The sequence below is a fragment of the Anser anser genome (genome assembly GCF_964211835.1).
Source record: "Anser anser genome assembly, chromosome: Z".
NCBI classification, from domain to species: Eukaryota; Metazoa; Chordata; class Aves; order Anseriformes; family Anatidae; genus Anser; species Anser anser.
Window position 1 is genome coordinate 35,088,167 of NC_139723.1, and position 62,182 is coordinate 35,150,348.

General features: G+C 41.7%; 1 long non-coding RNA gene across 1 annotated transcript; it reads left to right on the forward strand.

Moving 5' to 3' along the window:
• Nucleotides 1-22,369: 22,369 nt before the first annotated feature.
• On the forward strand, nt 22,370-58,760 carry LOC310890316. Its single transcript, XR_014577173.1, has 10 exons — nt 22,370-23,155; nt 24,524-24,618; nt 27,440-27,558; nt 27,676-28,395; nt 32,370-32,435; nt 34,579-35,023; nt 54,338-54,436; nt 56,882-56,983; nt 57,575-57,655; nt 57,848-58,760. It is a non-coding gene; the product is annotated as an uncharacterized lncRNA (long non-coding RNA).
• The last annotated feature ends 3,422 nt before the right edge of the window (nt 58,761-62,182 follow it).

Consider the following 62,182-nt stretch of genomic DNA (forward strand, 5'->3'; position numbering starts at 1 on the left):
GAGTTTAGTCTTCAGAGCCTGGTAATTTAGACTTCGTGTTTCCTAAGATTTGTATTCCAGTAATTAGGGTATCCTCTCCTGTAGCTAGTAAGCATATGCTTTATCTTTATACTTCACCTTCTGGATTAAAAAGTTCAGGATCATTTGGATTCATATGGATCCATCTCTTCCAAGTGTAATTGAGATGTCTTGTAGCTGGCTTTGGTTTAGAGGAGTCTTGCCAAAAGAATAATTCCTTAGAAATCAAATATATCGGTCACTTTTTCATTCCCTAATCTTCACCTAAAGCTTGTACTTATTTCAGACTGAACCTTTACGTGAGTAAGTTTGGCATGAAGCAGATCAGAACTGAGTTTAGAAGAAGCTGAAAGACAAAGGCTCTTTAAAAAAATGAGACGTCAATGCTAAAATCTCTTCTTAAGTAAGATGCAGAGGCCAAATGCTAAAGAGTTTACCAACTGGCAACAAAATAATTTAAATGTTAAAAGCCCACACTTATGAAAAGAAAAGCAGAGAAATTTCAGAAAAGAAAACTGTGCATTGCTGTTGAAATTGCTGTATATCAACAAAGAAAACAAGTTTCCAAACTGTGTGTTTCTATATATGTGTTTTTGTCCTCAAATACAAACTGAACAGAGCACAAGGCTAATCAGCTTCAGAGCAAACTGAAGCAAGCTGAAAGCACACAAGGAGTCAAGACAAAGAGGAATAAATCTTGGAAATGCTATGCAGCATGCTATTACTACAGCGTAAAGAGAAAACTCAGGCTGCTGTCAAAAATGAACCAGCAATATGGTTCGTAACACTAGTACAACTTTGCTGCTGCTGACCTAAGAGGAGATGCTACATTTCTGAGGCTGTAGCTGGTCTGTATGGATATCTATGAAATTAGAGCATCGATGCTGTAAGGAAAAGCAGTGATTGAGAAGGTCAAGCTGGGTAAGACCCCTGGGGATATGTTTGCATCAGGAACTACAAGAACACTATCAAGCATTTCATGTTACTAATGAGATGTGCTGCTATCTTTAAACAGTGCTGATTTATTTATTTATTTATTTATTTTACATTGTGGTGTAAAGAACCTGGCTGAAATGATGTAGAGGAGAATGGAATTATGTTTGAGTAGTTCATTAACATCAGACAGACAGAGTGCATTGAACAAGATGCTCTTAATAAAAAGTGCCCTTGCCTCTTGGTATGCAGTCAAGTAGTCATGCCAGGCAGTACAGAATTTAACCACTTCTAGCATGGGCAATACGGAGGTTCTCCAGGGTAATCACACTGGTGAGGCTAATAGTTTGTTTATTTATTTATTTATTTATTTATTTTTATGGCGAAAGGAAATAGTAAGAAAATTTACGAAAACTATGGCATGTCCTTTGCACAGAGAGTGATGCATAAAGCTGTTGGAGAAGAGAGAGAAGAACATGGGCTATCATAAAAGTCTGTAAGACAGTAATTGAAACAGATGCACATAGAAGGATTTTCTCATAATACAGCAGAGAGACAAATGTAAGTAAAAGTGGTAGGCAATGGAGTTGGAGCAAACACAAAAGCTACTACTTTTTTTTTTTTTTTTTCACAATCTATAATTAAGCTGTTGGTGGCATGGCCAGAGGTATTTGTGTATGCCAGAAATGGAAATCAAGTAGGTATCAGTTCTGACTCAGGTAGGACTTATTGTGTGTTGTCAGGGAGAACATTATGGGTAAATTATACAGTGCCTGCCTGACCTATTCTCAGATATTTCTCTTGGCACCTACTCTTGGCAGCCCCTATTAGCCAGGGAAGGGTGCTGACAATTTCTTGCTAGCAAAAATTATGCAGTTGAAGTTCCTCCATTTGGGAAATTACAGGGATCTGGATGTGCTGATCTGGAGCATAAAGGATTAGCTTGACCCTAGAAAACCCACCTTACACGGTACCTACCTACCTACCCTACCAGGTAAACAAAAGTCTGCTGGGCTAGAGAGACCTTTGGGCGGATCCTGTATTGTAGTAGTAATGTTTATGCTTGCTTCAGAAAAGCAGGCCCTTGCCATGTTATTGTTTCCTCTCTTATAAACTAAAAGTCATTCTTTTGCCCCTGTACAGTCAGTCTGTTATTCCTAGAATGCTTTCAGGAGCCAAGATGAAAGCATATTCTAGATGCATGAATTATTACTTTTAGTGTTGGACACTGTTGTTCTGTTGAGGCTTTTTTATTTTTTTTTTTCCAGCAGAAAATGGGTTTGACGGAAAGGAAATTTCTTTTTGCAAGGAAGCTATACTGGTGGAAATTGTTTTTAACTCTGGGTAGCATAGAAAGCCAATGAATATTTTTCTTGTACAAATTGGATTTTGTTTTAGGAAAACTTATTTTTCCCTTTTTTTTAATTAAAGATATTAACATTTTTTTAATGGAAAATTGTTTTTTTAATGGATTTTTTTTTCTTTTAATGGAAAATTGTTCATTAAAGGACAGTGGTAAAAACCTTAACCAAAACGACAATTTTCAGGGGGTTAAAAAGTAATTTCCTCAACTGCATTCTATCCATTTGCTTAGGTAATAGTAGAAAATTTTCTTTGAGGCTGTCATTTCTTGAAAAAACACACTTTCAGAATAACTGAAACTTTCAGCAGCAAATATCTGCTCTGTGCATAATATGCACGTCTTTTTTTTTTTTTTCAGCTCAAATATGTTTTTGAAAGAATCATCAAATTTCAGCTGGAAATTTGCTGTAATACTGTATTTTGAAATATTGGGTAGTGGGAAGAAAGATTATCACCTGTTCAGGTTGTGGTCACTTGGTAATATTACTTGCCTTTATTGCACAAATTGCAGATAGTTTGGTCATAATAGATGTTTTGTTATTTCCTGATGTAAGATACATTTAAATATGCATTATTCTCATGTTGGAACATCTCAAAAAACTTTAGACAGAAAAAAAAAAAAAGGTTCAGTCTTATTTACAGTAGTCCCATCCATTTTCCCATAAAATGTTAAACTGATATTAAGAGTACCTGTTTAATCACAGTGTTAAAAGAGGGTATTGATTTTTTTTTTTTTTATCTTGTACAAACTCACACAATCTTACTTCTCATTTTACAAGAACAGAGCATCTTCAGCAAGTGGGAAGAGCTTTTCCTCACCTGCCTTTTGCTTGATAGCATGGAAACATAAACACTGCTGAAAGACAAAGCAAAATGGAGGTAGTACATGGATGCTGTTCTAAGCTTCTACCTCAGTAACAAAGATTCAGTATCCAGAAGAAATGTATATAGTGAAGGAAGGGGAATCTTCTTATTCTTCAGACCATGGTGCCCTTCTCAAGGGTATTACCTGAAAGGACAGAGGGTTGTGTGATCTGAATGACTCTAAAACCTGGGAGCTATCTTCCAAAGGAGTCAGAGCTGGGAGCCTTTCTGCCATGTTTAGCATTAGCTAAACGTGAAGGTTGGCCTTAATGTGAGCAGTCCATGGCCTTTGTGCATCTAATTAGAGTACCTGACCCCTTGTTACACTGTTTAGTGAATCTAAGTTACAGTAGTGCTACAGACCTCTTCTTTACTTATGCTGTTTTGCCTCATATTGCTACAATTGCTTTGTGGGAGTGCAGTAGTTTTGCTGCTTAGTGTGCTCTTTTTCACACAAAAGCATGCTCTTTCATACAGCCAATAAATGCAGCATGAAATAGATGGATCAGGTGACTCCAGAGTAACCCGTGAAATAACCTGAATACTGTTGTTGAATCGTCTGGAGAGCTTGACACGAACAGTTTTGCTCTTACAACCAAAGGTCTTTGCCAAAGGAATTAGATAAGGCATGAAAAAGGTTGGGTCAGAACCTCCTATAGTGTGCCTATCACCAACTGTGATGGCATTTCTGTAGCAAAATAAATAAATAAATAAATAGAATCGAATAAAATAAAAAAGTCCTTGTTTGCCCTCAAAACACTTAATATGTGTTACAACTAGTAAGATTAAAAAAATGCAGATTCTGTTTCCAGCTCTGTGTGATCAGGCATTGGCAGCAAAGTGAAGGCTCTATCTATGCTCATTTATAGATTTAGCCTGAAAGCACTTAACAGAGGATGCTTGGAAAGATGCTGAAAACATTTATTTTGTTCCATCCTGGGAGAGCAAATTCTTGGCCTGGAGATTCTGCACTGAACATACTTAGTGAGGGACTGGGCATCCTTGGCTCGCCATCAGGTGAGAGGGGTGCTGGGTTCTGGGTTTTCATGTGCCTCTGCTTTTAGACCTAGTCTAGGAAAGGGAAAGAAGAAGGACAGTTCTCTGGAGCCTTTGCATCCTCTTCTATACATGTGTGTTTGGGCACATTTTAAAGCCTTTATTTCCTCAGCCATGAAATCTTCTTTGAGTGGTTGCATTCCGTCTTGTAAGCGCTCTATTTAGGGCTTTTCCAACATGTATTTACAAGCCCATATGGGTATGCTGAGGATCCAGCTGGAGAATAGGCTTTGCTGTGGCAATTTCTGGCTCCACTTTATTGTGAACATCTTGTTTCTCATAGGGATTTGGAGAGGGAAAGAGCACAGTGGGAAATGACATCCACAATTCCCAGTGGCAGTGACTGAAGCTGAATGCCTAAGTGTCCTTTAAGTCTTCCTCTTCCTATGGAACAAGCATTCTTAAAATTTTCTCTGCTGGTAATTAAGCCATGACACTTCCATCAACACATACACGCTGCTCTCACTTTATGCTCCCTCTCTGTTCTCACTATCATCACCTAACAGAGCCTTTAACCAAAAATAGATTAAATTAACCTGTTCTGTTTTGTATTAGTGGCTTGCTTAGTTAAATGTGTTTCAACTAATGAACTGTAGCTTGTTAAGCCATGGCAACTCTTTGTTCATACTCTGACTAGTAGATGTTTAATTACCTGCTAAGTGAAACTCTTTTTCCACCTTTCCTTATTTTCCTTGATCCCCTTTGACATTCACAATACAAGGTAACAATATGGCAATTATTTTTAAAAATAATGAAATGACTTTCCCTGTGAGAAAGTCAGTCTTAGGAGCTCTAGCAACATAGAGCAATATGTAAGGAATGGTGACATCCTGCAAAGTATGGGAGAAAGGTACAAAAAGAAAGCGAAAATAGTCATGAGCCTGTAAACACGCAACGTGCTTGATTTAAGGGAGGAGTCATCCTGCTGTCAACTGAGACAGACGTGAACCTGAAGACCAGTGTGTAGAGCACAACAGGTGTGTATAAATTTGGGGTTTCACGGCTAAGATACTAATAAAAGAAACCAATAGTTTGATTACCCTGCCAGTAAGAACATGGTGTTACACTAGCACAGATACTGTTCTAGGTCTTTATTTAGGACATCATGGGCCAGAATGTGCAAAGTGTTATCCATGGAGCGATAGTCCAGCTGCACTGACAAATACTTGCCTTCCAGTGCTCAGCCTCCACACCGAGGAGCCCCTCCCCTCCGAAGCTCAAGTTATGGTTGTCACACTACTGATGCTGCCGAGAAGTGTGAGTGGTGGTGCAAATCCCCTTTGAACTGTGTAAGCCCTGTGTAGGAGAGAGACTGAAATGCATCACTAAACTACTCTCTTCATTTGTGGAGGTAATTTCCTTTTTTATCTTTGCGGTTCCAGTATTTCCAGTCTGTACCCCCATAGGGGAGGAAGTGACTGCAACTTGGTTAATTGTCTGAGCGGAGCATTTTGCCTTGCAAGCTCTGCATCACCATGCTCTCTGTGCATACAGCCTTGATTATGTTTTTTAACTTTTGTATTTTTTATTTATATTTTAATATTTTATATTTGAAAATAAATTGGGGAAAAAAATAGCTGGATTGTTTCCAGACTCTCATTTTTTCTGCCTTGTTACTGTGTTTCCTGCCACCATCTGGACTTTTTCTAGACTGTATCTGAAAATACATGTATTAATGCTGGGATTTTCAACCTTCTCTGGAAAATGGGCAGTAGTATCAATAAAGCAATGTACTCTGGGCAACAGTAAGGTATTACTGTCAGCCTGAAAGCAGGAGCAGAGAGCTCAGTTTGGATTTTTAACTTACACAGCCAGAAGCAGTCCTGGAGGATCTTGCAGACAAGTAGCTATGCATGGAGCAAAGGAACCCTCATGCGAAACAGCAAGAGGTATTCAATATTTAGTGCAGGGAGTCTGATGCATTGAACTAGGCTTTGCCCCAATACTTCTCATATGGAGAGGATAGACTGCTGAGGCACGCTCATTAAAATTTACATATGTCACATCCTGGAATTGTAACAGGGCTTGTAGCTGTTCAGTTTTCCTTTCTGTCTTGCAACACACGCTTTCAGACTGTGCTTCTGCACAGCCTGAGAGACATCTGCTGGTGGAAGGTATTGTAGCATTTTGCATGAATACAGAATTTGAAACGCAGGCAGACTGGACAGGAATGACCGAGATGGCAGTAACATCACACGTCAAGTAATTCAGCGAGTAAAAGGTTAAGAGATGACTGGTAAGTACAGAGATTGTTAACTAGTCAATCATAACCAGCTGTCTAATTCTGTAAGTGCACTTTTTGCATACACAACTGCTGCCCTGGCTTGAAAACAGATGGATGCATGCAGTCTACACCATGTTTAGGCTCACGCTTACGCAATTAAAAGCTATTTCTTGACCAAACTGAAAGGCCCATAGGATCTATCAAAAAATCATAGGATTTATTGTTTCTTTTGGTAGAACTACAGACTGATTTGTATTTCTTTTTCAAAGGGGGGAAAACAACAACATCCGTATTTGCTTTAAAGAAGCTGTGTTAGCTCATATGGGCTGATGACCTAGTCCAAAAGCTGTCGTGCCTCTTCTTTTCTTTTCCAAAACTAGGAAAATCCAATGACCAAACAGTCTGGTAGTCATGGCTGTCAAAACAAAAGCCTTGAGTTTTACCTCCTGCGTTTAAGCTGCTTGTTACATCAGTACAAAATACGCAAGGTGAAAACCGTCAACAGTAATGTAGGCTTAGTGGCTGATTTGCATGTCTGTGTAACTGTTACTTCCAAAGAAGACGTTTGCATTAGAATTGAGAGTGGCATATAATTGAAATTGCATGTAAATTGCATGTAATCTAAATTGCTTACATATTATAATTCATCTCCCACATAGCATTTTTGATAGTTAAATATGGTCAACCTGTCTCCAACTGCTTGCAAAAAATGCTGTCTCCAATACTTGGAAAAGCTTTGTTTCTTTCACTGAAATTTGATGAAGGCTAGAAAGCTGCATGACGATCAGAACCTGCTGAACGACAGCCAGGGATCAGAGATGGTTCTTGAGAACAAGTACTAGGTCTTTGAAATAAACCCCACAAGCACATTTTCAAAGCAAGTCTCCTCCTGACTATGGGTGGGTATCAGGATGTCAAAATGGCCCTGTGAAAACCTGTCTCTAGTAGTCCTGGTGTATCCCTGAAGCTGGCAATATACAAGTAACAGTCACCTTCTCTGTGCCTTCCTGTATGCATATAAAATTTGCCATGGTTGGAGTTTCTCTTTTGGGAAGTTCCAGAGGTAATTTTGTAGAGTTGACTTGCAGGGCTTCTGTCAAAAGGAATTAGCATTTCAGCAACTCCTTGGCCAATTCCATGACAGTACTAAAATAGCTGACTGCCTTACACATCAGCTAGCCTTACTTAGGAGGAACAACTCAAAGGTTTTTAGAAACAAAATAGTTATCATTCTTCCATTGCTTCCTGCCAGAAAGTTCTTCTGGCCCAAGAGGTTTCAAGGGAATGAGCGACTTTATTTTTCTCTCCATCTGTCTCTATTTATAGCTTATGAGTATTGGAAAATATGTGACAAGGAACTGGGAGAGGAATGGATTTTTAGACTTCAAGCTCAAATATTTTCTAGGGAAGCCTGAGCTGTTCTTGATGAAAAGGATAGCCTGACGGCAAAGCCTCGAGAGGGAGGTTTGTGCTACGCTCACGGTACACATTTGAAAAAGGAAAAGTGATTACTTTCAGGACTAAATCTTCGGTGGAAGCACAGGGTTCCCCATCACTTTAAGTGTTCATCTGGACTCCAGAAGCCTCCCTCGAAACTCCCTTTTAGATATAATGAAATTCAGCAGCCTTTGTTTGCGGCCAGATTGAGTGCTCCTTCTCCTGTTGATTAGCACTGTTCATGCCAGTAGTTGCAGCGTGAGAAAATATTACTCAGCATCAGTAAGAAACACTCATTTTAAATAAATGCAGTTAAACTGTGTTCCATCATTTCCTTCATTTTCCCATGATCATTTTGTGCGCTGATGGCTGCATTTGGTTAGTAAGATGGCTGGATCCCCACACGGAGCAGGCTGGCAAAATTCGCCCAAATTCCTTGAAGTCAAGGCGATTTTCATGGACAGGGGGTCTTTTTCTAAGGTTATTAGTTTGCAGATATCTAGCACTTGTCCCTCAAACTTTGAACCTTATCGTGGTGAAGTCAGCAGCAGTGTCTTCACTGACTTCAGCAGAAGCGGGCCTTGTGTCATTGCTGCTCAACTACAAACCTCTGAATCTTTTCACCCTCTGTGGGAAACAGGGATGTGTCAGATGTGATTATTCCATTGCTTGTTATTCAGGTTTTCTCTCATTTCCTCTTGCTTTTCTATTGCAGATGATATTTCACCTTCACTGTTTTATATTCCAGCAGAATGTAATTTGAAATGCATTGGTCTTATTTACAATTTTTAACAGTACTCATTCCCCCTTCTCCTCATATTTTTTGTTTCCACAGTCTGGACTTCTACATAAAACCATCTGTCTTGAAAGTGTGGTTGTACTTCACCTGGGAGCTCATTGGAGGCAATGTCCAGTCACAACATTTCAGTGTAGCTCCAAAGTTGCTCAGACTTTTGCTTTGAATCCTGCCTCTCTGTAAGGAAAAAAAAAAAAAAAAAAGTAAATCAAGGTAAACAAACTTAAAATATGTCTGTATCCTACAGCACATTTAAAATTAAGCTGACAGGGCTGGCTGATACTAGAGAAGGTGGAGAATAGTGAAAGTAACCTTCTACTGCTGTCATGTCACCTTGATTTGCATGTGTTCGTGAATGCATGCGCTGTAGGTACTGGTTATGCCTCCTTGTTAACTTTACTTAGAGAAGGCTTTGATTCTGTGTCATTCTGTTTGTAATAGTATCCCACAAGAGTCGAGTGTGTATGTGTAATGTATCATACATGTGTATGCAAAGAGTATTTGACATAAAAATCAAAAAGTGATACCCTGTATTCTTTTCTATACTTACAATAGAGCACCATATGCTGTTTTCAGCTGAGATCAGCTGGATAGATGGTGTCAGTGACAGATAAATTTGGCCTAATGCCTGTATATTGTGATACTTGATATTTTTGGCAAACTACATAAACAAATATTGCGGTATTGTTCTTGGCAAACAACATGAATACCACTCTTGCTTTATTCTCTTTGTCTCCACAAACACTTTATGGCAAGTATTCATCACCAAATAAAATATGAGACCATATATACTGCAAAACCCATTAGGTCATGTATTTTGGCACTTTGTTAGGCTGCAAGGTCTGCCACAAACTTGGCTGAGCTGTGCACAATAGTGACGGTATTTCCCATGCAATGTAAATGAGATGCCCTTTTCCCTTCGCACATGTAGGTCTGTATGTGACTTAGTGGGTGGTGGTATTGTGCTAGTACCTAGGACCTGTGTGTAAAATTTACATGCTTAAAATATGCCTTTGTTACGTTTTTTTAAAGAGCATTTACACCACTGTTGCATTTGTACGCCTTTTTTCCGCACTGCCTTCCCTCACCAGCTGATGCTTTCTATTTATCCCAGCAGACCCCTAACACCCAAGTGTCTCCAGAACCTAAGGGCTGCTGCTGTTTGAGTTATGCTAGAAGTCAACCATAATGACGCTTCTTCTACCAACCCTCTCTCCTCCTGCCCCATTGCTAATAATGGCTCCAATTAGCTTAAAGTACCATCAATGCCACTAGTGCAGTCTCTTCTTGGAAGATCTCCCTGGGAAGTCTGAGGCTTTGGCTTCTCCATCAATATTTAATTCTGCAGATGATGGCTCTGGCATACGTCCTTCAGTTATCAGGGCAGAAGACAAGTTTTTTTGTGCATGCTGAAGCTCCTTTTCAAGCAATGCATTTGGGATATGAGTAGGAAGTTGACTGCAAGTCTCTTTTGATCCTGAAACTCCCACTGACTGATTGATAAATAGGAGGCAGTCACCTCAATATCTCTGTGGATGTGACACTTGATTCTCAGAAATTACCATGTACTAGAATTTCAGACGGGCTACTTGCACAGCGTGTCTCAGCCTTCACCTTCTAAGTAACCAGCTAAAGAAACCCCTAATGACCTGCGTGATTATTATAGCATATAATGTGTACTTGGTTGTTTTTCAGTGTTTCTCACCAATAATTAGATGCCAAATTTACCTGAATCAGTGGAAGGACTCCATCTAGCAGCATGTACCCTGCGTCAGCGGTGAAGCCCGTAAGTGACTCCAGGCAACTTGATGGCCAGATCAATTCTGCAGCAGCTAACGCAGCCCTGTGTGTGTGTGTGCTGACAGACCACGATACTGTTCAGAGGAATAAAGAAGTTACAGCCAGAAGTGCTTTGCTGTGGGCAGCATAAGATGCATTTACCCACAATAATAGGGACTCTGAGAAGTGAGGATGACTTTTCCAGCCCTATGTTCCAAAGGCACCGCCGTGTGGATGCCACGAGTTCAAAAGGTACACGTCTGTGCGTATCTGCTGCGGTACTTGAACGTATTTATAGCATTGCTTTGGAGCAGCAGCAAGCCTCTGACAAACTCTTGTTGTTTTAGTGGGTGCTGGCTGTACTTGGCTACACGTTTTCACCAGAAATCTCGGAGGATGCAGAAGATGGGGTGCGGAACTGGAGCATCTTGCCCGTGCTCCTGCCATCCCCAGGTAACCAGCTGGAAGTGAGCAGCAAGGGAACCCATCTGTTCTGCCGTGCCTGGAGGGGAGTCAGGTACAGGTGGGCTATCAGCGCCTTCGGTGCAGGTGGCAACGTGACAGAATTGTTTACACGAGCGTTTCTGCACCGGGATGTATTATGACACAACACAGAGTTTAAAAGAAAAGAAACCTCTTCTTTTTAAAGATCTCGGAAGATGGGTACCTTCAGAAGTCATTTCCTCAGTATTTCGTGATGTTAAGGCTGTGATCTAACACGGCAGTCGATCTTCAATAGATGCAAGTGTTGTCCTGCTTTAAAACAAGCAAGATGGGGGAGCGCTAAATTTGCTATTTCTCCAGTGGTACTGGATTACAGCTAAGAAATTAGGTTTGTTTAACCCCCCTGTAGCAATTGGCAATGGTGTCGGTGGGAAATAACCTACTTGGCTGAAGCTCCCCATGCTGCTCTCTTGTCTACTTTGGCTTAGTTTTGCTGAATTATTTTGGATGAATTTTGCACACCCTCCTCCCCCCCAAAAAAAGTCACTTTGGGTGGCGGATGATCAGCCACAGACAGTATAGATGACCTCAGGGCTTGTATTTGTTCTGAAGCTCAGAGCTGCTGCTCCTGGGAGGCAAACAAAGACCAAAAAGTACACCCGAGGCCAACCCAACGGAGGTGTTTGAGGCACAACCGCTCCAAATCTCGGCCTCCCCATCCCTTTGGGATGGCCGCGCCGGCGGAGCGGGGGGGGGGGGGAACCGAGGTGGCCGCAACCTCGCACGGGCCGGGCGAGACAAAGGGGGCCGGGGGAGGGGCTGCCGAAACTTGGCTGGGCCGGGGGCTGCGGGCTGCGGAGAACTTCGGGGGGGCTGGGGGGGGACTGGGGGGGAGGGGGCTGGGGACGGGATGGGGGCGGCGAGGGGGCGGAGGCGGGGAGAGAGGAGGAGGAGGAGGAGGAGGAGGAGGAGGAGGAGGAGGAGGAGGAGGAGGAGGAGGAGGGAGGGGGGTGCGGGAGGGAGGGGAGGGGGCGGGCGCGGGGAAGCGCGCGCCCGTGCGCGCCCCCGGCCGGGCGGCGCCACGTGGCCGCGCCGCCGCCTGGCGCGCGCCCGCCGGCAGGTGGCGCGCGCCCGCCGCCGACACCGCCCCGCTCGGTGCCCGTCCCGGGGCCGTCCCGGTCCCCATCCCGGTGTCGGTCCCGCTGCCGGTGCCGGTGCCGGTTCCCGCCCCCCCCCGAGGGCGGCTCCGTGCCGGCACCGCCGCCCCCTGTCCCCGCCCGGAGCCCCCTGCCGGCAGCGAGGCGCTGCGGGCCCCCCGACACGTGCCGCAGGAGGACAACCTGAGCTTTGTTCTCCGCCGTGCATTGTTCCCAACTTGGCTTTATTTATTTTATTTTATTTTATTTTATTTTATTTTATTTTATTTTATTTTATTTTATTTTATTTTATTTTATTTTATTTTATTTTATTTTATTTTATTTTATTTTATTTTATTTTATTATTTTATTTTATTTTTACCGTTTCCTTACGCTTCGGTTGCTCCCCACGGGACTGCAGGCGCTGGTGCTTTTTCATCAGTGCTCGGCGCGAGGGGCTATGTTTTTTAACGCCGCGCTTTCTGAAAGCTTCCCGTGTCAGTGACCCGTGCCACGGTTGCACACTCACTCGCTCGCCAGTGAACGTAAGCATACTTACAAATCGGGGAAAAAAAAAGAAAAAAAAAAGTTATTCACGCAAACACAATTCTCCTTTCCATGTACATCCGCACGTGCACGTACACGCTGCGTGTCCTGGAGAAGGTTTCTGCAGGGCTTCACAAAGCTCTTCTCCTCCTAACAAATGTTCAAGTGAATGGCTAGCTTTGACCTACTGAGATTTCTCCTCCGCTCTCAATAGACGAGCCCAAACAGCAGGCAGCCAATGGTCTTTATGCCTCTTTTGTTTGGGGCTGTTGCATTTTTAAATGTATGAATTAGCGATGTGCGTGGGCTTCGGTTTTGCCGAATGAAGTTACATTGGTAATGCCACCTGTCACTCACAGGGTAACCTTTTTCCCAGGCATTGTCTCAGAAATGCATACAGGATGGTCGTGCCGGCAAGTCAGCCAGGTTTTGTTGTGTGTTGGCGACACACACGACAGAGATAGCCCTTCTCCCAAAACGCTGATTTTGTAAATAGCTGAGGTCCCACACTGGACTTACTGAAGAAGATGCTCACTGCTAAGTGCATGGCAGTCTTTGCTTATTTTTGATGGCAAATTATTAATATAATATAGGCAAATACATCATTTCAGCAGCTCCTTGTTTTTTTGCCATTGGTCTTGTCCTTGTAAATTCAATTTCACAGGCACAATCTGTAACGCAGCAGGTGCCAAGTGTAGCCTTCTTGTTTCATAGGATCCAACTAACTGTCTATGTAGGATTCATTTAAAGAGTAGCACAGGCAACAATGAAAAAAAAAAAACCCACCCTGTTTCTGTTATACAAAAAAAAAAAAGGAAAAAAAAAGAAAAAAAGAAAAAGATGCCTCTCAATTGGTGTGCCTTTGTTTCTTTTCTCAGGGTTGTTAAAGGCCACCTACCACCATGCTTCTGTGCACGTTGGTTCTAAAATCTTTACAAACTCAATGGAGAAAATAATTGTGTGACCGGTGAATGTGGCCTTGCTTCTGCATGTGAAGTTTTACAGGCAAGGCCCAGATACTTGATGGTGCTGAAATCGAAAGAGCTTAGACGCACTTTTGAGGGCTTGGACTTCAGATCCTTGTTGTGAAGTTTGTTATTAAGACTCTAGAACTTTGGCTATTTATTACTGTTTTGTAGCTTCTCTGTGACCTATGTCGAACAAATCGACCCATGCGCATGTCCTGGTCCTGCTGTAGGGAAAGGAGCTAGATAATGCATCGCCTCCACATTTTCTCCTAATTTTTAGAGCAGATGCAAGCTCGTCATTCTATCCTGAGTTATCTCATGGCGTTTTCCCTGGGGAAAGCCTTTGTGTAGATGCACATCCATGATATGTCTGCATGACAGAAACTACCCCCACAGAAAATCGTCTCTAATTGACACTGCAGTAGCGATCAAGAAGGGCTAGGTGATTGGTGGGGCTGAACTACGTTTTGCCAGTGGGACAGCTGTGCAGCTGGAGTTCACATCTGCAGAGCTCAGATGCAGAGATGTGCACATGAAATCAGCAGGAGGATGGGTGAGCACAGCTGAGGGTGCCGACTCAGTTAAGGCAGAAGAGAAGTGCACGTCCAAAGAGAGAGCTGTGAATCCTACCAGCACCCTGCACTCTGAGCAGCAGGTAGAGGAGGACCTGCTCTGAGCAGGGACTTTGTGCCGTGGTGGGAACCAGCAGAGGACACAAGGGCTGCTTCGAGTTTGGAGTCAAAACTTTGGGTTTCAGTGTGTCCGGCTGCCCCCATTAGGGTCCCAGAGCCAGACCTCTGGGCTGCAGTGTGTGATGAGGCATGGGCACCATAAGGAAGCTGCGTGCTGTATGAGGGTCACCCAGAAGGCAGCCAGGTGGAAACTTGCAAAAGCAGGAGGCTGCTGCAGTCCCACCTCTCTGGAGTGCTGGTGATGGACTCAGGGCTTTGGAGAGGCACCTCCACGTTCCTCTCCCAAGAAGAAATGCTTGTGGTTATTTTGAAGTGATCAAACAGAAAGCATCCTTTGGAAGTAAGCACAGCAGCAGGAGAGGGAAACTGCTGTGCCACAGCTCAGAGCCTTTTGTTCAGTGGGGCAATGGCTGGTGCATTCATCTTGGAGATGGACACAGGGAATGCAAAAGACCCTCCTACCCTGGCAGCTAGGATATGTGCCAGCCCTGCGTGTGGGTGGATGTGCTAATAGAAGTCACTGGCTGGGTTCACCCACTTTTTAATTGAATAAATTGAATAGCATGTGAGATAGAGGAGACACAGTGGGACATCCCAAAAAACAGGTTTCCTAGATATGGGGGTTGTCAGAACGGCTCGTCTGATGCTTGCACGATGCGTGCCCTGCTACTTCTGAGGGGCAAAGAGTGCCAGGAGCACTGATGGCTGAGCGAAAAGTATTTGGCTGCTGTGCTGGCAAAGGGGGCTGGCCGCCATCTCTGCTTCTGCTATAATTTCCTTTCCCTTTAAAAAAAATAAAAAATAAAATTAGTATTATAGAGAACATTCCTAAGTGCCACAGAGAGCTCCGAGGCTTTGCACTTTATGCTGTAGGGGCTGTAGCCATAACGTTAGGAAAATAGCATGTTACAAGTCTTCCTCTGCCAGCCTTTTTCAGGAGTGTGCTAGGTTCAAGCAGCAGATATTGATGACGATGGACTACAAGTAAGTGATAAAGCATTAATTGCTTCTTAGGTGCCTGGTTATGTGTAAGACTTGACTATTTTAGCCTAAGTGGGAGGAGAATGGTTTTATGACCTTATAATTAACATTTGTGTGAGATTAACAGCAAGACTTATTAAGTCATTTCTGATAACACAGTTTCCTTTTTTACATTGCTTAATTAAAAAAGAACACTTCAGCATGTTTTATAACACATCTTTAAATAAACAAACAGACAAACCTAAATTACAAGGGATGGTCCAGAGGTCTCTGCTACTGAGATTCATGGTGTCTGAAATGTATCTGGGAAATTAAAGGCAAAGAGTGGATTGGGCAGGGGGCACAGCAATGATACTTAGGAACATCTTGGGGTGATGATCAGGGTAGCTTGGAAGATGTGAGAAAGATAAATAAATGACCAAAATGGTAGTGGTAGGCTAACATGCTACACTATGTCCTTGCTGTCAGCTTTTCCGGTGGCAGTGGAGCATAACTCCGTTCATATCTGCAGATAGTGAGTTTGTGATGCATTTACCCCCTGCATCTCCCTTACAAGTCTTCTGTTTCTTCTCTTTTCTCTTCCAGTGGCATCGTCATTTCCCACTCCTTCCATGATGTGCTTGTAAACATGTTCCCAAAGACTGGGATCTGCGTGAAGCCTAAAGGGACTTTACTTGCCCAGCTACCAATGTATTTCAATGTGCCCAACAACCTCACCCTCACTTCTTTAGAGGAGTTGAGCTCCCTCTCTCTTTGGGGTGCTGCTGTTGGGTTTTCAATTTTATGTCCAGGACCTTTGTCCCTCTGACTTTGGTCACTGAATCACTGACTGCTACAGCAGTCCCACAGCGCACGTGATACTGGCATTGCACTTACATCTAAAATTTGCAACAGGAGTTGGGCCTGCTAGGGCCCAGTGAAACTACTGGAGGATCTCTTGTTTGTGTTGGTCTTGAGATACAATTGGGAATCTGGGAGCTGAAAGTGAGATGTTTCTGTCACTGGCCGAACATTTCTGTTTCTGACAGAAGTTAGAAGCAGTCTTCTGCCTTCCTGGGTTTGCCTCTGATGATCCCTTGTGCATCCCAGCAAATGGGCATACTTTTCTGGGAAGAGAGGGTTAATTCTTGCTTGGGTTGTATCAAAAGAATCATAGTCATACGATCACAGAATTGTGGAATGGTTTGGGTTGGAAGGCACCTTAAAGAGCGTCTAATTAAAAACCCCCTGCCATGGACAGGGACACCTCCCTTCAGACCAGGTTGCCCAAAGCCCTGTCCAACCTGGCCTTGAGCACCTCCAGGGATGGGGCATCCACAGCTTCTCTGAGCAACCTGTGCCAGTGCCTCACCACCCTCTGAGTGAAGAATTTCTTACTAAATCTAAATCCACCCTCTTCTAGTTTAAAGCCATTATTCCTTGTCCTATCACACGTTCCCTGACAAAGTACATCTCTTACTTTCCCATAGGCCCCCTTTAGGCACTGGAAGGCCGCTGTAAGGTCTGCCCGGAGCCTTCTCTTCTCCAGGCTGAACAACCCCAACTCCCTCAGCCTGACTTCATAGGAGAGGTGCTCCAGCCCTAGGATCATCCTCATGGCCCTCCTCTGGACTTGCTCTAATATGTCCATGTCCTTCTTGTGCTGGGGGCCCCAGAGCAGAACACAGTGCTCCTGGTGGGGTCTCACGAGAGCAGAGCAGAGGGGGACAATCACCTCCCCAGCCCTGCTGTCCACGCTGCTTTTGGTGCAGCCAGGATACGGTCGGCTTTCTGGGCTGCAAGCGCACAGTGCTGGCTTGTGCAGAGCTTCTCGTCAACCACCACCAAGATGGGTATCAACATTTGCTTGGGAACACAGATCTATATGATGCTTAATAAACCATAAGAAACATGTCTCACTCTGAAGCTTACATACTTTGCCCAGAAACAGGACTTTCTTATTTTCTTCTTGTTTTGGTGGAATGACCCCCCCAACACATCAACACGCAGTGTTCAGATTATAAACTGGCATAAACCACTGCCATTCCACTAAAGTTGAAAAGAATGATGTCTGAACCACACTCATCTACAGTCTGTCTCCTTTATTTTCTATGCAGGTCTTTCAGGAGGGACTGAAGTCCTGAGGAAAATGAGCCCGTAACAGAGGGGTGCATCAGCACCTACAGGCTGTGAGTACTTCTCCTCCTCCTCGGTCATGTTTACACTTTACTTACACCCATCACTTTTATGTGGCTTGAGACTGCCCAGATGTTTCTGGGCTCAGTTGCTGGAATTTTGATTGCAGCTGACATTCCGGTGTGCTGCAGAATCAGGCAGCCTGCATCCAAAATGTGGTGAGAAGCACTACCGTGACCCGCGATGCCGGAGGCCTCATTGTGCTGTTGGAGGGAAATCTGGAAGATACACTCTTCTTCTCTTGGAGGTAAAGGGTCCTCTCATCTTCGGTGTCTTCTCTGGGGACGATTGGCTTTTCAAGCAGTGTACTTATTAGTCTATTAGGCCTTCTGTGTTGTTTTTTTTCCACTTAGGGAGATGAAAGAGAGTGCATCTTTTGGTAGCCCACAGCATAGCTGAGCAGTAGATTGAAAACTCATCTCTTCTGCATGCTTTGTGGAGCTGTGCTGCTGTTGTCGGGATCAGGAAAGCACAGGTGCTTCTGCTGTGTGTGCTTGTCCAAAAAGCAATCCTGAGCAACTGGGCTCTGTTTCTTTTGTCTACATGGGGTAGAAGATCACCCAGTGCAGAAGGTGCACAGCCATGGCTCAGGACTTTTGCACTCTGTGTGATCAGGGACAGGTGCCCACTACTTTTCATTGGTGCAGCAAACCATACCATTTTTTGCATCTACAGAACAAAGGAGACCACTGGCATATGCCACTTCCCCTCCCTGCCTCACCTTCCTCAGTGGACCTTTCTGGAAGTACTACACAAGGTCTTTATCACCACTCTCATTTTAGAGACGTAAATGAAGGCATTGGGGTTTGCTCTAGGCAACATGTGCCTGTTCTTCCTGGAGGCTGCAGGACTCCCTGATGCAGTCCACAAAGTCTCCTTTGACATTTAAAGCTTTAAATGGCTTGGGGTCTGGCTGCCATGGAGACATGATCTCAGCCATCTGACGCACAGTGTTTGAGCTCAGACAGGGACTCGAATCAATGGCTCCAGAAAGGAGTCAGCAGGGCATTATCAATGAAATGTTTTCAGCTGTAATGCCTCCTTGTTGGCCTACAGACCGTGCTTTCTTTGCAGCTACCTAGAAGGACTCTGGTTCTTGTAGGTTTTGTCTGGATAGGGTGTCACAGCATTTCTATTTTTGCAGTAGCCTGAACAGTGACTGGAGTTTCAGTAGGATGCATTATTTATACATGGGGACACCAATACAGATCAGGGGGAGGGAGGTGTGAATGTTTTCAGAAGCTGCAGATGGGAATTTTCAAACCATTACGAACACTGGGGACTCAGCTTCCACTGAGGCTGCTGTGACATTTGGGCTCCAAAGTGTGTTCATTCTTTTGGGAAGGAGTCTCACTTGCAATCCTTAAATTACCTTTGAATCAAATTCTTCTTAGACTCTAGCAGCTGTATGGGCTGAAGACACTTCCTTTTGCACTGAATAATGAGTGAAACGCTGCTGATGGTGTGACCCAGCACCCGTCATGCAAAGAGCGTGGGTGGTGGCATGCTGCAGGAACAGCCAACGTGCCACACAGCTCCAAATTAGCACTGCTGTCTTGCTGAAGTCTCCAGATTTCAGGATCATCTCCCAAGCCTAAAATTTTATCATTCCATTTAAATTTTTTCACTCTGCTCAGAGACAAAGAGAGATTCTAACAGGTGAAACACACCACGCTTCCAAGCATCTCCCAGCACTTCCCAATGCTAAGTTTGAGCCACATCAGCTTTTTTTATTGAGACAGTTAAGATGGAAGCCGTGGTTTTATTTATTTATTTGGCTTGTGTGTGCTGAGATGAAGTAGCTATCTGGACTCTCACAGTCCACTCTTGTCTTAGTGGTACTCACGAGAGGTGTGTGGGTTTCGGAAACATTTGGGAAGAGCTATTTGATGTAGTCCTTCATAATGGTAGTCACAACAGAAATCTTAAAACAAAGGACTCTGTGTGTTTTACCAAGAGAAACCACAGTAACAGGTTTCAGTGTAAATGAGAGTTGTATTGCCTTCCATCAGAGATGACTTGAAAATAAAGTACTTTGATGGTAATACTGCAGATGTCTGCAGGAAACCCAGCACAGCCTTGAACACTGTAGTTAGATAGCTGTGCAAAAAAGTACATGAAGGGAAGAGCTAATGTGCAATACTTCTATTTAAGATAGAGGGAGGAAATAGAAATTGTGATAGCATGCTATTTCAAGTAATAATAGAAAGTACTTGATGTTTACATGGTGAATGGATCAATACTAATTCTGTAGTCAGGGCACATACAGTAGTTTGGATTATACAAGTGATAGATGCACTTGGTATAGCTGAAATTTCCACCCTGCAACATTTATTTCTCACTGCGTGTTAGATGGAATTTTCCACCCAACTATCTGAAAGGATTTGCATAAGAATGGTGATAGAGCAGTATTCTTTAATGATGTGCTTTTCTTTGTTAAACTTCAAAAATGTCTACGATGCATGATGAGGTTCGGATGAACTGCCAAGCTAATGCTTTTATATTTTCTTTAAAGAGCTTATCTTCACTGTGTTGTGGGAGTTACTTTATATTGTTGTCATAAAGGCAGTAGCAGTAAAGCCGACTTTGTAGCAACCCTGGTAGGTGCCCCCTCCTCCTTTACGTCAGGTCTTTGGTACTGCTGAAGGAGACAGATTGCAACACCCATTACCAAGCACCTGTTTGTCCTACTGTTAGCTCATTTGTACTGCTTCTGTGGTGCTGTACATGGAGTTACTCCTGGTTGCACTGTGTCATTTTACTTTTAAAACAATGACCCTCTTTGTATTTAACCTAGATCAGCCCAGGTTTCTGTACTGTTTGTGGAAACTGGGTCAAAACCAGACTCTTCCCAGAGTGACGTCTTGATTTAAAAAAAACCCTCAGGATTAAACCAAATGTCCACATCTTCTGCCAGTGGAGACTTTTTACAAAATGATAGAGACTTATTTTTGTTCCTTAGTCCCTTCCAACGAAAGTATAATTTTTTAAAAGCTGCTTGAAATGTGGTGAATTTTAGGAATGCAACCTGATGAGAAGCAGTATTTCCTTTCTTGGCTATTGGTCCAGTGAGTCGCCTTCTAACCTGCACTGTAGTGATGCTATTCAGAAACCTCCACCTGCAGGAAAAATAAGGAAAACAAGTGACTGCAGGGTTTGTAATCAAATCCACTTGCATGTAGGGTGCAATGATTCCACTTTTATGACAGGTATTAATTAGACAGAGTGGGGCTAATTCAGCTCTGAGTCAAAACTTTTATTGGACGGTGTCAGTGTAACTGAGGAACTATTTGGCTCAAGATTTTGTTGGGTGTGCTTTCTTTTTCTTCTTGTTACTATTATTATTACTTTTACTGATAATAGGCATTAGTTGTAAAGAAATTTTAACTGACTTTTTTTTTTTTCCCTAATGACCTGAGCCTCTGTTCAGATATTGGACCTCACTGGCGCATTTGAAATTCATTTGCATTTTTACTTGTGTTTCTGAAAGGATAATAGTAGCCATCCCTATCTCCAGCCTGAACCTCTCCAGTTACAGCTGATGCCACTGCCCCTTGCCCTCCTGCCTGGCACTGCTGGGAAGAACCCACCCCTGTCTCATCAGTCGTCTCCCAGTAGGCAATGGGATGTGCTTTTAGGTTCCCCAAAGCCCCATGCTGAACCAGCTCTGACTGCACAGACCTTCCTTGTGGGGCAAGTGCTGGCAAGTGCTATGAAACATTTCATGGTGGTGGCACAAGATGCTTAGACTTGGCATCCATTGCATGGGTTTGAGAAGGGAGGATGCCCCAGCTGTGGAGCCTCTTGTTAACAGGACTGGATTGAAGCTGGCCTAATGGGGCTGCTAGGCACTTTGGAGGATATTGGCACAGTCACTGTACTGCTGATGCTAAAGATGAATGTATGAGGGAAGTCAAAGACACACGTTTGTATGTGTATGTGCTATTGTATGTGTGTTTTTTTTTTTTTTATTTTTTTATTTTTTCAAACCAAAAGCATGCCAAGCTGATTCCTGCAAAGCTCTTCTCTCCACATGCCAAAAATGCCTGTGTGGCTGGCCTCATTCATCACTGCCCATGGCATGCATGCCCTCCCCACAGCCTTGCTCAGTACATCAGGTGAGGCGTGCAGCACAGGGATAGTTGTGTCATGGAGCAGGGCTTCACAGGGGTCTGTGTCTCGTCAGATGTCACAGATATTAGCAGGCTGGAGGCCCTAGTTCTGCCTGCTAAAATGGCAGCATGCTTAAAAACCTAACTCCAAATGGCAGCGAGAGTGAGGGTACAAGACGGAGTTGTATGCACGCTTCTTGCTATGTTTTATACTCTACTCTTAGTTGCTATTCTGCTACAGCCCTGTCTGACACCTCAGCATGCCAGCTGCACTCATTTTACACAACAACCGAATCCCCAATTAGTGCAATTGATGTTATTTTGCCATTTACACATGTTTTCTGGTGAGGAACTTCTCCCAGTGCATGTCTGGTGACTCTGCGGAGACTGGAGAGCCCCGACCACCAGAATTTTTGTTTTATACAAATGACCTGCTCGTCACTGCAGGTGAGCAAATACCTCTTCTGGGCAGTAGGTCCCAGGCTGAAAGGTGGTCACTCCAGGTTTAATCAAAGTCATAGGGAACAGGGTTTTGACTGTGTAAGTCAATGGAGCATTGGCTATGGCAACCTCAGCTTGGTTATTCTGTGCTCTCTAGGTTTTATGTCCACTCTACATATTATTGTAAGTTGGTTTTTGTCTTTAATTAACCTGTGTGGTGGGACTGAGAAATAAGTGCTGTCTTTATATTGGCAGAAGATGTGGTATTTGTAAAGCTATTACAGTGAAGATAAAGCTTTATAACAGTGCAGGAAATAAAGCCCACAAAATTATTTGAGAAGCCACAGTATCCAGGATAAATGTTACAGGAAGCATTAACCTTCCATAAAAATTCCTTTGCCAGTGAGGAATTTAATACACAGCCTTTGTGAGGGAAGATATTATACCTCAATCATGTTCTGAAATGCTTTAGTTAAGAATTAGACATGAGGAAAACCTCAGTTGTCTGCGGTTTAGGATATTTGCATTTGGATATTTAAAACCTTTTTTTTCTCAATGATGCTTAGTAACTCATAGATATGTCAATAAATATTATATATAGTTGATATGTTCTGTATTTTATACACGTATATGAATTTTTTAAACTTTCTTTCCGCGTGTACAGCAATCTCCCATGTATTTTGTTCTCTAATAGGCACCTGGAAGAGGATATGATCACGGCTGAATTGTACAAGCCTGCTTCTAACTACATTAAAAGACACTGAGGTTTTTGTCATGGCAGTTTGGAAACACAATTCTTTCTAAGCTGAAAGAAGGAAAAAAAAACCACACAAAAAACCCCAACCAAACAAAAAACAAACCACCATCAAAAAGCCCACCCTCTTTTTTTTTTTTTTCCTCTCCTGATAAGAGACTTTAGCTGGGCAGTATTGCCTGCTGGTTTGCTGAAGAAGCAGAGGTGCTGCCTCTGCTTTCCCCTCACCCCATCTTGACACTTTCCATCAGCCTGCTCAGCTGGGGCTTGGTGCTGGCACCACGGAGGCTGGCTGCTCCTCTCCTGGATGGGGACTTCCTGACAGTGAGACACAAGAAGTGCGACTGAGGCCCCCAACCTGCCTCACCAGACAACCAGTGAATAGTACAGCTTCTTCAGCAGCTGCACTGTGGTCTGGGCTGGAACCAATATTTAAGGTGTGAAGCTTTCCTGTCTCAAGTCTAACTGCCAGCATGGTACAGTTTTAGACTCCAGTTACTTGTGTCTGGTCAAAACAAACTTGGCATGGATTTTATTCCTTTCTTTTGGATGGGTGAACTGTGGTATACGACTCAATGGCTTCTCTTCCTCTATTGGGCTTGGCTTAAAGCTGCAATAGTGTCTTGTGGAGCTCTCATAAGAGACAAATGTGTTTTGGATTAAGGCGGTATGAAGAATTTTATTGCAAATGTTCCTTTTTTTTTTTTTAATTTTTTTTAAGTGTAGAACAACTTGCTTTGTTAAACTTGCAGTTTCTTGAATGTTATTTAGCTTTCCCTCATGCATAAGGTTGGTCAGAGGGTATTGGCTCGTTCCTGGCCCACGTTTGATTTATTGATGGTTGTTAGACAGTATAGCTGGACAGATAGTTTCCCATAATGACACCAAGTGGTGGGATATCTGCATGGGAGATTCTGGTCTGCTTCTCCCAGAACACATTTCTCCTGTGCACCAGTTCTCCCCTCCTACTTTTGTCAAAACAAACAAACAAACAGAAAAAAAAATAAGGCAAAAAAAAAATCCTCTTAATTTCTGACCCACATTTCAGCAAAGGTTGTGTCCTCAGCCACACCATCTTCAGGTTTTTGTGACTTTTTATGGGGCAATGATGAAGACAATTCTTTGGTTAGTAAATATTAAGAGCTGTCTGTCCTTGGTGTGTACTTAGAACAAACTGCAGATAAATGCTTGCAAATAATGATCTGGCCTAAGTATTGCATAAAGCTTTCCTAAAATAGTTGTCTATAAGTAAAAATAATCCTGAGGTTGTGTATTAATAGAAGATGCTTCAGGTCTTCTCCTTGCTTCTTGCAGAATAGAAGAACAAAAAATGAGAGGTCTAAAATACTTTCTGAAGAGACTACTGATGTGTGGGGATCTTGGTCTAAAAATACTTTAAGTCTTTTAAAAGGACCTACTTTTTGAAAGAATGCTGAATACCTGTCTTATGAAAACTGAGTGATTTTCTGGTGGTTTAAGTTTGACAGAAGTTGATGTAGTCTTTTTAATGATCTTTACTACTTTCTGTATTACTGTTATCTCACAAGCTGTGCACCATAAAATGACCCATCTAGCTGGTTTTTTTTTCCAATTCATTTTAATGTTTTTAAAGTGAAGGAAGTTAGCAGTAGATGAGTTATTAACATGAAGGACTGAATGCATATGGAGCTTGCAAAGTATTTCCTCCCCATGAGATATCTGTGGAAATAGTAATTGCTGCTTCATGTATTTATCATTTGGTACAGACTGCTTTTCTTGCTTGAACACCTAGAGGGTCTGATTGAAATTTCACTCTATTGTGCTAGGTGCTGTGCAGATGGAGACTACTGGACATCCTTTGTACCTTACAGTTTGTATTCAACAGTGACAAGACAGAAGAAGGACAGGGAAACCAGGAGAGGTTTGCCTTACTCAGTTTTTTTTTAATCCCCCCCCCCCCATCCTTTATTACTTTGCAATCTTCCAGAAGTACCTTAAGTGCTGTGATTAGTACTCATTGTGTGCAGTTATCTAGTTTTCTTTTCAAAGAGAAAAATTCACAAGGTTGTTGGTGTGGGGTTTTAAAGAGGATTCCATATTGATCCCTGCACTGTGTGCAGGTGATGGTGGTGGCAAGGTCAGAGGACAGTTCTGGGCACAGGGAGGCTGAGGGCTGAGGCAGGATTTTGCCCATTTATGTGTTTGCTCTGAAGGTGGTTCTGATGTGCGTGCAGGGAGCATCCCTGCACATGTAGATGACTCGCCTGAGAAAAAAAGTGTTGGAGAACCAGGCAGTCTGCTAGGTACCTGGGGCTGTGGAGACCAAGGGTATAGTCTACAGACTCTGCTCATAATCTTGAGTCCGCTCTTTGTAAAATTTTACCAGTGAAAATTGGGGAGTGCAGGAATACTGCGTTGGTGGGAGACTACGTGGCAGAGAAGCACAGCTCCACTAAATGCCGTGCACCTCCTCACAACAAGGTTTTGTGCCAGGTACGCTGGGTTGCCAGGATCCAGCAGTTGCCATGGATAGATAGGGTGTCATTTTCAAGCCAGACTGTTTTCTCTCAGCTTGGTGGCCCTCCTGGACGCACAGCTGCTAGTCACAAAATGGCTGTGCTGTCTTTATGTCACACCAGCCACGTGCAGTGCGTTAGGAAGTTTCCCTCCTTTTCTCTAGGCTGTTGGTGCATTTTTTCTACTGCTTTCTTCATGTAGGCAGTTGATCCCTTCTGTGCTCAGATATAGGGCCAGAACCCCCAGCTGCCTGCGGACCACGGCTGGCATCTGGAGGCACCCATGCTGTTTAAGTGTGTTCTCTTCCAGTGCTCTGCCTTTGCATGTGTTTTTCATTTACTGTTTACCTTCCCAGGCATGTAACAAGTAGGCATCACAAAGCCTTTTAGACACACTTACTCTCTACTTCAGATAGTCCAAGAGGTCATGTACAGATTGAGACTGAACAGTGAAACATCTGCATATGCTTAACCTTGCTTCACTTTGGCATTGCTCTGAGTGTTCTTTGGGCTTTGATCAGACCTTTTTAATCAGTCCAGGATCTGTCCTCTTCCTCAATATTCTTGCTCAGGCATGATTCTACCGGGGTGAAGTCTCCTCACATTTCTGAAGTCAGTTTTTCTTCTGTCTTTTCACTCTTAAGCTCAAATGGCCAGTGAGAACCACCTTGTTTTTATAGCTATAGGTCTTCTTTGTCAAGGAGACTCTCGGTTAGTTAACAATACAATCTGTGTAGCCTCAGGAGGTGATCTATTTGTTAGACTTGAAAAACTGGTTCGCAATAGCCATTTCTTTGTACAAGGGACTCTGAATGGCATGGGTAATTACCTCTTTAAGAGAGGGCAAATAACGTTCATCTTCATAACAGAGTTTGCAGTATGCAAAATCCCTGCATGGTACTTAGATTCCCAGATCATGGCACCCCAGGCTTTTTGAGTTTCCAGGTGTTGCCCTGCTGACCGTTTCTCAGCACCTTTATCCCATGAAGTACGGACTTCTCTGTCTTCTAGGTGCTGAAACACAGCACAAGCTTCAGGCTCCTGAGAAGTTTCTAAATTGAGCATTAGATATTTTTATCAAAGACTAGAGTCAAACTTAAATCTGCCTGTAGTAGACTGGAGCCTCTCAGGAATGAAATGTACCAAGATACCTTTATATGCATATATCCCCTACTGGAGTGTCATAACTAGAAGCTGCTATACTTCATTTTATTTGGTAGCACTTTCTAGTGAATTATTTTCTTCCTCAGTAATTTCTCCGTTTAAGAACCCTCCTGAGAAATCTTTACTGTATTAACTTCAGCTTTGCTACATCTTTATCTTTAAATAGCTCCTTTAAATTTACTTAGGCAAATCTGGGGTTTTGTCTGTCTTCAATGGTATTAAAATAGTATCTGAAGGGGGTGTCACCTGTGTAAGAAGACACACCACTAGACGGTACTGTAAATGAGAGACAGATGGATTGCTGCTCAGAGACAACAAGATTATGGGTAGAAACCTGTTTACCTTTTGCAATACAGCCACCAAGCTGAACAAGTCATCGGAACAGAACTGAGCTGAATAATGCATGCTTCCACTAGTCTCTAATTCTCTTGGCTGCAATAGAGTTTTTTCATACCAAGACTCTTCAGCATGCTAGCAGTTACCTAGCCAGATTCAAATGCTGGAAAACACCTTTGGTTTGAGTTTTGCTTTGACATTTTGTAAGTGCAGATATGTTGGTGGCTAGCTAACAGAAGGGCTTCAGTCATTTTGCAAAGGCTTCCCTTTTCATAAATCACCTGGGCATACCTGGAGTGGATGGTCTTTCTCTGGGCTGTCAGAATGGTTCCTTCCAGTACTATTTGCAAGTCATAGGTAGGAACCTGGAGGACTTGCTAACCACATAAAGGAAATAAACTTGCATGAAATTCAGTATCAAAACCTGACACAGCTACTCAGTTGCACTGGGCTACCACAGCAAAAACCAGCAAAAGCAACACCTGGTAGGGTTGCTGAAGTGGAAGCTAAACAGCTATTATAATTTGTTTTTCTTTTTTCAGAGCTGATTTTTGGGCTCAAGAACATTTTGTTCTGAATGGTCATGCACATTTTTTTCTTTTTCTTCAGGTGATGAAAATAGAAGATCACTGTCATATAAGCCATTTTGGGGGCTGGATTTTGTCAGTCATGTACTCAGTGGCAGTCTTTGTGGATGAGGCCATATCTGTGTTTTTCTCATTTTAGCGTAAAAGAAAATGGAGCCAGCTATGTCTCAACTGGAGAATTCTCTGTGCGTACCCTTTGAATGGTGAATGGACCTCTGATCTCAGTGGTGCTAATCTTGGCATAGATAATAGCTTGTGGTAAGGTTGTAAAGAAAGTCTTCCAGTAGCTTAGCAGACTAACAGATACTTGTGTGACTGTAAAGTTACAGTCCAGGACACTGTTTCCTCACTGTATGCATCTGTCTTTCTTGGCAGGAGCTACCATTGCAGTTGTCCCCAGCAGATGGGTCCTCACATGGAAAACCTCATGGAGAAGCAGCACTGTGGGTTGCAAACCTCTCCCAGGTTAGGGTCTGCTCTTATATGAACTGAGGGAAAGACAAAAGTGAAGTCTGTGACTTGATAGCAAAACAGAATGGTGCTTTACACCTCTTGAAAGAAGGGAGATCACTGCTTGGCCTCAATTACAGATGGCTTATGTATGTTGATCCTGGACCACAGGGGAGAGAAAAGCCACAAGGTTTGGCCTTTCCATTTTTGTGACTGATTTCAATATGCTCAGGGTTAATCAGATAAAACCAATTAATTACATAGGATTTTATGCTGTCTTCTGGAGAAATAGCATTCATCAGGCCAACAAACAAGACACTGAATATTCCTATCTTAGTAGAGAAAGTTCTGCTTGGCATCACACTTCAGTTTTGGTGCTGGACAAAAGCAAACAAAATCCCCAAATGTTGTGATGGGTTAAGATGAAATGCTAACATACTACCGGTATCTCAGAAAAACTAATAAGGCAAAGCCTGTGTCCTTTGCTGTAGGTACAGGCTCTAACCCCATCATTCGGTAGCTGGGAGCATTTATAGATAACAATGGGATCTAAAAACTCACATAAGACTTGCTGATGTAGCGATGAAGAGGACTGGTTCTAGTGTTCTTCAAGGCAAGAAGAGAAGCAGAAAACGGGAGTAACAGGTTGGTCAAGTAGTTCTCTTTTTAATGAGTCATTCTCCAAAGCGTTAACCAAGGAACCCTTCTTACACCCAGTGCAGTGAAGTATGCCTTGAGTCGTTAGACAAGCAGAAACTTGTCTGGGCACAATGTGTGTCCTTCCTTCTTCTCTGAGGGCAACGTGGTGTTGCTATACGTTGTCATAGTTTTCCTCCCTGCCCTCGTGGCTGAAGACCAGTGGTTGGGCTAATTCCCTCTGGAAGCAGCGACATGATGTGGAACAGCAACATACAGCTCCTAGCACCACATTTTGTCTTTTCCAGGGTGCAATGCTCTCGCCCTTTGAGAGAGAGAACATTACAGTCCTCGTTGATTCTGTACATGAGGAAATGTGTTGGTTCCTTACTGCAGTTACTGGAGTAACACCAGATCTGCGGCACGGAAGCTCTCAGGCTGGAGAGAAAGGCTGGGTGTAGCCTCACTTGCCCCTGCCTGGTGGGGCATAGGGCATTGGAGGTCCAAACCAGGGCTGCAACTCCAACACCAGGGCAGGCTGCATCTGCACACCCACTGCATACCCACTGCCAGTTGTGGGATCGTCCAGGGACAGGTTTTGTTGGAGAGCACATCTCCATCTGACGTCGGTGGGGTCTTTCTTTCAAAGCGAACATTAGGCAGCCATCAAAGTGCCATTTGTGAGCAAGATTCATGAACTAATTAGTCACTGTGCCCATTAATCAGAAAGACTAGAAATAATTCAGCAGAATTCATGCTGTCAGCAAGGATGAGAAGAGCCTTCTCTATGACAGCTTACCTTGCATTTTGATCATTAGGCGATTCGGAGTTTAGCCCATCCGTCTTGTTTATCTGCCCTCAGGGGAAAATAATCCCTGCATCTTAGCCATCTCGACAAGTTTGAAATTCAAACATATTTTCAGTTCTGTCAGTAAAATATCAAATGGGCACATTCGGGTGAGTATTGACACACAACGGTACTGGTGCCTTTTTTTTTTTTTTTCAAATGTATTGTAAAAAAATCCTTCCTTTCTCTGCTGCTGCACTGCATGTAGTAGCTCAGCACCATCTTAGGAAAAGTGGAAGGTGGAGGGAATGCACAGGTCATTAAAAAATAGTTGATTTCTGATTATTCCTAGCAGCCTTCCTAAGACCAGCCAAAGGCATTCCCCAGTGTAACTCCACCTTCTTGTGTCTTGGGTGAGATTTATTTACACATGCTTCAGTAAGAGATACATCTTAAAATAATCAAACCAATGTTTATTTTGGCTTTCCTTGCATTTTTTTTCCCCATGTCAGAAATCCATCCAGAGCTTGTGCAGTAAAATATTTCTTTAACAGATGCATACCACACTGTTGGTATGAAGTAGGTTGGTCGCTCTAGAAAGCATACACTAACAAGGCAGTAACTGGTGGTCTTAGATCTTGGTACAGAGTTGTTGTGGCTGCTGTTTTTTTGTTAAGCATTAATTGCTGGAGGTGGAAATCATGCATCTCAGTGTGCCAGAGCCCAGAGGTGGGTCTTACTGTGTGACTGGGATGCAGAGAGTAGAGCAGAGAAGAGAGAAGTCTGGTTGGAAACCTGGGATGTGGTGTATTTGTGCCCTTTACAGTAAAGACTGCCTGTCATCACCATCTTAGCAGTCACTCTCTGAGATGCAAAGGGATTTCAACATGTAGCAGGGAAGGCTCACCAGACTTCTAGGAACTGGAACAAATCTGGGAGGTAAAATGAGTTGTCCGTCTAAAGAAAGTCTGTCTGAGAGGAGCTGATGGCCTGCTTGAGGTCATATGAACGTGCAGTTGTAACTGATGAGAGCTGATGTAATGCGAATGTGGACCATGCCAGGAGTATGTTCAGTTGTGCTGTGCTGTGTACAGCTATTTTGTGTTTGTAATTCTACCATGTGAAGCACTGGATCCTAAAGATACTGGTACCAAGTTGTTATTGTCCTGTGGAGTGCTTATGGAAAAATGTTCCTTACTTTGCCCATAGAAAGAATTTTTCTTCCATATTATTTCCAAAAATTAAAAATAAAAAATAAAAAAAGAAACACTTGACTTACCAAAGAAAGCTACCATACCAAAATCTTAGTAGAACTACTGTCACTGTTGAAAAAAGGAATCTACACCATTAACCCTGTGCCCCAGCTACCATTTATTGGTGGGATTATCATTTTTTCTCAATGTCATTTTTGTTACTGCACTTTTTTAATGCTGTTCTTATTGTTTTATATGCTTTCCTCATCTGTTCTTCTTTTGTTGGAAGATGCTTCTCGTGAGGTTAAGCCTACCTATGTAATTTAACCTGGTGCTCCTTTATGGGAAATGCAGATTAAGGGTGGCATTTGTCTGTTGCATATACATGTCAAGTACAGATCTTCATGTCTGTGTTGCTGCTCTAGTTTTATGATAGCTCAGGGTTGAGCTTTTGGGCTTTCTACCCTAAAAACAAAACCAAAAACTTTAGGCGTTAGCTGAGGCAGGATCTTCTTTACCTGTAACTCTCTGTGATTTTTCAGATACAATCATCTGATTCCAGGCAGTACGTATAAACATAGTCAGCGTGATATATCTAATGAGGTCCAGATCACTTGTTAAAGTGATCCATAGCAGAGCTTAGAAATCCAGACTTGGTATCCTGGCTCTGTTCCTGTTTCTGCTGTTACATACTGCCTTCATCAGCTGCCTGTGCAGTATCACTTCTGGAGAACTTATCGTAACATCATTACATTTTTCATCTGTCTTGAAGTCTTGATAGGTTCATCCAGTTTCATTTTGGGATGGCGGAAGAAGAACAAATCAAAAACTTCTGACAAATATCAAAATGTCCTCATGTTGTCAGAATGAAATGTATCGGTGCTTCAAAAGGCAGGATAAAAATTTTATGTTTTGACTTTTTAATTTCATATTATGTATTATAATGTAACATAAAAACTAGGTCAAAATTAATTTCATACTAGCACAAGCTAGTGGAGTTTTACCTGTAGGCTGTAATTTTTTTCAAAGTGAAAGATTTCATATATGTGTAAGAAGATACTGCTCTCTCTTTTTGTGATTCCTCTTATCAGTCTTATTATGCCTTTGTGTGATCCTTTTTTGTGTTATACCTTACATATTGTTAGCATTTATTTCTTGTAATGCACGGGTTCTGAAAATGAGAAGTTTCCAAAGCATTTTTCGTTTTCAGGATTACTTCTTCTCCCCCTTTTTAAAACCTCCCCAGGAATTACAGGTCAGGTAAATCTTGGAAAATTCTTATGTTTTGAAGCTTTAAGTAGTGCTGTTTGATTAGTTTGGGTTTGTCAAGAGCACAAACTGTCCAAACCAACGTGGTGGCTGAGCCTTCCTGATGATATTGTAAATATGCATCAGTTCCCAGAGGTGCATAGCTCAGACTTCTTCACTGATGAATAGGAAAACCCTGCTGCTGCTTCTGTTACAGTAAATTAGCAGGAGAAAGAAAGATGGTGAGGTAAAAGGAGACAGAGAAAATGACCTGTGAGACTGACAATGATATAGAAGAAGGAGAAAATGGTAAGAATTGGTCTGAATAAAACAAACTTTTTTTTTTTAATGTTACTTGGAGCTGTGGTTTGTGTGTGTGTGTTGGTGGGTTTTTTTGTTTATTTGGCTGTGTATTTTTTTACAAGGTGGAAGGGTGTTTTTTGAATTCACTATTTGTTTGAAATAACTTACAGTATTGCTCTTATTCCATTAGCAGTCGGTCCTTCCAGCTAGGTGCAATAGTCAGTTGTTAGTGCACATTTTGACCATCCGTCTTCAATTACCCATTAGTGCTTTCTCACACAGTGCACAGAAGGCATACACCAATGGCTAATGCACATTCTGTTGGTTGCACTTTGGTGTCTTTCATCTTTTCCAGTGGAAGCAGTCATCATCTACCTGCCTGAGGCGTAAGTGTGCACTGAAGTCAGTGGAAGAAGGCTGATGCACGCTGTTGGTTTTCTCTTCTCCCACAGATGTTCTGGATACCTGGGTGTCAGACTTACAGCCTCTGTCTACCTCGGTCTGAATCTGCTTGAAAGGTCCAAATTTCCTTTGTCTACTTACCCTGCGAACTAGTCTTTTTCAAGTGTTGCCCTTAAGAACGGTGACCTCATGCAACCTTAAAATATTATTATAGCATAATGAAGATTAGAAGGAAAGTTCTGATGGAGTAACATATGTTTCCCCTTAGAAAAATGGCTGTCCATTTCCCAAAGAAAGGCATTAATATATTAATTTTTTAATGGAAGTTGTTTTTGTTGTTGTTGTTTTTATTTATTTATTATTCAGTTTAAAATGTAAAGATTTTTATCATACTATGGAAATCTTTTAAAGATGACCACCATATTCAAGTGACACATAGTAGTTGGTCCAACATCTATTTTGACTTTTCAGGCAAAAAGAATGATGACCTTCATCTCATCCATGGAAATTTTTAGAGCAATCCCCTTGCTTTTCTTGCTGCAAAACATACCAAACATTATTTAAAGCTGTTAAGGAGATGAACAGTGTATCGGGACCATATTGCTCTCCTATCATCTGGCATTATGGCTTTCTTTTTGCCATTTAAGATTAAAACACATATGGAACTTGCTTTAATTTGACACTTTTATTTTCTGAATTACTGAGTTCCAGCTTCAGCTGGGATGTCACATTAATTCTGTTTAAAACTTGGGGAGCAAGCAGGTTGATTTGAGTTAACTGTGTACTGTATAATGATTCTGAGCTTAAGCAGTGTTATCTCCAGCAAATGTCTTTGCTACAATAGTCATCTGTGTGGAGCCCTGGAGCAATTCTTGGCTTTTTTACTCATATCACTTCACTATCAAAGCTGAAATGATTAATATTCACAGGGAAAAAAATATATATTTTCCCACAGCAAATCTTCATTTCTATTTCTATTTGGTAGAACCAAGCCTTCTGCATACATTATATGGATCAGCTAGAACCAGTCTGAGGAGTGAGGACATGTATCTGTAAAGTGCTACAAACACAGCACTGTGGTAATCCGAAAGGAATTGTAAACATGCCCACATTCCAAGCACACTTACCTTTTATTTTCTGAGGACAAAGTCCTGAGCAGCTTTTTGTCCTGATTCTCCTGTTAGCTATGGTAATATAAAATCAAGAATGGTACATGTGAACAGACTGGGTTTCTGCCGTGTGAAAGTGGGGCAAGTGAAAATTGAACAGCCTCCCTTTGTCACTGTGGGAGCAATGTTGCTCTGCATGATACCTTTTGATACACAACAGCTGCCATGGTGCAGCCATGCTGAGCAGCATCCATGTGTTTGACCATGCTTGTGGTGGGGTTCACGTACAAGCAGAATCAGCCAAGTCCACTTGTAAGGACCACGGTTTTCAAGGTCAGATGCTGACTGAATTGCTCCCAGCTGCTACCTAGCCCTGAAAGTGCTCAGCACTTCTAAAATAAGGCCAGATTAAAATGAGTTCCTACTTACGCATCTAGAGGTCTAAGATAACCGCTATTTAAAAACAGAGACACAAAGAAGACAAAACTTGGCTCAGGTGCATGAGCTGATTTCCAAAGGCTTGTTTTGAGACAGGCTTATGCTGGTTTCAAAGCCTGCAGTAATTGCTAAATATCTTTGTGCTGATGAGGTGGACTTTAGATGACATCCCAGAAGTCAGTGCTTCGTGGGAGGAGAGCATCTGGCTGAGGATTCATTTGAATCTTCTATTGTGGAAAAGTGAAGTGGTCATCAGAGCACACTTCACCCTAAAAAGGCAAATAACCTCTTTGCTTCTGAGAGCCTGTTGTTTTCTACCCATTTCAGCCTAGAGGCTGTATGTGAATATATGTCGTATTTCATATATATACACTGCCACTTTATTTATATATCTATATAGAAGTATATTTTTGCTGATTTTTTTTTTTTCTGGATTTTTCAGTTAATTATTAACTGTTGGATGGGTAATCTTAATTCTAAAGTTTCTTTAATATATTTTGAGATGACTCGGCAGACAGAGTTTAAAAGGTTCAGATGCTGTAATTCTTCTAAGTACAAAAGGCTACCATGAGGGCTGTTAAAAGCTTAGTGTATAGTGGGACTCATGGTGCCAGCTTCCTACATGCAGGAGTGCTGCAAAAGAGGACGGATACTCTGTACAAGATGGACGCTTGGAGGATTTAACTCTGAATCTGTCTCGTACATGAAGCAGGAGCAAGACTCGCCTGCTGGAGTACCAGATACAGCCTGAAGTGTCTGAAGAGCAGGAAGAGGTTGGCCAGACCCAGTCACTTAGCCCAAGGCTCGTGACACAAAGGCGAAGATGAGGGACATCTCTGTATGCAAGGCTGCATGAGGGGCTGAGAGCGTTGTTCCTCGTGCAGGGGGTTTCAAGCTTTTGGAATGTAGGATCCTGCTGAATGGGTGCACGACGACGGCAGTTTGTGCACGTTGCATCCCTCCTGCTTGGAGTAGCCCTTTGCTGACACTTCTGTGCACCCTGAAAAGTTGGTCTGTGTGGGAAGGAGGCACCTTTCGAGGGACTGGAGCATCCAGGTTTACCACGAACCTTACAGCATATTTATAGGAGCCATCTGTGTGGGGAGCTGGTACCATGGGCCCTCATGCCAAAGAAAGAAAAGTCCTCAGCTTTACAGGTATGAGTATAAAATGCTAGCTATGAAATTGTTGGTTAGATTTTCAGCACAAACTTTTTTTTTTGTTTTCTTTCCTTTTCTGGATTTCTTTTCCTTTTCTGGAGTTGAAACCCCCTTGTTTCCATGTGTGGACAGTAGAAGAGACCTCCTGATGTGTCTTCCCATCAAACAAGGGCTTGTTTTTGGATAAGAACAGTTTCCAAGGCCAAACATTTTCGGTTCAAACACTGCTGTGCTAGTACTAAGACCTCTCCACCTATACCTTCAGCTTGGGATGTGACCATAACCAATTTAATTGAGACCACTAAAAGTAAAGGACCGCATCCACTGATGCTAGTAATTTTTTGTAGCTGCAGTATAAAGAGAAACTGCAAGATTTTGACCCTCTCTGTTAGTGAGCCAGCAGATAACCCAAGCAGTTAATGCAGACAGCTATAAATCAATAAAAGCTGTGATCAATAAAAAGAGCATTCTGTGTGTGATGGAACACATTTGCCAGAGATACGGAAAAACAATGCCAAGGATGCCTTCCAAGTCTTCACCACGTCCGGTGGAAAAGGCAGGCTGAGCACTGGGATGTGTCACTCCCAGGGATAAAAGACAAAGTGAGGAGCACTGCTTTGCACATCCTCTGAAGTTCTGTGTTGCGTTCAGATCCCTATCTTTGGTGCAGAGCAGCGATGTGAGAGCCTTTGGGGGGGACACACCGTGCAAATCAAAATCATTCAGGAGCGTTTCGTTCAAGAAAAGACTAGCATGGTTGCACAGAAAACAGTATCAGGCAAACCTGGGTTATGTCCCATGGAAACCATTAGGCCTGTATGTGGAGCAAGAAGGCTGTGGTTTGGCCCTTGGTGCTGTAAAGCGTGAAATCGCTCTCTGCTGATGGTGGTGGGGCTGTAAACGTGAGCCCAAAGCTAGCTGGTGTGTTGTAAAGGTCATCAGACCACCCTGTGTTGTGCAGAAAGTGCATTTCCATGGAGAGGTGAGGATGGGACCTGCAGTTGTGTTGAAATTACTGCAAATTGATGTGTGGCCTTTCCTGTGTTGTGTGTCTCTGGCATGCCTGTGAGAAAGTGAGGAGATGAGAAAGCTGGAGGACTGATTCTCATCTCCACTGAGGAACTTTCCTTTGGCTTTGGCAGAATAATTGCTATTTTTTTACTTCCCAAAGATATTTTTTACTTTGAAAAGGTGGAGGAAAAATGAGCTTTTACATCAGAAACTGTTTGGGTCTATAACCTTTCTTTTGTTGCTCGTGCTGTAGCATAAGAGCATAGGAACTCTATGGACTTTCCAAGAAAGTAATTACCTGGTGTACATCCTTAAAGCTTTTATTGATATTTAAAAGTGTAGCTAAAGAAAATGCAGTGACAAAGTATTAATCTATTATATTTTTGCATCAATACAAAACAGCAGTTAATGCCACTCATAGAAAAACTTCATAACTATTATTTCCTAAACCCACAATAGTGAGGAGGGAGAAAAAATGGAGGCAGAAGTTGTCCTGATATAGCTAGAGCTGCTGTTTAACCATTCATCCCTCTTGATAATGGTGCTTGATCAAGAACATTCTATTTTCATTCATTATTACAATATTTTACTCCCCCTCATTTTAAATTAACAATTCAGTTTTTTAAGTCCGGAGAATAGCAGCTGTGCTACCAGTGTAATTCCTGCACAGAAATAAAATCTAGCAGGCTGGTGTGGTTACGAACAGTGTGACTTGCAGCAGCTCTTCCCCATTTTGTCTGTGGGGCTGGCTGCTGCTGTTCTTTCTTCCTTCTCGTACTTTCCCCCTAACTGAGGCCTCCATGCTCTCCCACCTCTCTCTCGGCTGCTGCCTCTTCCCGTAATACAACTCATCCACCCTAATGCATTTGCTCTTGTTGAAGTATATCCAGGAATAGCTTCCAGATGCTGTCATAGATGTCCATTTCATTATTTCTGCTGAAGGGATTTCGCTTAAACGTGGCTGCACCAAGAACAGCAGGACTCTATGCCTGCTCTACATCTGCTCATCTAGTTCATCCCTACAATCTCCTTGGCCAGCAACGTAGTTCAAAAAATCCAATTTTTTTTCCACATTCATGATGAATTTTTGGAAGTGGATGTGTTCCCAGACACCCAAACTTCAGAGTTCTCAGGAAGGTTAGTTTCTAAAAGTGGTACAACCATTCCAATAAAAAGATCTCAAAGAAAACACTGAACTCACCTTTCACATCAGAGCTCCAGGGGTTTCCAAGAGGTGGATGTTTATGCATGCAGAAGTCTTTCTGATAGGGGTGTGAGTAGGGTAGGAGAGAGTCTTCAGGTCAAAAGGACCAACCATGATTAGATGTCCAGTCCAAAAAGGTACTTAGGAGTATAATTTTATTTTTCTGTGGACCTAACTCTCACTGCATTACCTGTGTTAGACTCCTTCACTCCTTGTCGTCATTGCAGTCTAAATATAAGGGCAGCTAAGGCAGTGGGACACAAGGGAAGGAGGATGGAGAAATGTGCCAGATAGGTCTTGTAGGTCAAGAACCTGGAAAAATGGGAGGATGTTTGCAAGGTGAATGAAAGACAGTGGAATGGAAAACACCTTAAATCATAGGGACCTGAAGAGAGAGCGTTGTGAGGAGCAAGGAGGAGGTGGAGAGATGTGTTGGCTATGGTAGAAGAGAAGGGCAAAAGAAGAGAAAGAGCTTCCTGAATGGTCCCACCCAGAGAGCCGATGGGGATGGATTGGTCCCACAGGGCCACTGAACCTAGCTGCAATTAGAGCTCAGGTTGGAGCTGGGGCTGACAGGACTTGCTTTCTGTGAGTGAGTTATGCTGCCCACAAGAAAGTCTGATCAGTCACAACCAGAGCATGGCTTTTGCTGCCTTGGGCTTGACTTTCATGAGTGTGAGAGGGAAACTTCAGTAATGGCCTCTGTAATTAGGAAGAAGTCCTTCTCCCTGGCTTGTGCAGCAGAGCTCAGCTCAGACAGGAGATGATCCCCATGTGCTATGAGTGGCATTGCACACTGGATGTTGTGGCCAGCCCCTTACAGTGCGGGGGTCCTGGCAGCATTACTGTAAAAGTGCTGTCAAGCTGTACCCCAGCAGCAGTGCTACCCAGCCTGAGCAGCCACATGGCTGTCTCTCCCCAAATTCCATCAGGGCTGGAAGGCTGGGTTTTCATTCACCAGCCTCCTGCAGACCTGACTGCCCTGCTGCCATGCAGGGCTGTGGTTTATGGCTCTGCTCGTTAGCACAGAATCATTGAAAACTCTGTTGCAGCTAGTGGGGGGCCCTAAACTGCAGCAATAGTCCTGATATCACCCACCTCCATTTTCTCCTCACTCCTCTCACCTTGCTGCTCCATGGCACCCACTTTGGCATCTCCTTGTCTGCAAAGACTGATACGGATCCAAGTCCATAAAGAGCTGGTCTTTCTCATTCAAATGCTTCGTGTAGATGTCCCAGCATTTACATGAAGGTTCTTTATTCCACGCATGACTTGTTTTTCCTTCCAATGAATGGATGTTTCTTCTTCTTCTGCACCTCAGGTATTTTTGTTTTTCCTCAAGGCATGCTTAGTTTTAATGGGTAATTGTACCTCTAGATATTCAAGGACCTCTGGTTCTGGTTTTGAGTTTGATGGAACACATGGTCTCAGTGGGGTGGTGTGCTCTGGAGTATGCTATGGGCTATACTGTGTGATAACATCGTAGTAGTATTGAGTTGCTCCCTTTTAGTTTACACTCTTCTTGTTATTATACCATGAGAAAAGGTGAGTAGAAGTTCCTATTTTGTTTCTTCTACACTATTAGTTAATGTATACACACACACACACTTATATATATACAAATTATAAACACAGCTCTATTGTGTCTGCCTTTAGTTGGGCCATTTCTGTGGCTTGCTCTTGTATTCTTGGCAATCTCCTCTCATAAGCAGCTTGTGCACTGTGCTCAGAGCCAGTCCCTTTGTGGTGTGGGTATCCTGAGAAGGGTGTCTGGGACAGGACATGGGTTTGGCATTATACAGTTAATTTCCCCGTGGGAGCACGTCGGCGAGCTTTTTGGTGCCACTTGTTCTTCACAGGCTGGGGGCCACTGTCAGCAGCTTGGTGTAGCTGGGGTTGAAGTGTCCTCTTAAGGTCAGCCTTCGGTATGCCTCTCGCTCCTCATCGGCTGTGGCATCCTCTGCTGAAAGCCCCCAAGGCTCTGCTGAGCTTGATGGACAATTCCTTTTCTTTCTTCCCCTTTGTGCTCTCTCACAAAGAGAAACTGCTTCTCTTCCAGGAAGAGGGAGCTGGGAAGGGAGGGAGGGAGGGAGGCAGGGACAGTGAGGAGGGTTTTTTCTTGTCCTGGGAAGCCTGCACCTCCATGCTTCCACCCTGTCCTGCTGCCGGGCTGGGCTGCTGTTGGTATGGCAACGCATCCCTGCGCTAACCAAGCCGTGACAGGTGAGGGAAAGTAATTGTTCATCTCCATTTATCTAATGGAAAACAGAGTCCCAGAGATTAAGTTTTCCTCAAGGAATTTAGAGATGAATGTGTCCTGATAGTATTTTCGTTAAGTAATCCGAAACACCTAGATGGCACAGAAACCAAGGTGCAACCAGATCTGAATTTTTAGGTGGCTTTGACAAACACATCTCACAAAAAGAATTAAGAATTAAGGGTTTTTAAGAAGCACTTGGCATTGCTCTTGCTCTGAAGTCCTTAAAGGGACTGTCCCGAATGAACTGATCCAGGTCACAGAGGCTGTCAGTGCAGAGCAGGGGTTGAGCCTCATCTCTGGAATGTGAGTTGAGCATCTTCTGATGCTCTCCTCTACAGTACTTGTTTTTCTAACAAAACCAAACACGGTTTCTCAGACTGAGCTTCTCTTTGTTCTTGGGTGGACAGTTTTGGGTGCTTTGAAATATCAGAAGCAACAGAAAAAAAAAATCTGCAAGTAAATGAAAATTGCCTAAATTTGCAATACTGCCTGTGGAAATGTAGCAGCCAATGGAGAACATCACACCCATCCTGAGTGTTGTTGGTCTCCACTCCCAATGGTTTAGCTATGTTTGTGTGCTTTGAAAAAGAATTCCATATGCAGGAGCCTGTTGCCTTGACCTGAACTTAGCAGAGGGGCATCTTGAGGCATTGTCACATCTTGGGAATGTGGCCTAGCTTTGCATCATTTATAGAGTATGCATTATTCTGGGCTAATGTGAAAGTAAGCCTTTGATCTCATTCCATTGCACCAAGCGAAATAGATGTAACTGTTGAATTCCTTCCTCTTTTATCATTTCTCTGTCAATAATACTACAGCTTACCATTCCTCCATCCCCCTCCTCCTTTATGCAGCTTCTGGGGCAGTGTTGCTTTCCTTCTGGTTTTCAATCCTGCTGCATTCCCCATGCTTTCAAGACAGGTTTTTTACAGGAAAAAGGAAAATACATTTCATAATGCAAACATGCCCTGCTCAGCACTTTCAGTTATCTTATTTATACGCTGCAGTACAGCTTTCTATGACCCAGTGATTATCATTTCCCAGAGCCATCATCATTTTAAAGCTACCTCTGAATTGTGCTCCAGCAGATGGTACAACCCTACGAGTACTGCAAGGGAGGGGATGGGACAAGCTGCACACACACACACCAACTGGGCTGTTGCCCCAACAGCTGAAAAATCTCTAACTTGCATTGTTTTATCAAAGTGTTCAATTTCAGCGTCTGCTGTTGAGTACTGTCAGGCTGTTAACCACCAGGGAAATCAAGGTGGTTGTTTTTTATGTTTTTGGGCCTGTCTACCCGACTGGATTTATTTATTTATTTATTTATTTTTGCTGCATAACAACTGAGCTGATTAATTCCAAGACAGAATACCAAATAAGTAAGAGTCATTCATTATATGCAGTATTCTAATAGATTTCAGTGTGATCTAAACTTGGATTGAATACTAACCCATTGATTGCTATTCAGTTGTTTAAGCAGCTGTGCTCCTAAGCTGAGCAATTGCACTGTGTCATCCTTTCCTTTCTTCCTTCGATTTCTACCTCCCTTTCTCCACTCTTGAAATGGCTAACCCCTCATCTATACATTTTCCTTCAGTGGATTGTGTCCTTTGTGACTGACTACCAAGTATACAATGGAAATGGTAGACAGCCAGCTAAAGTCATGAAAGATATGTTATCCTCATGTAATCGGGTGAAATTCCCATGGGTATTTCACCAAGCAGAGGAGGTTGTTATCATTCTTGTTGAGATGATAATAAAGAGGCGTGATTTACTGCTTCAGTTGTTTCAAAGGTGTCATTTGAACCTAGGGAAGTGTGGTGCTGTTACACAGACCTGGACAAAGCCTAAAAAAACAGTCAGTGAACATCTGTATCTGTAGGCAGGAGCATTAAAAAAAAAAAAAAAAAAAAAAAAAGGTTGATTATTTTCAAAATCTTGCACTTTTCTTTGACTCAAAGTGAAGATGTGGTGCTTACCCACTGTGCAAATTAGGTTCTTTTTATTCTTGATTCAGCAGTATACATAAGCATGTATACATATATACATATGTATATATACTTGTTAATTTAATATGTATGTGCATCTTTATACATGTTAATTATACATTTAAGCACTTTTACAGATATCTAAACTCTTTATCTTCAGTAGTGAATGAATTACATTTGCTTTTAAAGTTAAATATTACTCAAGGTATCTTGTGGAAAGAGTGGTTCCTTTAGGTATCTAAACCTGGTATAGAGGTCTGTCTTCAGGCTATAGGTTTACACCTTCTGGCTTTTGCTGCTGGTGATAATCTACCCCGAGACTGATTTTCTGCAGAATATGGGGAAAACCCTGCATCGTTCACTTGTTGCTGCTTATGCCTGCAGCCTTTTAATAATTCTTCAGGTCCACCTCCTTCCATACACTTTGTAGGAAAAGCTACTACGGGTGGCCACCTGAAGTTGGGAGCTATATCTGATGTCTTAATATGAGAAGAATCCTCATTAAGAAAAAAAAAAAAGACTTAGTAGCAGGCCTTTTACTACACTTTGTGACTCAGATTGTATTGAGTTTGTTATGAATTCTGCTGACACTTCTGCAAGGAGTCAAAGCGGGGCTGTATTGTGGTCGTAGAAAAAATTCCAGATCTCTTTCATATCCACTACTTGGATGCCAAAAATGGTTAGTGCCAATGGCCATTCTTGCTTTAACATGTTGCAGAGAGGAAATAGCTGCAGGGAGAATTAGAGGAGAAGCGAAAATAGGCAGCTGGCTTATGGGTTAACTGTGAGATTCCTGCTAGCAAAGAATTTCTTTCTTCTTTCAGTATTGAAGCCAATGGATGATAAAGCTGAAGTTCTACATCATAAATTCCCATTTGGACATTCAGTTTTGAGAACCTACATCCAGCATCCTTATCATTTTGAAGTTAAAGTCACAATCAGTAATGAAATCTGCTTGCTTTTCACACACTGAAATTAGCTTTGATTCTTTGCCTGAAACATATGTTTAAAAGGCAACATGCACATACTGTGCACTGACCCTATCAAAGCAATAAATACCATTGAAGTCATTTTCCAAAGCTGTCTACAGCATTAGTTTATTTTTAATATGGTCCCTCTGAAGGAGTGGTGTAGGAAATACCTATGGGAGCTATTTCAATTGTCTGTCTGGGGTGAAGTCCCCACCTTGCCCTGCTGAAGAAGAAAGTAAGAGAGGATACTAATTTCCCTTTGTTGTTATGAATGATAATGTTTAATTCATTGGATTTAGTTCCTTTCTAAGGAAAATGATATTCCATTTGGGTGAGAAAATGTTTCTTTGATACTTCACATGATTTGAAGCAAGAGATGATGGAGAGAGGATATCACTGTAACTGAGGATGGGGTTTAGTCTATGACAGTTTTTTGATTCTGTATGATAGCTGTTTTAGTCTTTTTGCTTTGTGCTGTTTGTTCTGCAGTGTTACTTGGAGAATCCTCTGACTCCAGAGGTTCCCTTCATAGAACAAGGAGGATATGGACACAGACCTATCGTCACAGGTATTCTACTCCTTGCAGAACCAGGAGAATATGGACATAGACCTATCCTCATAGATATCCTACTCCTTGTGGAACAAGGAGGACATGCACATGGACCAAATGGCCTTTGGTAAACCAAACCCACTTGCATGGTGAGGGCTGTGCTCTTGTTTGCACGTGAGTACCCACAATACTTAGAGATTAGGTTATTGTGTCAGGGTCATGGAGGAGTTTGGAAGCAGAGACAATAAATGGATAAGACCCCAGGTCAGTTTCACACTGCAATACTACCTTTCTTCTCATTTTAGCACCTTAAAATTACTAACCCTTTCTCGTGTTTTGCCACGCCAGAGTCACTGCAGGCTCAAATAAAGCATTTACTGAAGTGCATGGATTTTCTCTCCCTTGAATTTCAAGTGACATGAACGCAGTTTAGATTTTACAAATCTGAAAGATCAGTCCTCTGGCAAAGGGAATACATTTTTTGTCACTCATGGTCACAATTAGAATGACAACAAGGCCAGACTCCTCCATCACTCCTCTTTAACACTGTCAGCACCAGCTTTACCAGAATTATCCTGTCTGAAGCATGAATGGAGCTATTCATTTCTCACTTTGTTTGACCCAGGACTAGGAACTGTTTAATGGCATATAGGCTGATTTCTGCTGTAAAGATAAGATCACGTTGAAAACTGGACTAAAAAATGTGCTCTCTTAGCCATGAAAGGTTAATTTTCTGTTTGTTTGGACACAATTGTAGAGTAGCTGTGTTATGCACTGTGCTTCTAAATATCGTTTCATGCCATATAATGAGTTTGAAATCTGTCATCTTCCAGGGCTTGTATTTGTGTGGGAAAAAGAGAGAAGCATGCAGGAGAAGTATATAGTTTTAGGAATACACTTTGATTCAATTTCTTGCATTTTATTATGGCCAAGATAGAAAATACTCAGATCTCATGCTGAAGACACGTTTTCAGAACGCAGTGGTTTTATTTTAAATGGGTCCCCAGAGAAGATGATCTCAGGCAGGAAAATACATGCAGTCTTTCCAAAGAGATAAGAATAATCATTGTATTTCTACTGTGCATTTCTGTAATGCTGTAAATATTATATAAATCATAAGACAGAGATAGTATTCAGTTGCTGACTGTGAAAGTCTGGCCACCAGTATGGTGAAGCAGCAGTCTGACACATGAATTTGGCTGCAAGTTAACCAAAAACCATCTCATTTTCTTAGCTGTAAGTGAAGCACATGCTCATGGGCATCAGGAGTCTTGTAAGCTTAAGCAAATCTTGCCTTGTAAGTGGTTTTCAGGAAACCATAAATCACAGAATCGTCTAGGTTGGAAGAGACCTCCAAGATCACCCAGTCCAACCTCTCACCTAACACTAACAAGTCCTCCACTAAACCATATCACTGAGTTCAACATCTAAATGTCTCTTAAAGACCTCCAGGGATGGTGACTCAGCCACTTCCCTGGGCAGCCCATTCCAATGCCTAACAACCCTTTCTGTAAAGAAGTTCTTCCTAATATCCAACCTAAACCTCCCCTGGCGCAACTTTAGCCCATTCCCCCTCGTCCTGTCACCAGGCACGTGGGAGAATAGACCAACCCCCACCTCGCTACAGCCTCCTTTAAGGTACCTGTAGAGAGCGATAAGGTCACCCCTGAGCCTCCTCTTCTCCAGGCTGAACAATCCCAGCTCCCTCAGCCGCTCCTCGTAAGACTTGTTCTCCAGACCCCTCACCAGCTTTGTCGCCCTTCTCTGGACTCTAAACCATAAAAGGCAGACAAAATACATCTAAACGATAAATCTGAAACTAGGCAGCGAGCTCCCTGTTCTCACAGCAGACCCTTACCCACCTGAGGCTGATGTGACCATTGTGAGAGCAGTGAAATTGTGGAGATTTTTGGGGAGGTCATCCAGAAGCCTCGTGGTAGCAGGGACCAGCTCATCAGTTTGATTCAGTACATAATTATGGTTAGATCCTGAGCTCCCTGTTTATGAACAGTTTTCTAACAAAGCTGATGGAATTGGCTGTGCAGTGTAACCCTGCTAGCCTGTGGAGGAAGGTCATCATTACCTTGTCCTTAATGTACAAGTGTCCATAGAGATTCCTCTCTTTCAGCAGCTCCTCTGTAGAGCAGCTGTATTGTTCCACCTCAAGGCAGGCATAGCTAGCAGAGGTAGGTTTTGATCTATAATCGTCTTTTTGCCTTAGCTGTCCCAGTCCTGAGGTTCACATGAATATTTTTGGAATTTTTAGAAACTGCCAGAAGTACCTTAGCCATAAATCATCCATGTAGATGTGGAAGAAGTTCTGGGCATCAGTAGGCAATCATCAATCACAACATAACAAAACCAGAGCATAGTTTCACATTTCTTTGTATGAGTTTGTTAAGTCGTCATGTGGTAGCTGTACAATGGCAGAGCAGCTCTTCACACCCTGCTTCTGGTCCTGTGGTGGTGCAGTGCTCACTGTGTTTGATACACCAACAGGTTCATGAACAACCTGAAAGGATATTCTGCACTGACGGAATCAGTTCTTGTTGTGGCAGGAGGACTTTTTCCTTTTGACTTTTAAAGAGAACAATAACTAGAAAATGGATTATTTTATGGAGCTGCTGGATATTTCCTCAGAAAAGTTTTTTTTGTTGTTGTTAAGAAATTTTCATTTAAAAAAATGTGTTTTCAAAAACTGCTGCTGTGGGAGGCTTTTGTTCTTCAGGAATTCTCTGTACTTTCTAATCGGAAAGTAATTGAGAACTAGGTTGATGTTCTATCCTGAAAACCAAGGTTATGGTAAAGTAAGATTTTATTTTTTTTTAACAAATTAAAAATTAAATGCAAATATTAAAAAACTAATCAAATTGTATGGAAAATGTAGAAGAAAATGTAGTCAGTTTCAAAGCCAGCAAAATAAAAGTAATTTTTTTTTTGTTAAAGGAAAAGTGTTCCTGTTAACGAATTTTTAAGATTAGGTAGATGATATGAGTCTTTGTTTTGTTTTTGCAGCTGGATTTTTAATCAGCTCTTTCAGAGGTAGACTTTCTTTTTTTCTTTCCTTTTCTTTTCTTTTCTTTTTTTTTTTTTCTTTTTTTTTTAATGACAGACTAGAGGGTTTAATAGTCTGTTGCAAATTATCTTGATTGCACAGTTTGTGATACTATTTGATTTATTGTTAAGTAGTAGTTACCAGGTTAAGTTTGGTGTTTTCTTTCTTCCTGCAGATTTTATTCTGTATAATACCCTTAATCAGAAAGCTGCTTCTCGCGCCAGAACAGATCCCTTACTGAATGTGGATAGTGTATCACAGCCAACTCCCACAGAAATTGCAAAAGCCCAGGAAGTTGTCCAGTTCTTCCCAAACTTGACATAATGCTCCTTCCCATTCCTCCTTCCATCATCCCCCTGCGCTACACAAAAGCTTTTGGAGACATTCTGTGCTGTCATTTAGGTATGTATAGTCTGTAAAAACTCTGTCATCTGCTGCCATTTGAGGATGATTCCTGTGGAAACCCATGACAAAGACTCATGGGCTCTCTCCTGGCTTATCAAACAGAACTGCAGTTCTGAATCCCCTTCTTACTGTATTGCTTATGTACTGCAGTAAATATAGGTTAGCAGAAACCTATGTCCTAAGCAGAAGAGGAGAGGAACCATATCCCAACAAAATGAATAAATTGAAATACATGATAGAAAAAGGAAAGGAAGAAAATCTAAAGAAATCATGCCTAGACTGTCTGGTTTCTCCTTTGCCAGGATTAAAAGAGTGCTATCTTTAGGAACACACTTGTTGGGATAATGAAGATTGGGTATTTAGCAGCCTAAATAAAATCAGGTTCCTATTCCCACAGATGCATTTTTGTCTAGCGTCTGAGGCTTAGAAAAGGAGCGTTGCAGATTTTCTTCTCCCATTCATAGCAAGCATCTAAATGCCGATCTTTCTGAAACAAAATCAAAAGAAACAGAAAAAATGAATCTCTTGTCAATTTGACCCACCACATTATTTTTCGTGTTATTGATATATCTGTAATTTTCATCTGCCCTTTCTTCTGCATGTATATTTATATATGTGTATTTTTTTTCCACAAACCTGCAGTGCAGTGCAAAGCTAGATTTAAATATTTTCAGACTGACTGTACCCATCATTTGCATTCCACTGACTCATTCAGAGCAAAGACATCTGAGCAGAAATACAGCAGATAAAAGAGAAACCATTAATCCAGGGAAGATTACTGGCACAGAATCTTTATCCTGTATCCTCCCTGAAATGAGACAAAGATCTTACTATGTACATCCCTCTGGCTTAGCTTCAGAAAGTAAGCAATACAGTAGTGTAGACATGGTACTTTTTAAAGGCACATTACATTGGACTGAAACTTCAGCCTTCTGATAGAGCTTATTCCTGCTGAGGTGTGGTTCAGTGGTTGCTTTCTCAGAAGGTTGTTCAGCACCCCACAACTGCTTTGTGGTTCTTGTTCTGCACATGGTGGATAAGACAACACATCCCTTATCCTTGCATAAGTCTAATACAGATAGCAGATGTCTGCTGGAGAATGGAGAGTATTTCTGTATACACATATTTTACAGGGTTCTCACTCCTGCTGACACCTCATCTTGTCATGAGCTGTAAATGCCAGTTAGCTTTTAATGAGTCTAATAAGGATAAAGCTTTCAAGACACAGGTGCTTCAGTTCTGGAAGGGGGGGGTTGAGGATGTTGAGCAGGCTTGCCCTTTTCAAGAGACATTCATTCTAGGTGACTTGGTGTATTAGATTTCAGAACGTGGCAGGCTTTTATTTCCTTTTGCTGTGAATGTGGCAGGCTGCAGTTGCTTTTCCGTTTGCTGGTTGTTTGTCTCTTTTCCTCTCCTTCTGTCTCTGTCTTTGTGATATTGATCTTCGGTTAAAAGATCGGAGGTAGTTAGAGCTTGGGAAGCATCCCTTTCTTCTCAGGTAGTATGTGGAAAACCCACTTGCTACACAATTATGGCTGTAGCTCCACTGCTAGTGGTCATTGCCCAGCTTCTGCAGGACTATTTCCATGCCTTAATTATGACAGAACCTACTATAGTCGGTTAGGGATTCCACTCGAAGCAGCCAAGAGAGTTAGGTAGCCTTCTGGAGATAGCTCCATGTATTCATGACCTTATCTTGCTATAGTTTGCATTCTGCTATGAAATTAAATTGGAGGAAATGATTCAGTTTTGAATCATTCTATTTAAACTGGCAGAAGCCAAAAACCCTCTTGTGAGCTACAACAATGTCGACCATTATTCAGATAGGAAATGTAAATACTTAAACATGCCTGATAAATTGGACCAGAAGTGCCAACTGTGCTGAAGTTTAGATTCTCAGTTTTCATTCCCAGTGATTTTGTTCCTCCAGAGCCTCTTGTTCAGGTGAAAAGTGTTTTCCTTTTGTTGTCTCTGTGTAGGGTGAATGTATATTAGGACCTCTGGAAAATGGCTATGCACAACAGGAACCAAGAGCTGGAGGAAGCTGGTTTCTAAACAATCCAGCATCCTCTTCCAGTTAAGAGCAGAAGAACATTCAAGTACATGGAAAAAACCTTGCTGTTATGGAAAGTTAAGCTTACCAAGAGTAAACCATGATCTCTTTGTGTATTTAAACTGACAAAAAGTGAGGTCAGAAGCAAATTTTGTTTCTTCCATAATCCAGGGCCTAAGACCTACAACGGCTTTTTTTCTCTCATAATGTCACATTATCCCTTAAGGGTGATTTGATTTCAGGTGTAAACCTAGAGGCCTTGGTAACGTCTTTCTCAGTATGAACCTCCTATTTATGGAGTAGTCTTTGCCTGTTTTAACTGCACTTTCTTCTCCTGTACATATCAATTATCTCTCCTGCTCCTTTTTAGACTCTGTCACCTTGCCAAATATTGAAATAGGAAGGTTTATTTATTGCAAAGGATATGAAAAAAAAAAAGAAAAAAAAAAGAAAGAAAGGATATGTCTTTCAGTGTGCTCTCTTACTCTTTATTGTTCCTTAGATCTGAAAGGCAAAACTGCAGTTCTTGTTATCATGCGAGTTCTTCACACTTCCTGCTGGAAGTGGCCCTTTTCTGCCTCTCCTCTGGGCATTGCTGGGAGGGCCTGTGCCTTGCATGCTCCTTTTGAACTACAGCTGTTTGTTTTGCATTGTGCCACATTTGTTTAGAATTTGACCAAATGACATTATGGATGAGCAATGGGAGGAACAGCTTGCAAGGGAACTTCAAGTAATCTTAGATCAGCTAGTTGTCAGCTGCATTGTGTTACTATGCAGCATGCCTGTTCCTCTTTTGATGTCTTTGCAGATGTTTTAAGCTTCACATAAAAAAAAAAAAAGTATTTATACAGACACATTACCTCACCTGAGATGGAGTCATTGTGCTGTACGTTCTACATACAGTAAAAAACGCTTCTCTGTTCCTCCTACGAACTTAGCATCTAAATGATCAAGACAGATAAAGCTTTGGAAGTGAAAGAGAGGTCCAAGGTCACCTCTGCAGGAAAGCAACAGAACACATCTCCTGTTCTGCAGTCAGGTGACAGTCTGTCCTGTCTCTTTTATAGCAGCTTTGATAAGATGACATTTCACAAATCCCAGAAACAGACACTGCCCATTTCCATACTTGCAGGAAGGATGTCTTCAAGTGAGGAAGCTTGATTACAAAGTCTGCTGAGTATGTGAAGTAACAGAAGAAATATTGCACTTGCATTATCTAAGAGATATATGGTACGATCTTTGTTGCAGTCTTTGCAATTGTTTAAAAACTGGTGCAAGAGAATATGTGTGGAATGGGACTATTTATTTATGCACCAGGACTTTTTTTTTTGTGTGTGTGTATGTGTGTGTGCGTGTGCACACGACTGTGAAATGCCTTATTTCTAGAAAGACTCACATGCATAAATTTAAACCTATTGGCACATCTTTGCACAATGCAGGATTGGGGATATTACTTGCAACAGAAAATGAAGTTTTCAAAGCCCTGCAGAAATCATCTTCCGGAGTTCCTATATCTCATTGAGGGATCCCAGAACAGTTTTACAAAGCCTAGTAACCCTTTCAGCCCCAGTCATGAGGATGGATAAGGCTGAGGAAAGAGCTGCAACTTGTCAGCTTGTACAGAAAGAGGAGCAGAGATCCTTCCTGCCTCATGGTATAGAGATCACATCAATGCCAGGAGCTGCACTTGAGAATAAATGGAAGAATAACAGATCCCTGCATGTTGCCATGGAGCTCTTCAGTCTGGGCTGCAGGCATGCTGTAAAATATGGTCCTTCTCTTTGTCCCTGTTTTAGGCAGTCCTAGTTAGTCTTGACTGCATTACGGTGCTCAGCAATCAGTTTTATCCCCATAAAACAACTATGTTAGTGACTGCTGAGCCATCTCTAGGGCTTGCATTCCCTGACCCCTTGCTTCCACACTGGCTTCCAGACCACGCTCTGGTCTTTTCTGCCTTCATCAACCACTCCTTCACCATCACATAGCTTAACACATAGAGAACGTACAAATATATATATATATATCATAGATAATATATATATATTATATATATATATTTGTGTATATATATATAATTTGTTGATTGGCAATTATGCTTCCCCAGCTTTCCCTCTCATGGTGTCTGTAACTTGACATTATGAACCTTCTTATTAAATCAACCGCTTCCTGAACATTAGCCAGTGGAGTGGAAGAAGAACCAAGCATGTTTTCAAGGAAAGCTAGTACTGATAAGGTGTTGGCCGCTGGCTGTCCTGTTACTGTTAGAATTCACATTCTCTCCCTCGAGTACAGAGCACCTTCTGATGGAGCGCTTCTTACATTGAAAAATGACAAGCATTAAGAACCCCATGCCACTTCATTGCTAAAATATTTACTAGAGCATGCTTGTTTCCTCCCTCTGAAAGTGCAGTGTATTTATAGGAGCGTCCTGTAATAGACCGTCATGCTCTGAGCAGTATTTTTGAAGAATAAGGCAATACTATGTATGAAGGGGTGGGGCAGGGCTCTTCTGTTGTCCCCTCCTGTTAGCAGGTGTTGGAAGCCTGCAGGGAGCTGCAGGAGCTGATTGACTGGAGCAGATTTGCTGTGGTATGTGGAGTGTGTTAAGTCCCTGCAGGGGATGGGAAAGGCTCACTGAGCTGAGGAATTCGGGGTCTAGGGTCTCTGCAGGAAATTGCTAGGAAGGACCGACTTTAGGTGAAAGGGGACGTTTAGGTATTTTTTTGTTATCATTAAAATGCCAAATCCCAGGAATCCATTGGCATGTAAGTACTACAGGTCAGATCTTCTGCTGATGTGCAGTGGCAGGTTCATAATATACTCCCTGTAGCAGCTGGGAATCTGAGACTGTTGGGTAAGGGAAGATTCCTTCCCAGCTTCATGGCTGTGAGTGTTAGAAATAAGGTCCCTTAGCTCCTGTCCAGAAAGCAAGAATAATGGAAGATGGAGGTCACAGAAATGACAAGAAGAACTCTTGAAATCCAGTGTTGTCAGCACAAATGCAGCAATTGATTGAAAAGTGTCTGCTAACCAGGCAGCAAAGAGCCCAATTAGCACTGAAATAGCATGAGGGTCTATTTCAGAGTTTTATGATACCAGCTCACACCACTCGACTAATTCAAAGTTCTGATGATTTTTCTTTCTGGGCTGGAATCAGCTGGGGATCACAAGCAGTCTTGGACTGACAGAAACTGTGTACCCACTGCAGGGCTTCTCAGAACTTCAGCTTTTAAGAGGTTCCCTCATAAACACACTGAAGTGGAAAGACAGTCCTCTGGTCTACCTGGGGGATGAACAAGGACCACCACAGAGTGTGACTGAGGACAGCTCAAGCTTTACTCCATACTATGAGGTCTGCTTGGACTTGCTATTTCTCCTGAATCAGAAATACATGCTAGAATTGTCTCAACTGAAAAAGCATGTCTGGACTTAATTTGGACAATGTTTTAGGAAAACATGGTTAAGGCTGGATACCGAAGAGCCTGTTATGGCCTCTCAGATATCTGGGAAATCTGTAACAGATTGATAATATTGAAAACTTGGGCTCTGACTGGGGAAATTAAAGCCTTTTAGACAGTCAGGGATATTTTCTTGCTGTCCTGATCTCTGCTAAAGAATGCTGTCATATGGTAGAAACATGGCAGGAATGAGTAGACTGCATGGTGTGGTAGAATGGTAGCACTTAGGGACTTGGACTGCAAAGCAGGATGAGCAGACATGGCGCATGGCGTGACTTACCAAACCTGTGGTTTTGAATATGGGTGAATGGTGTCTAGAGAGAAGAGGTCTTTGCAGATACTCTTATGTTCTGTGTGTACTAAGATTAGCTGTTTGATGAACAGCTAATAGACCCCAGGAATGAGTGAATTCATTCTGTTAAGCTCCATGGCTACAGGCACCATTGATCATGCTGCACAGCAGTTGTTTCATCTTTCAGATGGATCTAGTCTTGAGTCAAAACTTGCATCAAACTGTTCAGCAAGGGGCAGGCCAATCTCTTAATCAATACAAGCAGTGGTGCAATGTTGAACAGCTAGTTACTTGAAGAATTCCTTTATCATGTAAGAATGCATAAAAGAGGTTCTTGATTGCTTGTGTCATTGCAGAAGCTGGGATGGTTGCTACAGAAATCACAGTGTTAACCCTGGATATGTTCCAAGTTGAGAATTTTTGAGGAATCTTGTCAATGTTTGCATTTGCAGAATGGTTGCCTAGATAGTGCTGAGTGCAAAATAAAGAAATGGAATGTGTGCCCATGGCATTAGCAATCTCACTTGGCTTTATGGGGAAATACCAGCACAGAGTGCCCCAGATAAGGGGATGATGAACAGAGCTACCTCTTCGTGTTCTTCTGTTATGCCCTCAATCCCACTCTGAGCCACTTTTTCTCTGTTAAAAGGTAAAACTATGCACCACTTTTCCCATTGTGAATGGCTGTTGCATTTTAACAAAACACCTCCAGCCTTCTCCTCATTAAGTTGAATGTGGCATTCTTCTGAACATCAGTCCAAGTTCACTCCAGAGATGTCTGCCTGTCCTAGTCAGATGAAGGAGTAAGAGCACTGTTCAGTTTGCAGAAGGGTGGCAGGAAGTAGAGATGTATTTGGGCACTGCTTACTCATGCTAAGTAACTCTGCACCTTGCAACAGGAGAAGCTCTATGGAACTCTGAGGAACTGCTGGTGAATTGAGACATTGTGTACTGTGAGCAGAGGTGGCTGACTGTGTCCCTCAAATTTTGAGTGTTTTGGTGCTTAAGACTTAATATAAATGCAAACTATTATCACTGTTTTGCTGCTGTTGCAGACATCTTCACTTGGCAACAGCAGTTATTTCTAACTAGTTAACCTGTTTGAAGGTCCCTTAAGGTGCAATGCAGCACTGTTGTAAGTGAACTCTATATATCTATATATTTGAAACTAACCAACACAACTTAAGAATTAAATTTCTTGTCCAGAAATCATTGCTATAGTGGAATAGAGTTGTGGTAAAAGCAGTTCAGGCTTTAGAAAAGGTCACATAAAATGTTCTTCAATGCTGCATGATAGGTAGACAATACCATCTTACAATACCCAGTTCTCGAGTGGGTACTTTAGAAGCTTACATTGCCTGGCTTATTCTACATCACGAAAAAAAAAAAAAAAAGGAGATCCCGTCATTTTATTCTGGAAAGCATTCTTCCCATCTCTTTGACTGTCATATGTATTTAACTGTAGTGCCCTCAAGGACAATGTGGTGGATCAGCATGCTAAGGGCTACGGTCTACAGCCTGTAGTTTTTCATTTCACATTGCTTAAGAATGGTCCTCTTTGTTTCCATTTTGAGCCACGGCTGAATTCTTACATGTTGTCTGATCTTCAGGCTCAAATACCCAAGAGAATAGGCAGCTGTGAATCAACCCTCTGTGTGCTTTCTAGCAGGTAGTATAGCACAGAAGGCAGTATACTTTTCATTTCTTTAAATTGATAGGGATTTGAAGGAAAAGACTTTAATAAAACAGTCACATGAATGATTATTTTCTTCCTGCTGATGATTCTGAACTGCATGCAGAAATATAAGAACCTTTTAACAGAGCCCTATGGGTTTAAAACCAGTCCTTTAGATTTATAATTAAAGCTCATTGTCTTTATGCTATCCTACACCTTACGAGAAGGATCACCTTTCTAATTACATGGTACCAGGATGTCTGTCACATGCTTTCACTTAGTATTAAGGTACACAGTTGTGTTATTTTTTTCTTCTCCTTTTCCTTCTTCAGTAGATTCTACATTATGTTTTGGAAATTTGACATCATGATATTATTTTTTTTCAGGCCAGATGTTTTGTCCTGCTACGTTAAGTCATCTTGACATACTGCCATGAAATGGAAACAACTGCTAGTTTTAACATTGCTCCATATCTTTATTAAAAGGTACGTCTCATGCATCTTAATTCCCCATATACATGCTATCTTCCTCTCTCCCCCCTCTCTCCCATTATAGTTCTTTCTTTTCCTCTGTAAAGAAGAAGGCATATTAAAATTTCCTTGCTGTTCTGCCTGACCGGTTAATAAGGTTCTAGATAGCATAATGAATATGCAGTGCTATTGATCCTGTGTATGTGTGTGTGCGTGTGTGTGTCTGTGTGTGCATGTCTTTAATCACAGCTGGAATGCAAAATCAGGCTCCACCTTTCAACTCTATCTCCATCATGCTGAGAGAGTGAGAGAGAGCGAGACTGAGACTGCTAGACAGCTCGAAAGAGATTGCAGCTCAGATGTCCTGGAAAACAGCAAATCCCTCAGACCTGGCAGATTCCGTTACCATGAGAACTGCAGATATTTCCATTGTGATGGCTTGCTCTAGCAGCCATCTGTTACACCCATTTGATTAGGAAGTACAGTTCAGCTTGTATGGGATTTTCGCTGCACCTTATCCCATGGCAGTGTACAGAAACTCTCTCTCTTTTTATATGCTAAATTCAATGTTTTTAAAGTGCTGTAATTTACTGAGGCTGAAGGCATTTAACGAAATGCTAGGAGGAGGTCACTGAGGGACAGTATCTCTGAGAAGAAAGAAGCACATGAGATACATGAAGGGGATTAGTGTCCAGTATATAAATAAGATCAACCCAGAAATTAACTGTATTTAGCAATTCCTCATCCTTGCCAGGGAGAGGAGCTTGATATACAGACCTTGTGAAGCCATGATCTAATTAATAATTGCCTCCTGCTATGTAATCCCACTCCATATATATTTATTGCATACATGCAATAGATGCATGCAGCAAATATATTTCAGGTCCTCTCGAAAAAGGGGATGGTGATGACTCTCCCCAGATGCTTAATGTGGTGCAGTGACTGCATTGTATAATGATTAGATTAGCTCTAAAAATTTAATGGTGCTATTTGACTTTTCCTAGACACAGAACAACCTTAAACTTTCTTGAAGGTTTGCTGTAATTTACTGATTAAACCAATTGTTTGGACTAGTTGCGTCCCTTGGTGTAAATTTGTGGTGAAGGAAACGGTAATGGTACATCAAACGGGTATAAAAACAAAGGAGTCCCCTTCAATTAAAACTCTCCAGACATTCTTCCTAAGTGGCTGGCATTCCAGATTCAGAGTAATGTTATGCGTGGGGTAGTTGCCTGGAGTATCTTAAAATGACTGAAGGTCTTGTAAACTCAGTGAAGCTAATTAAATGCTCACACACTGAAATGAATTTCTGATTGCTGCTCAGGAGGCATTGAGGTCAGCTCCTCTTTTCATTGCCCACACTTTATGGCCAATGCCAGATACTAAATAAATCAGATCCTCAGAATCAGGGGCTCTGTGTTTTTTGTTCTTCTTATATATTCTCCCACCCGGCTGAACATAATTCCTTATCCGTCTTCATCTCGGCATGAAAAGTTTTCTCTTCTATTGTTTTTCCTCACATAGCACCAGATTACCATGGAGAAGACTATGATATCATAAGAAATGAATGAGCATGTTTCTCACCATGGGTGAAATATACATTCCAGACCTAATAAAGTCAGAAATCATGTAATGGGCCTGGTAAAATGAGCTGCTTAGTTCGTGTAAATATAAATGGTTCTTTAGTGCTCTACTTCAACTAAGCAAGTTCTTAAGCACTTTGCTGAGTATGGAGAGGTATAAGAACTTGTTTAAGAGCTTTTTTTTTTTTTTCTTTTTTTTTTTTTTCTGAATAGGGATGGTTTTTAAAGTGGTTTGCTGAGTCAGGGCCTCAAAATATAAAAATGGAAAGTCAAATTTCCATTCCATCTTATAATAAAAGATTTTGTTGTTGTTGTTGATCATCTTTACAGCAAAGGAGAACTTTCACTTCCCGCAGCTTTCCATCTTGCATAATCCTGGAGGCTGAACCACAGAGAAGAGAGTCCTTTTTTCTCTCTCTCTCTCTTTTTTCTTTTTTTTTTTTTTCCAGACAGGGCACTTGTTTTATGAATGTGGTATCTGCCTTTGACAGGCAGCAGATGTATGGAAGCCCTGAAATCTGAAACAATAAATACCATTCAGAGTCTCACCACTGAACCTTCTTATAGTACTGCCTTTGTTAAATGAAACATTTACAGGAATACCATCCCCCCCCTTCCCACCCACCTTCAAGGCTAGGATCTGAACCATGTTTTTAAAGTAAAGGTTAAGTACCTGAGGCATGAACAGTTGACATACAAAAGAAACTAAAGTAAATTTATCATTCGTTTGCCAGCTACGAGGTGTGTCGAGGGCTTTTTCTTTCTCTTTGTAACGCATGAGAAAACAAACCTGGGAAGTGTATGCAAGGAATATTTCTTTTCTACACTGGAATGTTAACATTTGCACCTTCTGACTTAATACTGTATATTTCTTTAGAGTCATCAATCTCATGAGAGTCATCTTGCCATCTGTACCAGCATTGCTCCAGGCTTCCATATGAAAGTCCAATCTGGCGGTATAAATACTGGATAATGAAGAGTAGGTGCTAAAGTTTCTGACTGGAAGAAGAGTCTGTGTCTATGAAGGATCTAAATTTGTATATTAAACAAACAAACAGAATCTATGTTAACGTGGAAGTTCAACCAGAAATAACATGAATGTTCATCCTCACGCCCTCTCTCACTCTCCATGTCCGTTTCTAAATTTTTTTCTTCAGCTTCTCTATTTAATAGAGTTCACCCAAGATCCAGGAGAAGAATGTTCTCTGTCCCTCCTGTTATACTCTGGAGATAACAAATAGGGGCAAGATGTTGACTTGCTGTAGTGCAGGGTTCTTTTTTCCCTCCCTCTCCTTTTGCTCCCGGAAAGCTATAACTACATAGATTAGCAAAAATTCTGCAAGAATGGATGTAAAACAGATTTATCTCAGTGTCAGCTTTATCTGATCCATTCGGTCTTGCAGAGTTTGGATGGTTTCCTTTGTTACAATAACCAGCTTTCAAACATCTATATCCTTAGGGTATTAAATGTCAGCCTCTAGTGTACCGTTCAAGGATAAAAGATTGACAATACTGAAGTACTTTTTTTTTTCTTCTTCTTCTTCTTCTTTTTTTTTTTCTTCTTCTCCAGCGTTGGCAGAGTCTTTACTCTGCACACCACTGCTGACCCCAGATATGACCCACAGGAACTACTGGCGAAAGGAGCAAAAAGGTATTTCAGCTTATAGGCATTAGAAACTCTCTTCATTAATAGCCTTTTTGCAGACTTTTCAGATAGATTTCCTGTCATTGTGATGAGGATATATTTGTAACTGTGTCCCTTAAGTAAATGGCCAGTGGATAATTAATTGAACTAACTAGGACTTTCCGTACTGTATTTCCTATATATATTTTTTTCTTTTAGGGGAAAAGAATTATCTTCCTGATGGTCTTGTGTCCTCTGTGCTGGATCTGCAGTTGTTTTCCGCCTGTAAACTCGCCTCTTGTTGGTCAAGCTTTTCGGCATTTATTCAAATAAAATTCTTAGGCACTCAGTTGAGATTGGTAATTTTTTTTGTTTTGCTTGGCATAAGAACTGAAGAAAACGTGCCCAGATCAGGGACCAGCCAACATCCTCTTTAATTGCAGCCAGCAGAAATGATGTGCTTTGGATACAGCTAACAAATACTGGAGGCCTGAAGGATACCATTTGTTTTTCCTTCTCCTACTGACCTAGCCACTGGGACCGCTTCACTCCCCTGCTCTGTGCAAGCAGGTAGGAACTCTGAGCTTCTCTTTACTCAGCTCAGGAAGATGCAACGTCCTTTTCTATCTGAAGCTGCTGAATCTGCCAAATACCAGGTTCGCCACATTACTAACACACTCTTGAGCCTGATCCTGCTAGAAGAAGCATTTCAGAAGACAATATTTGGGCCACATCAGGACTACAGTGTTGGCAATGAATAAGGTAGAGAAAAAAATGGTGTTTTTGTATCCTGATGTGTATCCTCTGTCCAATACCAATAGGCATATTACCGATAACATGGCCGTAATTCTGGTTATAGTACAGTTCTCCTTGGCACTCCCATTGTTCATACTCCAGTCTCCCAAATAAGTGAGGTTGAATTAGGCTTATTACTATTTTTCACTCTTAGATTACTGGTGTTTTACTCTTAGTGTACTGGACTCCAGCCTCTTTAATTAAAAGCTTGTGAACATGTATCCCATAAATAATTTCTCACCTTCACAGCTGTTTTTTTTTTTTTTGTATTTTCTTTTTTCTTTTAAAGCAGAGCTAGTTGATGTTTTTGAGAAAACTCTTTTTCTCTTTTCCTACTGTTACCAGTCTCTTCACTTTTTCAGTTCTGGAAACACTACCGTGACTTATTCATTTTGCAATCATTGAGACATTTCTTAAAACGTATAGAAACAGTTTCTCAGTGAACATGTACAATTTTTCTTCTCTCATTAAAGAGCATAAATTTTTATTCCAGTTACCCATCAAATAGTATTGATAATTACTTTTGTTAACTAACTCTCAAATAACTTAATAAAAGTGTGAAATAACAAAAAAAAATATCTCATTTTAACATTATGAATTCATGTGTGAAAGAAATGCTTTTTCAAGAGTAGCAATGACTGTTGGCCATAATTTTCTCATCAAAGTAGTATCCATGAAACAGCTAAGGGAGGAATATTGAGTTGCTGGCTGAATTCTTCTGAGATTTTGTTCTGACAATTATTTGCATGTATATTTAAATTTCTTTGTCTCTGTATGGAGTTGAGTGTGTCCACGCATCATTTGCTTTGAGGAATATATGTGCTTTACTTCATCTTCCATTACTTTCTGTCAGAAAGGATATGCCAAAACAAAGGGCTCATTTCAGGCAGCTTGGTCTGATAGATGTTTTTGTTTGTCCTCACACTGATGGACATAAAGCATGGACAACATGATCCTTGTCTCTCTTATGGCATCGTAAATCAGGATGAGCTTTGCTGAAATCAGTGGAGTTAGTCCACTCTTTAAAACAGACTTAGGAGAATCAAGAATGCTTCTTTCTGTTTGGCACTTACAGTCTCCTCTAGACCAAGCCAACAAAATTTTAAAAAGCACCAAACAAAAAATGTCTTGTAGATGTCTAAATAGCTGCCTATGAATTTCAGTTGTGGAAAATTTTGATCCAGTGTAATAACTGCTCTAGTCAAGATCTTTAAACATGAAGTGTCCTTACTTACACGGCAGCATGACAACATGGAACATTCCTCCTTGCCTCCCATCCATCCCAGCTGTTGCCCTGTTACTTTGCAGTTCGTAGATCTGTAGATGTAGCTGGTGCAGCCCAAGAGTGCAGTCCCATACATGTATACAAATTCCTGATTTGCCAGTGACTATTATTTTAAACATTTCCTCCAAAGCAAACACAAAAGGGGCTTTAGTATGTAATGTGTGTTTAAGCCTGTCTCTCCCTTTAAGTCTTGAGATCAATTATTTATAGGAAGCAGACATCTAGGCAATCTTACCCTTTTCTTCTGTGCATTGAAGGCAGTGAAGGTTGCAATATTAATTGCTGCATCAGCCACTTTAAGATTTAATGTTTTTCCCCATTCTATAGGCAATGTATCTCTTGCATGATTTCCCACATAGTCTTCACTTTCACAGTCATCTGAATGATAAGCAACAATAATGTCTTTGGAAGTGATCCATAAATCATATTCAAATCCACGCATCCAAATGATCCTATTTTTAATCTCTAAACTACTGTAGTGTGCACTTGCTAGTGCAGTTCTATTGGAAGCATTATGTTCCCCACCTACGTATTTCCTTCAAATCAGTGCTACTGCACCCCAAATAAATAAATAAATCCAACCTGAAGCTTGACTAATAACACACAGAAAAGCTATGGGCAATGAAGAGCTCCCCAAATGATATAAGCTACTTATATGCACTGGAGAAAACACAATGTTTTATCAGGAAGAGCTCCCCAAATGACATAAAGTATTTATATGCACTGGAGAAAACACAATATTTTATGAGGATCTATGGAAGGAAGATGAATGGTTTGGGGTTTAGGTCACAGAAAGTATCTGAATTGTCTTCACTGCTTTCTGTCAGAGTTTCTGAATGACCTTGGGCATGTTGCCCTCAGATAAAATATGCTTGTGATTATATGGCTGAGATATAAATATGTGTTAATTAAGGAACCCAGATTATCAATGTGAATATGCCACCTCTATGTCCACTTCATTCCCTGTTTAAAACTGAAAATGGCAGACAAGTCAAAAAATTCTAAACATAGGAAACTGTAGACAGTGTTTGGATACAACCTAGGGTTTAACAGCATGTAGTAACCACTCTAGACTGGGTCAGAGAGAGTTGGTTTATCTATTCTGACATCTTGCTTCTAATTTCATATGCTGCAAGAAATTTTGAAGTATGTAGATAAGGGTTAACCTGTTACTAAGAGAAGATATTTTTTATTTTATTTATTTTATATTTTATTTTATTTTATTTTATTTTATTTTATTTTATTTTATTTTATTTTATTTTATTTTATTTTATTTTATTTTGTATTTTATTTTATTTTATTTTATTTTATTTTATTTTATTTTATTTTATTTTATTCATCCTCAGATTAGTTTTCAGGTGGAGTTACCAAGGGGTGAGCAAAGTGATTAATAATATATATATTTTTTGGCTTCTGTGGTCCTTCTCTTGCCATCAAAGTTAAAGTCAGTGGCTGGTGACTTCAGCAAAAAGAGTGGTATGACTTTTCTCATCAAGGATTTGGAATGTCACCGATGAAGAAATTTGCATTAAAAGCTGGACATTTGAGAAAGTCCAGCTCTATAGGAAACCTGATTGGGTTGATGGTGAATTAATATTGTTCCTCTGCAAGGTTCCCATTTGGTGTCCCTTCCTCAATGCATGGGTCTGCTTTGCTGCTTATGAGGAATCAAGCCCTCTTCAACAGAAGAGTGAGTTCAGTGTGATGTCTGGTTTCTGAGTGATGTCTGGAAACTCTTGCAGACAAGAAGTTGCAGTTTTGGCTGTCATTCAGAGTCTGGAGTAGTTTCCATCTTAACAACTTGGAAATTAGTTGATGTGATCTGGTTTCATTCAGTGTAAGCCAGATTACAGGTCCATTGACTGATGAATTTTTTGGGGAAGTGAAAAGCACCTAGCCCTTGCAAGCAGGAGGAAAGGAGATGTTGCATTTGTGTAAACTGTGCATAATTAACTCCCTCTTAGACTGTGGACATGAGAGAATTGAGCTTTGGATGCATGTAGCCATAAACAGGGAAAGACAGGGTGAACTGAAACATCTGCAAAAGCTGTGTCCTCTTTGGGCAGCCCTGCCAACATACAATTTAAGGGGAAAGGGGAGCAGCTTTAATGTCATGCTTCCCCACAGCACAGCTCCTTGGATAGCACAGCCCATGACTCTTCCTGAGCACCCAGCTTGCTGCTGTTTCCCTGAATGAATATCTGCCCACCGGGCTGTGTGGCAGGAGAGAAAGGATATTCTTCCATATCCACATCCATTTGCTGGCTGCTCATAAAAGATATGCTAGTATAAAAACCTGACCTGATCTTGTTCTGTGTCAAAGGGTATAAATAATTCCAGGGTACAATGTTTCCTTTCCTTTCCTTTCCTTTCCTTTCCTTTCCTTTCCTTTCCTTTCCTTTCCTTTCCTTTCCTTTCCTTTCCTTTCCTTTCCTTTCCTTTCCTTTCCTTTCCTTTCCTTTCCTTTCCTTTCC